Source organism: Phocoena phocoena, chromosome 3 (assembly GCF_963924675.1).
Source record: "Phocoena phocoena chromosome 3, mPhoPho1.1, whole genome shotgun sequence".
Classification (NCBI taxonomy): domain Eukaryota; kingdom Metazoa; phylum Chordata; class Mammalia; order Artiodactyla; family Phocoenidae; genus Phocoena; species Phocoena phocoena.
Genome location: NC_089221.1, coordinates 134,167,826 through 134,239,914, shown reverse-complemented (window position 1 = coordinate 134,239,914; position 72,089 = coordinate 134,167,826). Strand labels below are relative to the sequence as shown.

Below are 72,089 nucleotides of genomic sequence, written 5' to 3'. Positions count from 1 at the left end.
GCGAGGTGTGCATGATTGCTGGGACTTCTTGGCTATTGCTAGCATGCTGCAGTACTTTTAACAAAGGATTGGTAATTGGATCACCCAAGCTCTGAAGCCTAGCTTCTCACTGTTCCCCTAGCTCCAAAAAAAGGAAGAAAAAAAAAAAAGGACAATTTAAGAAAAGGAACCAAATCCTACCTACGAATGAATGCTTTGGCTTTATAGTATTGGTCAGTCCACTGCAAAGATGACTTAGGTTGGCGGTAGTAAGGAAATCCTCGCATCCCTGCCCCTGGCTTAATCATGGGAAGGATCTGCCCAGTCTAGCATCACTTGTGATTCCTTTCTGCCTAAAGAAAAAAGACCCCCACCATCACCTCAGCAAAAGGGATTAAATAGGGCAGAGTATAGATCTCCACTGTGCCGCTCTTGCCAACAACTTGATTTCTTGAATTCTGGGCGACCTATACTCCCTGCCTACTCCATCCCCTACTGGACTGGAACCTGCCTAAACCTCAGGTAGTCACTTGGCAGAAAACCCAGGACAACTCCAAAACCACCCATATATCCACATGATAAATGTTTCTTCTTGACAAAGAAAACACAAAGTTCCAACCAAACGATGATAATATAAGAAGTGATTTTCAATAGTGAGTTCCATGAAGGCAGAAACCACTGTATTTGCTGGCACAGAAGTTGCAGAGATACTTTGGATATTTTGGATAGAGATTCTCCAAGGGAAAAATTTTTAATTATCTTATCACATAGGAGTTAAAAGTAACTCTAAATTGTAATTACAGAGGAAAATATTGTTTTGTTTTATAAATACAGCATATTATATACAAGAATCCAGTAGGAAAGTACATATTCTGGGTTTTCAGTAATATGCTATTAACTTTAAGAAAATTATAATTCAAATGTCCAGAAAATTTACATTGGTATCACTGAATATGGGCATACAGCAGGGTTATGGTAAAGAAAAAGGTCCTCATTTTCATATGATTGAGACTGGTAGTTGACCAATTTTTTAAGTCAGTTAATAATAAATAATTGCAAAGAATAGTATTTAGATAACAACAATTTTTTTTAACTTTAGACATGTTAAGTGTACATTCGTTCATTCATTCATACATTCTCATTCACTGAGAATAGGTCTGTTGATTGAAATTGGTCATTTTCTTTTTTTGCATAAACTAAACTCATAATGTGAGGTCTACAATCTCCAGTTTAGGTTTCCTTAAAGAGTGATGAGATCTTAAATACATTTACAAAGAATCCTTGGTTTTTACAACATCGTTACACCAATCGTTTGCAGCTATCTCTTACACTCCAAATTCAACAGCAACATACATAGTTTTAATGATCACGTTAACGAGCCTTTACAAAGTATCCAACCTTATAACCTCACAAATACACTAACTTTATTTTTTTTATTTATTTTTTTTTTTTTGCGGTACGCGGGCCTCTCACTGTTGTGGCTTCTTCCGTTGTGAAGCACAGGCTCCGGACGCGCAGGCTCAGCAGCCATGGCTCACGGGCCCAGCCGCTCCACGGCACGTGGGATCCTCCCGGACCGGGGCACAAACCCGTGTCCCCTGCATCAGCAGGCGGACTCCCAACCACTGCGCCACCAGGGAAGCCCTAACTTTATTTTTATACATATATCTCATTGTATTTCTCACTAGCAAACATGGATAATTTCTCCGCATTCCGTGAAATAGTACATGGAAAAAGAAAGGGCAGTTATATGTCAATTAAATCTCAATAAAACTGAAAAAACAAACAATCATGCAAGCACACAAACAGTACCCTTGCAGCCCTTCCTTAGAATGAGAAGAAAATATAATTAAACTGAAATGTGTGGTTTCCAAAGAAACTAACAGGAAGGCAAGTGTGGACTTATTTGTTAAAATAGACATGACAGTGTGAAGTAAAAAATGAATAATAGGGCTTCCCTGGTGGTGCAGTGGTTGAGAGTCCGCCTCCCGATGCAGGGGACACGGGTTCGTGCCCCGGTCCGGGAGGATCCCACATGCCGCAGGGCGGCTGGGACCATGAGCCATGGCCGCTGAGCCTGCGCGTCCAGAGCCTGTGCTCCGCAGCGGGAGGGGCCACAACAGTGAGAGGCCTGCGTACCGCAAAAAAAAAATAAATAAAATTCAGCAGGTGGAAAAAAAAGAGCAGAGTGCTCAGAAACATAAGATCTCATTCAAGAGCTTGCTCCACCTCTTTCTGGGGGTGTGACCTTGAACAACTCAGTGCGGCTTTCTGGAACTTGGGTTTTCCCTCAGTAAAAGAGGTGGTCCAAGATCTGTAACTTTCAAACTATAATCCTAAGAGTTCTGTGTAGCTGCTTCCAGCTGACAAATGTTCTGTCCTAACAGAAGAATGAATGTGAGGCACACATGCACCCACATTCACATGCACAGCCGCTCAAGGTTATCTGCTTTACGTATCAGGCTTCAAGGTAAGATCATCTTTGTTTTCTGGCCTAAAAAAAATAATTGGAAAGCACTGGGAATTCAGGCAAGCTCTAAATTTCTCTGATTCTTCCTTCCATACCACCATTTGTGCAGAAGGCACCCAAAAATATGAGCTGTTGATGATGTCTATTGTGAGCACTGAAACACTGAACACTCAGCTATCAAGAGCTGCTGGAATTAAGCCTCTCTCTACACGCAAGATCCCTCACAACTCTGCACATGTTTAAGATTTAAAACGTGCAGCCTAATTAGCAGAGAGGAAAAAACAATAAAACCTGGCTGCTTTAACTTTGGTGCTGCCTTCAAATTGTATTCCCATTTGCAAATTTTACCATTGGATTTTTTTTTTTCCTGATGTATTTGACATTTTATTTCTCTGTTAAGACTAAGCTCAAGAAAAAAGAGAGAGGAGGAGAGAGAGGAAAAAAAAAGAAAGAACCAAACAAGCAGCCAAGTAGGAGGACAGAGAACAGCTTGATAAAGATCACCGGAAGACTGCTGCCTCTAGAAAGTTCAGGAGCCTTGTAATAAATAACTCTGTATAAATCAAAAGAGGTTTGAAATGTTTAGCTAGTTTTAAAATGTGGGCAAATATATATACACACAGCAGTCGAATATGCTTTAGCTTCATATCCTGAACACTATAAAAATGTTCTATTATTGGTGTTCACAACAGTTTAACAGCTTGAATAGATTATATTCCATAGAGGCAGAAGGCAGTTACAATGCAAGGTTCAAGTTCCTGAAGTTCAGATCGGTTTATGGCATTAAAAAAATTTCCCATAGGAAGAATTAATTTCTCTGAAGCAAAAAAAAAAAAAAAAAAAAAACAAGGAGTGAGAATTTCTTCAATTAATCCCATGTTTTGGACAGAGACAGTGGAAATTCTCGGTTTCATAGGTGACTTTTGCAGAAAGACTTAAACCAGCATTCTCCCAAGAGGCCACATCCAGGTCTGTTAGAAGTGTATAAGCACAAAAATATGTAGGACATTTGCATATTCACTGCGCAAAGTTTACATAAACTGACCACGTCTGTACAGATGATTCGCAGGCACTGTTCAAGTTGACATTTTATTCCTGCTACCTTCAAGTTAGTCAGTAGGAAAGTTCAACTATATTCTTTTCACTCAGCTAATATTACTGTCTTGGGTGGCCAGACAGGAGGAACATTACTTAATTCACAGATTCAGAGGTAAGATTATGAGATGGCAGGGTTGAAAGGGTTTTGTCCTCCACCTCTCTGACATACAGAATTAGGGACATATCGGCAAGGTCATCTGAAATTTTCCTTTGGCCCCTCAGAGCTGACAAACCACATTTTGGAAAACGGTGACCTAAAGGGGGGAAATGCACAGAAACCCTCTAAGGGTGAGTTAGAGTGTAGGCTTTGGTGTCGAATAGTAATGGGTCCTTATCCCAGCTCTGCTTTTTGCTGATGGAAATCTGGCAAGTTATTGAAACTTTCAGATGCTTTATTATCCCACCTGTAAAATGGGAATTATGTTAAAGACTGGCTCATAGGGTTGTACAAATTAAAGGAGATGCCTGTAAAGTGTTCACTGTAAGGCCTAGACTTAGTTCATTATGTTTTAGAATCAATAACTCTATCCTTTGCTGATGATTTTGATGTTTAATAGCATCAAAGGGGTCCTTACAAATAGAAAATTTCTCTTTAGTAAACTTCCATAACCAAACTTTTCATGTTCCACATCAGCACAAGAACTAAGATTATTTATGGAGTAGAATTCATATACCCTAAAAAAAATTTCTTTTTTGCAAACTAAGGTTATAGGTCATTAGTCCAGTTGCCAATCACCAGCGCCTCCTGCCCATCATCCTTCAACAGTAAACTAAGGTCACCATGCCGTTCTGTACTACCTCATAGCCCCACCTTGTACTTTTCATGGTCATTACCCTTACCCATACCCACTTTAAAAAAAGAACCACATGGATCTAAGCCATTTCAGGAACAAGAGTACAATTAGGCATTATTTTCCCCTTCTCAGCTCTTCCATGTAAAGAGAGAGGATAAAGAAACTAAACTCAGCAGCTAGGAGGAGAGAGAATGTTAGACCCAGCCCCTGACTGATTTTAATTTGAGGCATTTCAGTATGGTTATTTCTCAGAGTCACTGAGAGCTAATGGTGCAATTCAATTTTGCCTAGATGAATTTCCCACGACAAACGATATTGGCTCATCATTTGTGGTCATGACTGAGTGCCAATATTTTTCTTCCTCCAAAGCTCGGGTAGGACAGCATGGAGCTCTTATGTTCCTTGGGACATTTGTTTCCAATTTTACAAACATTGTGAATGTGGTTATTTTTGTAGTTCTGTTAGGAAAGTGCATGGCATTTGGTTTTTCTTGTTGGAGTTAATTATAAATCATTAGGGTTCCAGTGCCCACAACAAAGGCCTTGGACCTTGAAGCTCAATCACTGGTGATTGCGATGGTCCTGCCCACAGCCCTCCACCTCTTGCTTAATCTCTCATTTCTCATTATGGAGCAGGAGGGAGGAGGGGGCGTTATTTTAAGATGTTTGTGTTGGCTTCTGAATGTGAGGCTTTGGTTCCAAGGTCTTCTTTTTTCCCAGAGCAAGATAAACTTCTTTGGGTTGTAAATCATGGGAGATTTGCATCACTTGATGGAGTCCGTGTTTAAAAGTCATTCCAATCGCCTCTCTGATGACTTAGGAAGCAGAGAGAGTTGCCCACGCGTCATTAAAAAGACCCTTTCAGTAGCACTGGGCCTATGCCCAGATTTGTTGCTTTAGGACGATAAATTATTTCTATTTTCATCCCCTCCCCACCTCCATCACCCATTTATAGAAAAAGCATTGTGACCTAATTGGTAACTTTAGGAGGAGCCATTGGCAAAACTGGGAGACTCAAGTTGGGGGGCCCTTCCTCCACCTCTGAACTGACCCTTCTTCCTGTCCACAGCCAAGCATTCATATCCTTGGACTGCCCTAGGGCCCTGCTAATTACCCATCCTATTCTCACTCTCCAGAGTGGCACCCTTAGTCGCAAGTTTTTCTCATTAAAATATCCCCTTCCTGAATATCATTTTCCCATAGGGCTCTGTTTCTTGCTAGAGAGCAAATGGATAATCTAATTTTAAAACAAACAAACAAACGAAAAACCCTGCTTTCATATATCAATAGGTGCCCACTGGCTAACGAAGTGAGGAGGAGACTTGTTTTCTCCTTTTTTTAACCCCCAAACCCTCTCTTCACTCAAGGTCCTTTTGGTTGAATCAGAGTGGGCAGCTGACACTCTGCCTTGTTCTCCTCTATCCTCATCGCCTGGAACAGCATCTGGCACCCGGCATGCTTCAAGAACTATTTGATGAATAAATGAAAGCCCATCCTACTTTTCCTTCCTTCCCCTGCCCCTGGCTGACCTGGAAGGAGGCCTTCGGAGCAGAGCTTCCCCACCAGAACTCAATGAAATATATTCAGAGAGCACCAAGGACGTTAACTCTGAAGAAGACCACTTAGTCCCAACTTGCCACTTTATAGTTAAGGAAACTGAGGCACAGAGAATGGAATTTTCCTACCCAAGGTCACACAGCCTGTAAGGCAACTGTCTGCAGGTGTCCCACAGCAGGCTGATGTACCACCACCAAAAGCATATGCTGCAGAGAACAAATAGGTGATCAAAAACCACCACAACTCCAAAAAATGAGTGACTTACTCTTGAAAAAGCCCCGTGCAGAGTTGGAGGTGGAGTTTTAGAGGCACAAGGAAATCATACGAAACACAGCAAGCAGGAGGCTTCCCCCTTCCTCAAACATTAATCTTATTCCTAGAGGGCTCTCCCCCTGCTCATTCTTCACGACTCAGCTTTAAAACCAAAAAAAAGTGTGATAGGGAGGTCTTTCCTGACTCTTCTGCCCTTCCCCTTGGTAACACTCCTGCTTATAAACATGTATGCCATGTCCATCTTCCCCATAGACTCTACATTGTAAGTGCAGGAACATGTATGTCTTACTCACTTCCATGCTGCCAGCCCTTAGCACAAAGCCTGAACACAGAAGATGTCCAGTGAATATCTGTTATGTGTGTTGTTAAAGTTATATTGAATGCAACTGGATTGTGGGTCATATTTGCTTAGTATGAATGGATTGAGTTAGGCCTCCTGGTTTGTTTTTGCCTGTTTTTACTTGGTCAACTGAGCTTCTTCTCTTGATGGAAGGTGAAGCTGCTCCTCAAAGAAGCTTAAGTCAGTAAAAACTCAGGCGAGAGGATCTGATCCAGTTTCATTAAAGGAAATTTGCTAAAACTTCCTCCCTCTAACCTCTTTACTGTCAGGACCCATTTATAAAGCACAGGGTTTCTACTATAAAGAACTTAATCAGGTTTCCTCTTTTCCTGAGAGGATAAAAATTTAGCTTCTGTATAGAGTAAGCTGTATGATGTTATCACTGCCTGTTCTGGGAAGGACAAGCGTACTCCACCTAATGACTGGCATTTTCTCTAGCTTTTTTTTTCTCAGAGCCTTTCACAGCAGCTGGCAATAGCCATAGGGAGAGGACTGGCAGGTTAGCTGCCTCCAGACACAGTGGAGGGGGAAGGAACAGCAGAAATGGAGAGCATGAGTCACTTTTAGGGGACCATCCTCCAATTTTCTGCCAGTGTGCTTTGGTCAAGACAATTAATAGTAACTGACTCATAATAACAGTAATAAAGAGTGGAGGTAGTTACTGTAAGGATAAAGAAATGTGTCATGGGAAGGCAGGAGAATGTGAACAACCAGGAATCAGGAAAGGCAAGAAATAAGGTAGTTTTGGGGGGGTTTGACCTCTTAACATGTGCTCCCTATCCTCTCTCTCTCCTTTTTTTTTTTTTTTGCGGTACGCGGGCCTCTCACTGTTGTGGCCTCTCCCGTTGCGGAGCACAGGCTCCGGATGCGCAGGCTCAGTCACGGGCCCAGCCGCTTCGCGGCACGTGGGATCCTCCCGGACCGGGGCACGAACCCATGTCCCCTGCATCGGCAGGCGGACTCTCAACCACTGCGCCACCAGGGAAGCCCTCTCTTCTTCTCCTTTCTCCACATTCCCCTCTCCAGCAACCACCTTGTGCATGGTTTCTGCTTGAACATAGCTATCATGTTTCTCTCTTCCTACATTAATATTTTAATTCTAGCTCCTACTGCTAACTGGCAAGTGGCTCTTTGTTTCTCAATTCCATATCCCCAGAAGAGGAACTGGATCTGCCCTGCTTGTTTGAATTGGGACAAACTGTAATAACAAGTCATAGGTAATTGGCAAGCCCAAAAACAATGCACACTTTGTTTGACTCTGGTCCAATCGTGTGGTAGGAATGAGAATGGAAGGAGTGACTTCCAAGGTAAAGCACAGACCTGCCCATTGGGGAGAAGGTGAAGGCAGAATTTCCTAAGAAATCAGTATAGATGGTACAAACAACCCAAACTATTAACTGCCCTAATCCTTTCCCAACAAGGGCAGGCAGCTGGTGTCTAAGGATGCAGAAATTTAAGTCTTTCTAAGACAGTTTTATCAGAGCCTCTGCCTCACTGTTCCTGTGAAGGCTGACCATTCCCATGCACCAGCATCTGTGACTCTCTGATTGGGCTTTTGCAGTCATAGATGCATGCTCAAGGCAAGCCAGAGGTGCCTGCGAGTTGATGGCACCAGAAGCAGCATTCAATCAACAACAAATGGGAGTTGGTAAATACCCCACATGCTCTGGCTCTTAGGTGGGATAAGCCTGAGGCACATTCTACCCTTTATGCCAGAGGTCCAGAGTATGACAGCCACAGTCGCCCACAGAGATAAGCCGCTCAGTAACAACTGTCTGTACTGGCTTCCCTCCTTCCTTGTCTCACTTCTCCACTCTAGTGTCCGTGCCTCTAAGATTCACACTTCCTAGTTCAGGACGTGCTTCTTAAAAACTCAACCAAAGAAAAGAATATTCCAGATATAAGAGTTTGAACCAACACTTTCTTCAAATCTATGCTCCCTCTGTGTCATAGTCTCCTTGTCCTATTCTATGAAGCAATCACCACAAACACTTAAGGATGGCAAGGCAGTGACAAAATTCACAAATTTATCATTCCCTACAGTAAGGTGTGTTTGCTCTGTGAATATCATAACACAAGTAAGTGGTTAGCTCCTAGACCTTCTGTACCTGTGGAACAGGTTTTACTCCAGGAATAAAAACAAGAATTTAAGCCAGTTTAAGAAATGAACCAGGTGGTCAGCCTCAGAAATCTGTCACAGTCAGGAAACCTCAGTCAATAACCAAAAAGGCAACTTAAAAACAACACAAGTTCTTCAAATGGAAAGGTACACTACGCCCATGCTTTAGAACTCAACATTGACATCATAAAGATATCAGTTCTGCCAAGTCAATATATAAATTTAATACAATCCAAATAAAAATTATCAGCAGTGTTTTTGAACTATTTTCATACGGAAAAATAAACAAGTAAAACTAGCCAGAAAAGTCCTATTAAAAAAGGACTTATATGAAAAAAATAATGAGGACTAATTAGCCCTGCAGATATTAAAATATGATATAAATGTACATTAATTAAAGCAACATAATACTGGCCCATAAATAAACATGGAATATTCAATAATAGACCCAAAACAATACAGGAAATTAATATATGATAAAGATGTATTATTAAAGTAATGGTGTTCACCGAATGGATAGCCATTTAGCAAAAAAATTGAATCCATTCCTCTAACCTTAAAACAAAATAAATTACAGATGGAGCGAACATTTAAATACAAAAACTGAAAACCACAAAATTATTAGGAAAAAATAGAAGAAATTTTTGTACAGTCTTGGAGTGGAAAGGCCCCCTAAGCATAATATATAAATCCGTGAATCAGAAGACTGCTCAATTTGACTACACAAAAATTTCTTTAATTTGCACAGCAAAAACCTCCATAAGCAAAGTAAAAAGAATACATTTAAAAATGGGGTAGAAAAAAAAATGGTGTAGATTTGTGCAATTCATATCATAAATGCTTTGTTCCCTAGCATATAAAAAGCCCCTAAAAATTATTATACAAAATCAACAACTCAATATTTGCCAACAGATGTGCAAAGGACAAGTAGATAGTTCACAGGAAAAAAAAGTACAAATATTCTTAAAATATGATTAGCTTCAATCACAGTAAGTCTAAAGGAAAAAAACACACTCCTATATGACTCTCACACTACTCTACTATACCTCACTTCTGACACCAAATGTGTGTGTTTTCCAAACATTAAGCAATTCTTCCACCCCAGTTGAGTGTCTTACAACATAGACTCAATTCTGACACTATCTACCTAGAGATAGTGTCAAATCCTACAGGTTAAGGGCTGAGTCCTACAAGACTTCAGACACCACTTCATCATTTCTGATGCCAATGTCGCCTGTACTTCTGACCCACTGGCTATAAAATCAGAGGGTCCCAAGAGCCCTTCCTTGGGTTCTATTAATTTACTAGAGCAGCTCACAGAATTCAGCCAAAGTGTTTACTTACTAGATTACCAGTTTATTATAAAAGGATCTAACTCAGGAACAGCCACGTGGAAGAGATGCGAAGGGCAAGGTATGGGGAAAGGGGTGCAAAGCCTCCATGCTGTCCCACCCAGCACTTCCCTGTGTTCACCAATCCAGAAGCTCTCCAAACCCCATTCTTTCAATTTTACTGAAGCTTCATTCTCTAGGCATGATTGATTCAACCTCAATGCCCTCTCCCCTCCAAGGGGGGAGGGGGAGGGTGGAAGAGACTGAAAGTTCTAATCCTCTAATTCTGGTTGGTTCCCCTGGCAACCAGCCCCTTCCTTAAAGGCTTTCCAAAGGTCACCTAATTAACACAAACTCAGGTGTGGTTGAAAGGGTTTTGTTATGAATATCAAAAGACACTCCTATCACTCTGGAAATTCCACTGGTTTTAGAAGTTTTATGCCAGGAATGAGGGCCAAAGACCAAATATATATTTTATTATACCTACTCTCTAATACTAAATCTTACTACTAATAAGGTAAGTACAATTAAAACTATAGTGAAATACCATTTTCACCTTCAAATTGGCCACATGGAAAAGTGTGATATTACTCTGTGTTGGTGGGGATACTGGGGAGCAGACAATCTCATTCACTGCTAGTGCAAGTATGAAGGGAAGCATCTACTGAAATTTTCAATGCACATTTCCTTTGATCCAGCAAGTCCCCTTTTGTGGGCAGTTCAGAACCCTCTCTAGAATAGGGGTCAGCAATTTTTTTTTTTTCTAAAAAGGCCCAAAAGTAAATATTTTAAGCTTTGGGTCATGTGGTCTCTGTCGCAACTACTCAACCTTGTTAGTGTAGTGTGAAATCGGCCATTCACATTGCAAAAATGAATGAGCATGGCTTTCCAATAAAACTTTATTTATACAAACAGCTGTGGGTAGGATTTAGCCTGAAGCCCATAGTTTGCCAATTCCTGCTCCAGAAGGCAGTAGGTGCAGAAAAGCTGGGCACACCTTCATTGCGGCAGAGACCACTACTGTCCGCAAACTCCATTTCTTCCCCATAGTAAAAGATGTGCAGGCAGGACTTGGATGCCCAGTCAGTGATGGTATTTCTCAGCCCTACTGGGAGCTTGATGGCCATGTAACTAAACTCTCAATGAGGTGGGAGCAAAAGCTCTGTTTCTACCTCTGGCTCATTTGCTTAGGCAAGATTTCTTAAAAAGAAATCTCTGTTCTTTTCCCCTTTCTCACTGGCTGCTGCCAATGACCAGTATGGTATCAAAGCCATACACTGAAAATACTGAAACTGGCAGAGCTGCCTTCAACCAGACTGCCTGAATGACTAGAAGGGACAGAGCTGGCCCATGGTCCCACACATAAGAGAAATTGCTCCAAACATGGTCTGAGGGGCAGAACTTTTTGCTTCACAACCTCCTTCTGAGAAGTTAGCATTCCTGATAAAATGCTTAAGCAATTTTCTGTGAACTTTAATGGGATTAAGGTTTGCTCTAGGAAACCAATTACCCACATGCCCAATTAGCCACACACTCAGTTGCCAACTGTCAATCAAGGGTCTAGTGACCTTTACCAGACTTTCTTTTCTTTCTGTGTCTAGCCTAACAATGATTATCTAACTGAACTCTTCCTATCAAATGTCCCTGCCAAAAGTAAATTTGGGAAGTGGCCTTCTAGGGTCCATTTCCCTGCTGTGCCTGATAGTAATAAAATTTTGATACATGCTCACAGCTAAGTTGTCTGAAAACTTTTCTTCAACACTTGGAACACTCACCTGGTACAATAACATGAGTGAAAAATGAATTTATGTTTCTTTGAGCCATTAAATTTTGTTCTCTATTTCAGCAGCCAAATCTACCCTAATGTGTTCATATTTGATAAATTTGCTTAAATTTACTATATGCTTACTTTGTACCAGAGACTATACTAAGCACTTTACATGCATTATATGTCACTAAACTCTGTTTCCTTCCCATGGTAAATACCCACAGCTAGGATTGGATGCCAGGGCAGGGACCACCACCACTAATAATAATCGTAGTTGTAGCAGCAATAACAATAATAATACTAGTTAATACTTACTGAATGCTTTCTATGAGCCAAGCACTGAGCAAACTCTTTATACCTTATTCTTTACAACCTTATGGGGATTCTTCTTAGAAAAAACAAGCAACCTATCCAAGTTTTATCACCAGTGTTAATTCACTGCATTTAGAAAATGAAAGGAAATTTACTACTTTCCTAAGACAAATTCCTGACAGTAAAGCTCAAGACAATCACCTTGGTTGAGGAAGATCCAGAGAAAATGAAGCTCCTCTTAAAAGGGATATGATTCCCCAGAGCATATCAGCATCATTGAGACAGAACTGGTGGTGGGATTTTTTTTTTTTGCTTTCCTCAAAGGGACACTATTTTTATAGCCTGAGAAGCACCATACACTTTTGTTGTTTAGGGTTATCTCACTGGTCCTTCCGAAGGCAAAAGTTTGAAAGTGATCTTCAAGACTTTTCTCCTAAGTGCCCCTACCCTTCAGGAGAGAGAAATCATCAAATTCTGTCCCCAAAGACTTGACTGTGTTCTAAACCAACCTCAGAGTACAGGCATAGGAGGAAGAATTAGATTTTGATTTGAAGAATGGGCTGGGCCTGGAATACTTTTCCAGCCTTTTCTCTAAGGAGGATTTAAGAATTGATATATTCATGTTGCACTTCAGTGGGGTTGAATGGATTTTTTTGGTTTTGGTTTTGCTTTTGCTTTTGTGGTTGTGTCCATGAACACAAGGAGAGGCTCAGTTCTGCAGAGCTCTGCACATGCACTCACCCTGGTCCTGAAGGAGTGGGGTGTCCTCCCTAGAGAACCTCTGTGGCCCTCTCTGGTGAACTAACCTCTTGAGACTGCACAGAACTCAGCTTCTCCAGTGACACACTCAGGCAACAAGAAAGAAACAGCTGAAACAATGTAGAGATGCCCCCCGCCCAGTGTCAAGAGAGGACTGATTGCCCCACCTGTCTTTTGAAACTAAGAAAAAATCCTGGAATTTATAGACATTTTCAAGTTACGGAAGTCTCAAGAGAAAGATATTTGGAGTCCCTGCATAGGAAGAAGAGTTTAAGCAATATTAGAAAAAGAATTCATCCACCTACGCATCCATCCATTCATTTTACAAATAATTATTGAGGACTTACCATGTGCCAGGCCCTGTTCAAAATCTAGGGGAGGAGGGAGAATCAGGGAAGTACTGGTCAAGGGTACCAAGTTTCAGTTACGCAAGATGAATAAGTCGTAGAGATCAACTGTACGCCACAGTGCCTATAGCAAGGGTGCCCAACCCCCAGGCCGCAGACCCATACCCGGCCGAGGCCTGTTAAGAACCAGGCCACACAGCAGGAGGTCAGCAGTGGGAGAGCCAGCGAAGCTTCACCTGCCGCTCCCCATCGCTCACATTACCGACTGAATCATCCCCCGACCCCCACTCTCACCCCCAGGCCGTGTAAAAAGTCTTCCACAAAACCAGTCCCTGGTGCCAAAAAGGTTGTGGACTGCTGGTCTATAGTTAACAACAATGCATTGCACACTTCAAAATGTGCCAAAAGGGTAGCTCTTACGTTAAGTGTTTTTATCACAAAAATAAATAAGTAAGTAAAGAGGGTGGGAGGAAACGCTTGGAAGTGATGGATATGTTTATGACACTGATTGTGGGAATGGTTTCACAGGTGTATATTTATCTCCAAACTCATCAAGTTGTATACATTAAATATGTACAGCTTTCTGTATAACGATCACACTTCAATAAAGTGGTTTTAAAAAAGCCTAGGGATACAACAGTGAACAAGGTAGTCAAAGAGATGTGACTACATTTGTAACCCTTGTTGGGGTTCATGCAAGCATCAAATACAGATTTTGTACCATCACGTGTTTTTCTCAGCTTACACTTGCGTTCTCACTCACCCAGCCATCTTGAGAAGTGCATCTAGCCCTCACCCAGGAGTAGGGGCATCCACGTACAATGTTGGTTATGTGCCGCCAAGCGCTTGCCTCATTGGCCCTCCCCCAAGACTGACATTCTCCTCAAGAGGTCATCCCTTAGGGTTCAGACTTGTGTAAATGTGGGGAATTCCCTGGTGATCCAGTGGTTAGGACTCCACGCTTCCACTGCTGGGGGCCCAGGTTCACTCCCTGGTCGGGGAACTAAGATCCCACAAGCCTCGCAGCACGGCCAAAAATAAATTAATTAATTAATCAATTAATTAAAAATACACAGACTTGTGTAAATGTTAGAGTCCCCATTTAAATGCAAATATCCCGGCAGCCATGACACATTTACATCATTGTCATTCATTATCACCTTTCAAGTGTAACAGCAACTGGGAAGTCTAAGAAATCCTGGAGAGGGAGAGAACCTAAGAGTGCTTCCAGGAAGAAAGGGCTAACTGGTGGCCTCAGCAGGAATATAGGAAGGGGGTTGCCAAGAGATTGAAGAAAGGTGAACTGATCACATACTTCCACTTGGAGAGACCGAAGGACATTCTTGAAGGAGGTACCAGAAGGCAACAGGACAATCAGTAACAAACTGAATGATGTCTGCTATTGGACTATGTAATCAGCTACTCATGTATATTTCCAGATATATCTGAACCTCTTAATGGTTCACAATCATTTTTGGAAGTAGGTGTGGTATACCTTATGTAACAATATAGAGAAAAATCTACTTACCAGGTGAGCCCACCCACCACCAAAATTGTTTACTAGGATGAATAACTAAATTAGAAGCTTTGATGAGGAAGGAGGCCTCCAGGAGGTGCTTGATGATCACTCTGGGGCTAATTCCAGGGTTTGGTTTTGTTGACAAGGGTCTATAAATTGGGGACACAAGCTGAATAGGCTGGATAATAGTCTTACGAGGCTGTTTGGAGTAAGAGGGGGGAATGACAATGTCACTGGCAGAGGACAGAATAGGGATGAGGGTTTTATTAGTTCTCTAATGTGTGGTCTCTGATGCAAATCATCTTCCCTATTTCCTCATGAAATCTTCAGTAAAAGTCCATTTTTCTTAATGTGTCCTGCTACTGGAGGTTCACCAAAGACCTTAGGGAAAAGCATGAGCACCAGTCATCCACAGCAGTCTACCACACCTCACTTCCAATTATAAATACTTAAAGAACTGGAGTTGTACAAGGCCCAATGCATGCAGCCTGCTACATAATGCAGCATTAGGTTTGGAGATGGGATTTTTTCAAATTTTATTTCTTTTATTGAAGTATAATTGATTTACAATGTGCCAATCTCTGCTGTACAACAAAGTGACTCAGTTATACACATATAGATGTTCTTTTTATATATATTATTTTCCTTTATGGTTTATCACAGGATATTGAACATAGTTCCCTGTGCTATACAGTAGGACCTTGTTGTTTACCCATTCTATACATAATAGTTTACATCTGCTAATCCCACACTCCCAATCCTTCCCTCCCCCAACCCTCCTCCCCCTTGACAATCACAAGTCTGTTCTCTATGTCTGTGAGTCTGTTTCTGTTTTGAAGATAAGTTCATTTGCGTCATATTTTAGATTCCACATATAAGTGATATCATATGGTAGTTGTCTTTCTCCTTCTGACTTACTTCACTTAGTATGACAATCTCTATTTGCATCCATATTGCTGTGAATGGCACTATTTTGTTCTTTTTTATGGCTGAGTAGTATTCCATTGTTTATAGGTACCACATCTTCTTTATCCATTCATCTGTTGATGGGCATTTAGGTTGTTTCCACGACTTGGCTATTGTAAATAGTGCTGCTATGAACATAGGGGTGCATGTATCTTTTTGAATTATAGTTTTATCCAGGTATATGCTCAGGAGTGGGATCACTGGATCATATGGTAGTTCTGTTTTTAGTTTTCTCAGGAACCTCCACACTGTTTTTCATAGTGGCTGCACCAACTTACATTCCCACCAACAGTGTGGCAGGGTTCCTTTTTCTCACACCCTCTCCAGCATTTGTTATTTGTAGACTTTTTAATGATGGCCATTCTGATAGGTGTGAGGTGGTACCACATTGTAGTTTTTATCTGCATTTCTCTAATAATTAGTGATGTTGAGCATCTTTTCGTGTGCCTACTGGCCATCTGTATGTCTTCTTTGGAGAAATGTCTATTAAGGTATTCTCCCCATTTTTCAATTGGGTCGTTTGTTTTTTTGTTGTTGAGCTGTATGAGCTGTTTGTACATTTTGGAGATTAAGCCCTTGTCTGTTGTGGAGATGGGATTTTTAATGGTGGTGAATGTACTCAAACTACAGTGCTTTGATGGGGCAATACCAAATCAGTGCTTTTTATTCAAAACCAGGTTTATACTTTTCAAGAATGAAAGTGTCTAATCCTCAAAGTTAGGAGAACATAGCAGGCATAATTTCCCCATTTTCAGGAGGCATGTGACTCTGGATTGACAAGACTAGAGAATTCCACCAAGGTCACTTTTTTGAAGACAAGAATTAGAGAACCTGGATCTCCACTGAGAGACAGACATAATCCATGGGTCCTGGGAGTCACATTTGAACATAGAGCTTCATGAAATTGATCTCCTAAAAGTAAATTCCATTTTCTTCTCCATCAAAAGGCTGCTGAGACACCATTGGGTGGCACTGTTGCTTACACTTTAAAATTTCAGATAGTAAAGCAAAGCCACATTTCAAACCCAGAAGCAGAAAGAATAGCAGAGCTTTCTCCAAGAAGCTCTAGAAGACAGCATCCTACCGAGATGTATCGTCAATACAGCTCAACTACAGAAGGTTTAAAATAGGTAAAATATGATTTCTTGGAAAATAATCCAACTCACATAAAAGACATAATCTACCAGATCCAATGAGCATGAGTATCCTCATTACAATTTCCATGCAACTTGACATCCTAAAGAGCTCTTTTCTTCATCCGAGATGGATTGCCAGCAATTGTCACTCACTTCTGTTTAGGGAATAATGGGTGAAGGCATACTGTTTTGTGGCTTTTGCTTTCTGCAAACATGCTTAAGCCTTGGTTAGTCGATTACCCCCATGACTCCTATATCCATTTACAGTAATTTCTATTAAGAAAAGTTCCACCTCTTGCACTAATGGGGGCTCTGATGGTCAACTCAAGGTCCCTAGCTACTATGTTTAGCTGCTATCGCTGCTTGGACATCTAAGACCTTTCTCTGCACTACAGAAAAATGGATCTTTGAGGAATATAATGAATCTCATTACTCCTCCTCTGACACCCACGTCACCAGCAGACAGAAATCAGCACAGGGGACAGCCAGCAAATGAACACTGGGAACAGTTGTTACAGTTACCATGGTCTGGCATAACACACACAAGCACACATGTGCCACACACAATGGGATTTTATTCAACACAGCATTCTTGTATTAATTACATTTTTCACCATTAATACTTTTTCACTAATTTAAATAGCTCCCTCCATGCTGCTATCCCGGAGTAAAACCAGACATGTCCGCTGCTAATTGCATTACAATAAAAGAGTGCACTATCACAATGAATTACATGTGCCACCTTTTTTCAGTGGCACATTCCCAGCTCATGACAGCCAGAGAAACAACAGGAGAAAAGAAAGAACCAAAAACATAATCCATATATAAAATGAGAAGAAAAAGACAATAGAAAATTATCCCAAAGTTTGATGCAGTGGATATGACTGATGGTGAGAGTCCTCCCCATTCAAGCCCGGCTTCTAAGGAAACTGAGAAGAAAAAGCCCAAGACAGAGATTTTAAACAAAGTCCTTGCCTTGCTACTCAGTGTGGTCCACAGAGTAGTAGGAATGGCATCATCTGAGAGCTTGATAGAATGCAGGTTCTCGGGCCTTACCTAGACCTAATGAATCAGGTTCTTCATTTTAACAAACACGCAGGTGATACGCATGCAAATTAAAGTCTGAGAAGCTCTGCTCTAGTTCGCCGGGGTATGAGAAAACAGAAGCTTCCTAATGATGGAGGGCCAGTTCCTACGATTTGGTTAGGATGAACCTAGCAGAGAAGGTTAAGAAAGGAAGTAATGTTTTAATTTTTTTCAATGTGTTACAGGGCCTCTTGCCCATAAATTCTGAGACAGAGTCAACTAGACAATGTGTTGACTCTGACAAATTATTATTATTTTTTAACATCTTTATTGGAGTATAATTGCTTTACAATGGTGTGTTAGTTTCTGCTTTATAACAAAGTGAATCAGTTATACATATACATATGTCCCCATATCTCCTCCCTCTTGCATCTCCCTCCCTCCCACCCTCCCTATCCCACCCCTCTAGGTGGTCACAAAGCACCGAGCTGATCTCCCTGTGCTATGCGGCTGCTTCCCACTAGCTTTCTATTTTACGTTTGGTAGTGTACATATGTCCATGCCACTCTCTCACTTGACATATTATTTTTAATGTCACTTTCTGCTTGTACTGTGAACATGTCCTGTCTTACAGTGTAAGTACATGCAAGTTGCAACATGACATAAAGATCTGTATTTTATTAGTGACTTTGTCCTTTTACATGATATTTTAAGTTCTACTGTGAAATCTAGGCCATTGCATCCATATCTATTGTAATTTCAATAATTAGATATTAAGATTGAAACTTAGAATAGATTTCTCAAAGTTGAAATCATGAAAATGAGGAAATTCTTCAAAAATACCTCAAAAGCTCATGTAGAATCGGTGGATCTTCTTGTTCCTTTAAGGACCAATGTGTGATGTTCAGAAATACCGCCTTTGGCATGAAACCCTCTCCCCACTTCCTTGTCAGAAAAATTGATAAGACAGTGAGCAGAGAAGTTACTATCTGATACTTATGTTCAGGGCTGATGCTCAGTGATAAGCATAGAACCACACCAGTTGCTTACAGCTGGTGGCCCATCTGATTGGTCAGTGCCTATGGTACCAGCTGTTAAATACTTTTTTTTTTAACATCTTTATTAGAGTATAATTGCTTTACAATGGTGTGTTAGTTTCTCCTTTATAACAAAGTGAATCAGCCATACATATACATATATCCCCATATCTCTTCCCTCTTGAGTCTCCCTCCCTCCCACCCTCCCTATCCCACCCTCTAGGTGGTCACAAAGCACCGAGGTGATCTTCCTGTGCTATGAGGCTGCTTCCCACTAGCTATCTATTTTACATTTGATAGTGTATATATAAGTCCATGCCACTCTCTCACTTCGTCCCAGCTTACCCTTCCCCCTCCCCACGTCCTCAAGTCCATTCTCTAGTAGGTCTGCGTCTTTATTCCCATCCTGCCCCAGGTTCTTCATAACCATTTTTTTTTAGATTCCATATATATGTGTTAGCATACGGTATTTGTTTTTCTCTTTCTGACTTAAATACTTTCGATATCACCTATTCCTACATTCTAGTTAGTGTCACAGACCAAGGAGTGTCTGGAGAATGAGAACTGCAGTCATGAAACAAAGCATGGGTAAGAGAGTCCCCTTTCTCTCTGTCATACACAAGCAGGACCACCTTCCTTTCACGCAGATGTCAAAAGCAAGCATGGTAGGCATGTATGTACCTGTTCTGACGTGAGGACGCCTGGAAGAGTTCAAACATATCTCCTTTACCCACTGTTTGCTTTGAGTCCCCATGAAAATCCGCATTTTGAACCTATATTTCCCCCTACCAGGCAAAAAGAGTTAATAATAATAATAATGGCAACATCAGAGAAGAACAATGAGAAATACAGATTCGTTTTATTCATTTATTCATTCTACAATAGTCATTGCCCATCTTCTGTGTGCTAAGCAGGGTTCTAGGCGCCATAGGTACATCAGTGAACAAAAGAGACAAAACTACCTGCTTTCATGGGGTTTGCATTCTTCTCAGGGGAGACAGACAATAATCAATAAACTTAATAGTAAGTCATATAGTATGTTAGATGCTGGTAAGTGCTATGGAAAATAACAGAACAGAGAGGAGCATTGGGGGCAATAGGGAAGGGTTTGCAATTTTCAGTAGGAAGGTCAAGGGAAGTCTTAATTGAGAAAGACTTGCAGCTAAGCGGCGAGTGAGACATGCAGATTTCTGAGAGAGGAGCATTCTGGCATTTTGAAGAAAAGAGAGGAAATTTATGGAGCCGAATGATCAAGTAGAAAAGTAAAAGGAAATAAAGTCAGCCAGGTAATAAGGGTATGAATTAAGTAAAGGCTTTTACTTTAAATAAAATTAAAGTTAAATAAAAACTTTAACTTTTACTCTGAGTCAGATGGGAGGTCAATGGAGCTTTTTGAGCAGAAGAGTAGCGTGATCTTGTATGACTCTGGCTGCTGTTTGAGAATAGACTATGGGGATAAGCAAGAATGGAAGCACAGAGACCAGTAGGTAGGTTTCCACAATCACACACATCAGAGATGACAGAAGGTTGGACTAAGGTGGTAATAGCAGAAGTGGTGAGAAGTGGTTAGATTCTAGATACCTTTTGAAGATAGTACCTACAAGATTTGCTGATGCTTTGGATGTGGGTATGAGATACGGAAGGAAATCAAGGATGATAAAAGTTTATGGACTAAGCAGTTGGAAGACTGCGAAAGATGTGAATAGGGCAAGTTTGTGGGAGGAAGATCAAGAGTTTCTTTTGCACAGGTTGCGCTTGAGATGTCTATTAGACAGCCAGGTGAGGATCCCAGATACAGGAGCTCAAAGATGGGGTACTGAGCAAAGGATCTAAATTTGCATATCGACAGCACATGCAGCTGCTTAAAGCCATGAGATTGGACAAGCACCTCTAGAAGAGGAGTAGAGATTGCTAAGACTGTGCCCGAAGCACTCCAATAAGAGGTGAGGGAGAAGAAGGAGAACCCCCAAAAGAGAATGAGAAGGAGCAGCCAGTGAAGTAGAGGAGAACCAAGATCTGACCGGGCAAAACAGATCATTCTACTTGTTCCTCTATGGCAAAATTACATTTTGGAGATTTAATCAGTAAAATATTTTACTTTTGTTTCTCTTTGTCAGAGCGTGATGTTTTCCCCTTCATCACTCTTCTGTTTAAACAAGATCTTGGTCTTCTTTCTCTCTGGGAAAGGTAGACAATGAAGAAACACAAAGAAAGATAAAGGTCAACCTTAAAGTTTCCAAAAGCAAAAGTCCTAACGCAAACAAATGTTTTGTGGGAAACAACTGTTTACCTACTTTTTTATTGACACAATGAGCAGAAAAAAAAAACTTCTCTGGGCACTGGGCAAGGAGAAGAGTTAAAAGGGATGCAAAAGATGTGAACACTTCCAAAGAGCTTTTATTTCCAGTTCTATCGCTTATTGGTGTATGACTTAGGGGAGGCATTAAGTTTTATAGGTCTCAGCTTCCCCATCTCTGCGAAGGAGCCCTGCATTTGGCCCCTTCCTGTGTAGTCCAAAAATGAGGGGATGATAAGACAGACAGACAGGCTGTCTGTCTGTCACGCACAAATACCAGATAAGTCCATGATACCACACGAGCCCTTCAGAACTTGGATGTCCTAGAGATAAGGAAGGAAAGCAGAAAATCCTGACTTGACTTAGTACAGCTAGAATGAACTAATATTGTGTTTCCTGCTATCAAGAATAGTCTCAAAAATGAGACCAATGAGATCAAAACCTAAAGTGACTTTTTTTGCACAACTATTAACTCCACACCTTTACTATTACTAACCTTCAAGGTTCATTTCACATTTTCTCTCTTCCACGAAGACCTTCTTGATAGGCCCACCAGGCTATGTTACTCAGTTGATACTCAACACACAAAGTCTTGCATTGTTAGTTATCTTTTATGAATATAGCTTATGTCACCTCCTTGAATTCATCAATACTTTCAATTCAACAAGGCTTTTTTAGAGCACTGTATAGAATTGCTTTCAGCCACAAATAACAGTGGATATGGCTTGCACAATTTCACGATTTAATTCTGTTTCTGGCAATTTCAGGACTGACGCAGAGGTTTACCAATATCAGCCAGTACCCAGACTCTCTCTACCCTTCTGATCTGCGGTCCTTACCATGTTATCTTTTTATATTTGGCCTTCCTTTTTCAAGCAATGTGGCTGATTTAGCTGCAAACATCACATCTTCACACAACCAAATTTAAGACCAGAGGAAAGGAGTTGATCTCCTTACCATCTCTTTTTATTCAGAAGCAAAAGCCCTCCCAGGAGACTTCTCCTTATACCTAATTAGCCGCAGCTTGGTCACATGGCCACACCTAAATCTCCCTAGCAAATAGGAATTACCAAAGTAGGTTTAGACCCTGGACTCTGGAGTGGTTCATTATTTCCAGAGTATGTTGTAGCCTGAACAAAATTGGGGGTGGGGGAGTCTGCAAACTTAGGAAGAAGTAAGAAACAGCTGCTATGTAAGCTAAGCAGCTAACAGTGTTTGATACAAGCACCGTGTTCAAGGCATCCTTGTAGTCCCTGTTTAGAATATAAGAATGAGTTAGGCAGCTACAGGTTATGAGCCCAGTGGTTAGACACACAGATGCTGGATCCAGACTGCCACAGTTCAACCTGGTTCCTTTACTTACTAGCTGTTTGTCCGTAGATGAGTCACTTACAGACCTTGCAGCTTCAGCTTCCTCAACTGTAAAATGGGGGTAAAAATAATACTGACCTTAAAGGATTGCTGTGAGCATAAAATGAGGAGACATACATAAAGCGCTCAGCATGGAGTATAGCACTCAGTAAGTAAATAGTCAGTGTTAGCTATTACTACTATTTCTCTATTCTCCATGGTAAGCAAATAACATGCTAGGTGCTCTTAAAGGTACTGGGACCCAAATGAGATATGATCTCTGCTCTCCCACAACTTGCCTTTCCCTGACCCCAAGCCCACTCCTCAGGTTAACCACTCTTGACAGTTTGATGTCTACCCATGTATGTGGATACCCCTTATTTATTTTTATTAAAATGCTATCATATTATCATTCATTCATTCATTCATTAAATATTTACCAAACACTTAACTATATGCCAGGGACTGTTCTAAGAGCTGTAAAAACAAGTGAATGAAACAAGTTCTTCAGAAGCATGGTCTCTTCACAATAAAGTTTTCTTCTCAGTCTTCTTAAAGATCTACCTCTTTCTTATTAATAGCTTTCTGCTATCCATTACATGATTCTGCCAAAATGTATTTAACTATTCCCTTTTTAACAGACATTACAGTTCTACTTTTCTACCATTAATTACATGCAAGATCTTGATGAACTTCCTTTAAATGGATCCTACGAACACACAGGAGTTTTCTGTTGGCTAGCTTCCTGAAGCAGCATGCTATGTCATAATGTTTCCCTTTTCTCAACACTCGGTACGGTGTTTTACACGCAAAGGGCGTTTCAACAACATATACTCAATGATCATTCTCCACAACCGTCCCTACGGTTCAAGAATCCCTTGAACTTTCTGTATGACTTTTTTTTTTACGTTTCAATGAGAGACTGAATTCTTGCATTGAAACAAATAAAAATGTAAAATCCTAATTCTATTTTGTAGGATTTAAGTTATAATCCACTCCAGTTTATTAAAAGACTGCTTTGGGGCTTTCCCACCAACAACGTGGCATTTTTAATATATTCTCATTATTAATTTTTTTAAAAACTTCTTTTAAGGAACAAATTTTCAAACTGGCTTTTGAAAGGGTCCCCAGAGAACTGCTATGAATTGCTACTGACGTGAAGAAAACCAAATATTTACCATGTGGAATTATCATCTGTATATCCACAGGAGCCCTTCCCGGAGGCTGTCTGGGGACCAGCGCCCCTGAATTGCATTTACACTATGTGACAAACAGCAGGGAAGATGTCTTCTCCTGTGTCTTGTCCGTCTGATGTGGGCACCAGTAAGTGACAAACGAGCACAAATGGTCGTTTGTGTTGAATGGGATCTATGTGGGCTATCACTTATTAAAGCGCTTCATAAGTGTGCACTTTTTTACGTGTGTGTTATTTAATTACAAAGGGGAACGGAACTTCAAAGGCATGCACCCTGCAATTTTGTAAAATTACATGTAGGATCAGTCAGTGATGGCTATGAAGGGGTAAAAAAATGTCGTACTTCAGTAATTTGTGAACTTGGAGGATAAGAGGATGTTTGAGAGTGAAGAAGACAGCAAAAACTGCTTAGGTGCATAAAAGTTCAAATGTTCAGGGGGGAAATGAACCTGAGTGGCTTAGAGCATTTTTTCAAACTCTTTTGACTGCAACCCACAATAAGAGAGATACATTTTATGTCATGACCCCATGCAGACACACATATACATGACACACACACATGACAAATGAAAGTTTCATAAAATAATACCCTTACTACATGATATTTTCCATCTTATTACATCCATTTCCATTTTTAATGAGGTTTTCGACCCACTAAATTGATTTCAGGATTGACTGATTGAAAGTTTATTATTATTGATGGTCAGTAGCTATCCATGATAATTAGGGGGAAAAAGTCAACTTCATGAAAGATAGGAAACTCAGGCACATAATTGTCACATACCTCAAGTTTTAGAGTCACTATGACCTGGGTTTTAGTCCTAGCTCTATCACTAGTCTATCACTTGGAAAAGGTGCTTAAGTTTCATAAGCCTCCATTTCTCCTTCTGTGAAATAGGGATAATAATGGTATCTATTATATGATAGGCTCTCAAATGATAGCTACCGTCACCAACATCAGGAGGGAGATGATGATGGTGATATACTCACTCAGCTTGAAATATGTCCCAGAAATGTGAACATAATCCAGGGGAGAGCAAGCCCTACAAAATGCAAGAAACTTCTGTGGTGGTATCATTCTATTTACAAATTATACAGTCACCCAAATAAAGGTTTTCTAGAAAAAGAGTGATCGTGTTTTCCAAATCCTAAAAGGCGCAGTTTATAAGATAGTGCTAAGACAAGTACGTACACAGGCATGTTCATAGCAGCACTATTCACAGTAGCCAAAAGGTGAAAACAGCACAAATGACCATCAACAAATGAATGGACAAATACACGGTGGAACATTATGCAGTCATAAAAAGGAATAAAGTACTGAAACATGCTACAACATGATCCTCCAAACCATGCTGAGAGAAAGAAGCCAAACAAAAGTCACATACTGTATGATCTTATTTATATGAAATATCCAGAATAGATAAAGCCATAGAGACAAAACACTGATTGATGGTTGCCAGGGGCTGAGGGGAAGGAGGAGAGGGAGAAAATGCTCAGTGGGTAGGCGGTTTTACTTCAGGGTGATGAAAATGTTTAACTAGACAGAGGTGGCAGTGGCACAACATTATGAATGTACTTGCTGCCACTGAATTGTTTGCTTTAAAATGGTTCATTTTATGATATGTGACTTCCATCTCAATAAATTATTTTTCATAAATGAGAAACCCAATAATTATTAGGAAATTTTATTACCAGCTCCCTTCATATAAATATAATATTATTATTACATTGTTATTCTTTTTTTTTTTTTTTTTTTTTTTGCAGTACGCGGGCCTCTCACTGTTGTGGTCTCTCCCATTGTGGAGCACAGGCTCCGGATGTGCAGGCTCAGCAGCCATGGCTCATGGGCCCAGCTGCTCCGCAGCATGTGGGATCTTCCCAGACCGGGGCACGAACCCATGTCCCCTGAATCGGCAGGTGGACTCTCAACCACTGAGCCACCAGGGAAGCCCCTACATTGTTATTCTTAAAAGACTGGTACAATCCAGAGGCATTAAGTCTGTCTTAATAATATTCTGACTAAAAAAAAACATTCACAGATTCTCCTCAAGAGACAGAAAGAGAAGGCAGCATCTAAAGAAAGCAATGTATTTAATAAAATGCAAAACTCCCACAAGAGCCACACAAATAGATGGAAGACGGAATACCCAGTCAAACTTAAATGCAAAAACATGGCACAGACCTAAAGGAAGAAAGTCGATATTCATGAATATTTTTAAAAGGCAAACTTACTTATTGAATCTGGAGATGATACCTGTAAATGGAGAGACCACTCTCATGGGACCAACAAGCTGGAGGAGAGAGAGAGAGAGATTAAGAGAAAATACATTTTTTCAATTTTTTCTTATTGAGATATATTTGACATACAACATTTTGTAAGTTTAAAGGACAACGTATTGATTTGATATATTTATATTGCATTATAATTACCAATGTAGCGTTAGCTAACACCTTTACCCAGTCACATAATTATCATCTCTCCTAGTGTTGGGAACAACTGAGATCTCATTTCTTGGCAACTTTAATTTTTTTTTAGTTTATAATAGAGTTTTGTGTCTACAACCACTGTACTGTATATTAGGTCTCCAGGACTTACTTATCTATTAGTTGCACACAATAAAAAATTAATAGGAGCAATGTGACACTCTATTATTTAGGTGTCTTAAAACACCTATAATTTGGTGTTTTTAAAAAGGTATAAAATCGGACTTAGGAGCTATCCATTAAAAAAAAAAAAGATGTGGGGTTTCAATTAAAGAACTGCTGTGTGGCTGCTTAAAAAAAGAAGCAAAGTTAGATTTCACTGATAGAAGTACAGTGCCCATATCCAAAGAAAAGGAAGATAACACTCCCACTATAATCACTGTTCCGAGTATCACATTTTAAGAGAGACACTGATCTACTATAATATATTCAAAGGAGAACACATTTGGTTGGCAAATGGTCTAGGAAAATATTCCAACAAAAACTGGAGGTATATTGCCTAGGGGAGAGAAAGCAAAGAGAAATACAAGACAAAGAAGCTTAGCGGTCACATTCTAAATGAACAAATAAGAAATGAAAAAAATTACAGTGAAAATTATCTATTGAAAAAATCCTCACAAACAACAAAAATTTACTGTATAGCACAGGGAACTATATTCAATATCTTATAATAAACTACAATGGAAAAAATTTAAAAAAGAATATAGATGTATACATATATATATATGTATTGCAATGTAACCGAATCACTTTGCTGTACACCTGAAATGAACACAATATTGTAAGTCAACTACACTTCAATTTAAAAAAATCCTCTAAACCACCTATAGAATACATATATATATATATATATATATATATATACACACATATACTTTTGTTTATACACACTGAAGTTTGAAAACCTCAGAGGGAACAAACAAAAGGAAAGCATCTATGCAACTGAATGGGCTTCAAATCTTTAGGATAATTTATCAACTCAAGAAGTGAATGGGAGGCTGTATTAGTTTCCTAGGGCTGTTGTAACAAAATACCACAGACTTGAGGGCTTAAAACAACAGAAATGTATTTCCCCCACAATCCTATACAGATGCTAGACATCTGAAATCAACATGTCAGCAGGACCACACTCTCTCTGAGACTTGGGATGGACTCCTTCCTTGCATTTTCCTAGCTTCTTATAGTGGCATCAATCCTTGGTGTTCCTTGGCCTTGTAAAAGATTAATAAACAGAAACCTCAATTAAATAGAGTCAGGAAACCAGAAGGGGGAGCTCTCGTGCCCTGGGATGATAGCAGAGCCCACGAGGAGGAAGAAAGACCTCCTCTTCTCTCCTGGCAACAACTCAGCCAATGAAAAGCTCTTTGTTTTTCTGGACTCATTGTTTACTGTAGCCCTCCAGACTTCCTTTTCCCCTCTATAAAAATGCTGTCCCTCCCTTGCTGTGCTGGGACTTGCACATGGCTTGCCATGGTTGTAGACCCAAGACGGCAATTCTCTCCTGATCCTGAATAAACTCGTTTTTGCTGGAGAGATAACTAGCAGTGTGTTTGTTTTAGGCCAACAGCCTGCAGCTGCATCACTCAAATCTCTGCTTCTGTTGTCATGTGACATTCTCCCTGTGTGTCTGTCTTCACATGACACTTCCCTTTTCTTATAAGGACACTAGTCATGTTGGATTAAGGCGCACTCTAATAATTACATCTTAACTTGATTATATCTGCAAAGGTCCTACTTCCAAATAAGGTCACATTCACATATACCTATCTTTTTGGTGCACACAATTCAACCCATAATAGAAGAATAAGCAAAATAGATTCTAAAGTCAATTTGCACACAGCAAGGTGTCCACCATTAGGTTTCATAGTAAGCCCTTATAACATCAACAGATGTTACAGATATGTTTGTTGATGTGATAATTAATGTTTGCTAGGCTTCCACCTAAATTTTCCTTGTTCCAACCCACATGCATACCATATGAAACTGAAAACTTTGGAAACTTTTGGGAAGGAACTTGGCCAGCTGTTTTCTGTCTTTCTAAATTGACATTCTTCTGTGCTGACCCCAGTAACCAGCTTTACTTTCCTGCCCATGGGCAGCTTTCTGGGGAGGTCAGGTTCTAAAGCCACCAGGTAAGTACATTCAGGTGAGATGGAACGGTCTTGGCCTCACTACTTAATAGCCACAGGCTTCAGTCACCTCATATATAAAATGGAAACAGTAACATGCCCCCCTCACAAGGTCACTGTGCATAAGTGAGGTAATATCTGTGAGAAGTACAGTGAGAACAAATGCTTGTCCCTTGCAAGTGCTCAACAAATGGCAGCTATGTTCATTGTAATTATTTAAACAAGCTCTATCGTGTGAAAAGAGATTTAGTGAATTCTAGTGATTTTAAGTGAATTCTCACTTACAGTAGTAAGTAAGCAATTATAGGGATCCATAAGTGGTCTGGTCTGCTTTGCAAAACAGAGTTCCCCATTGACAGATATGTGTAAACGAGGCTGTACCCATCTGTCAGGGATGCCACAGGAAGTTTGCTCTTATCTGGACATAGAGGGATAACACCTACCTTACAGCGTTATTGTAAAGACTAAGAAAATCACAAAGGAAAAAGGCGTGACTCAGTAGTTGAAATATAGCCAGGCGTTCACGGGTGGTATTACTAATCACGTTTGTTACTAGGTCATTGATAGAGAAGATTCTTGGCCAGAACAGAAAAATCAATTGAAAGACTCCCTTCCAACTCTCAGCTGACATAGTTTTACAGGAAGGCCTGCTGCTGAGTATATTTTCTAGTTTATTTAATATCTGCCTTGTGAATAAAGAAATAAACCTAGGGGTCTAAGGGCTGAGATTTTGAGGACTCATAAAAATGTTTATTCTGAGATATTCATGGCAGCATTGTTTTTAAAAAGTTAAGACTGAGAAATAATTCAAACACACAAAGTTAGAGAATTGGATAAATAAACAGTGGTACATGACTAAGAACACAGGCTCTGGAGTCAGCAGGCCAGGTCTGAAGCTCCACTCAGCCTTTGGCAAGTTAAACTCTCTCAGCCACGCTTTACTTTTATTCAGAGTGGTTGTGAGAATTAAAGCAGGTAAAGCATTTAGCATAGCACCCGACATAATAACAAGCCTTCAGTGACGATGATGATGCTGTGGGTCTATCTCTTCTTGCTTCGTAAATAAAACTAGTATATGTAGCTAAATTTTCTTTAAGTAGGTCATACAATAGAGAAACGACAATACACTAACCCAATGATGAAAATTAGCATTACCAATGGTCATTGTGTACCTCCAGATGTGATATGCTAAGGCAGATATGACATCACCAAGTAGAATTCTGACCAGGAATACGTAATCTGAGCATAGTCCAAAAAAGCAACAAATAAACCCAAATTGAGGAACATTCTATAAAATAAATGGCCTTTATTCCAAAATGTCAGTCATGAAAGGCAAAGAAAGGCTAAACACACAGTTCCAGATTAAAGGAGACCAAAGAGACATGACCACTCAGTGCTATATGTAATCCTGGACTAGATCTTGGGCTAGAGGCAAAAAAAATGTTGTAAAAAACATTATTGGGGGAGCTTCCGGGAAGATGGCGGAAGAGTAAGACGCGGAGATCACCTTCCCCCCAACAGATACACCAGAAATACATCTACGCGTGGAACAACTCCTACAGAACACCTACTGAACGCTGGCAGAAGACCTCAGACCTCCCAAAAGTCAAGAAACCCCCCCACGTACCTGGGTAGGGCAAAAGAAAACAGAATAAACAGAGACAAAAGGACAGGGACGGGACCTGCACCAGTGGGAGGGAGCTGGGAAGGAGGAAACGTTTCCACGCGCTAGGAAGCCCCTTCGCGGGCGGAGACTACGGGTGGCAGAGGTGGAAAGCTTTGGAGCCGCGGAGGAGAGCGCAGCAACAGGGGTGCGGAGGACAAAGCGGAGAGATTCCCGCACAGAGGATCGGTGCCGACCGGCACTCACCAGGCTGAGAGGCTTGTCTGCTCACCCGCCGGGGCAGGCGGGGCTGGAAGTTGAGGCTCGGCCTTCGGTCGGAGCAACGGGAGAGGACTGTGGTTGGTGGCGTGTACACAGCCTGCAGGGCTAGCCGTGCACCACGGCTAGCCGGGAGGGAGTCCGGGAAAAGGTCTGGACCTGCCGAAGAGTCAAGAGACTTTTTCTTCCCTCTTTGTTTCCTGGTGCGCGAGGAGGGGGGATTAAGAGCGCTGCTTAAATGAGCTCCACAGACTGGCGCGAGCCGCAGCTAAAAGCGCGGACCCCAGAGACGGGCATGAGACACTAAGGCTGCTGCTGCTGCCACCAAGAATCCTGTGTGCGAGCACAGGTCACTCTCCACACCTCCCTTCCGGGGAGCCTGTGCAGCCCGCCACTGCCAGGGTCGCGGGACCCAGGGACAACTTCCCCGGCAGAACGCACAGCGGGCCTCAGGCTGGTGCAACGTCACGCCGGCCTCTGCCGCCGCAACCCCGCCCCCGCACGCAGTGCCCCTCCCTCCCCCCCCCCCCCCCCCCCCCCCCGAGTGCGCCAGAGTCCCTGAATCAGCGGCTCCTTTAACCCCGTCCTGTCTGAGCGAAGAACAGACGCCCTCCGGGGACCTACACGCAAAGGCAGGGCCAAATCCAAAGCTGGGCCCTGGGAGCTATGAGAACAAAGAAGAGAAAGGGAAATCTCTCCCAGCAGCCTCAGAAGCAGCGGATTAAAGCTCCACAATCAACTTGATGTCTGTGGAATACATGAATAGACAACGAATCATCCCAAATTGAGGAGGTGGACTTTGAGAGCAAGATTTATGCTGTATAGCTTTGCTTCCCCCATTTGTCCTACGGTTCTAACCGTCGTTTTTTTTTTCCTAGTTTGTTTTTTAATTATTTTTTAATTATTTTTCTTAATAATTATTTTTTAATAACTTTATATTTTATCTTTATTTTATTTTACTTTATCTTCTTACCTTTTTTGCTTCCTTCCCTCCTTCCTTCCTTCCTTCCTCCCTCCCTCCATCCCTCCTTTCTTTCTTTCTTTGTTTCCTTTTCTCTTTCTTTCTTTCTACTTCTACTATTTCTTTCTACGTTTTCTCCCTTTTATTCACAGCCGTGTGGATGAAAGGCTCTTGGTGCTGCATCCAGGAGTCAGTGCTGTGCCTCTGAGGTGGGAGAGCAACATCAGGACACTGGTCCACAAGAGACCTCCCAGCTCCACATAATATCAAATGGTGAAAATTTCCCAGAGATCTCCATCTCAGCAGCAGCACCCAGCTGCACTCAATGACCAGCAAGCTACAGTGCTGGACATCCTATGCCAAACAACTAGCAAGACAGGAACACAACCCCACTCATTAGCAGAGAGGCTGCCTAAAATCATAATAAGTCCACAGACACCCCAAAACACACCACCAGACGTGGACCTGCCCACCAGAAAGACAAGATCCAGCCTCATCCACCAGAACACAGGCACTAGTCCCCACCACTAGGGAACATACACAACCCACTGAACCAACCGTAGCCACTGGTGATAGAAACCAAGAACAACGGGAACTACGAGCCTGCAGCCTGCAAAAAGGAGACCACAAACAGTAAGATAAGCAAAATGAGAAGACAGAAAAACACAGCAGATGAAGGAGCAAGATAAAAACCCACCAGACCTAACAAATGAAGAGGAAATAGGCAGTCTACCTGAAAAAGAATTCAGAATAATGATAGTAAAGATGATCCAAAATATTCGAAATAGAATAGACAAAATGCAAAAAACATTAACAAGGACCTAGAAGAACTAAAGAGGAAACAAACAATGATGAACAACACAATATATGAAATTAAAAATACTCTAGATGGGATCAATAGCAGAATAACTGAGCAGAAGAACGGATAAGTGACCTGGAAGATAAAATCGTGGAAATAACTACTGCAGAGCAGAATAAAGAAAAAACAATGAAAAGAACTGAGGACAGTCTCAGAGACCTCTGGGACAACATTAAATGCACCAACATTCAAATCATAGGGGTTCCAGAAGAAGAGAAAAAGAAAAGGACTGGGAAGATAATTGAAGAGATTATAGTTGAAAACTTTCCTAATATGGGAAAGGAAATAGTTAATCAAGTCCAGGAAACACAGAGAGTCCCATACAGGATAAATCCAAGGAGAAATATGCGAAGACACATATTAATCAAACTGCCAAAAATTAAATGCAAAGAAAACATATTAAAAGCAGCAAGGGAAAAACAACAAATAACACACAATGGAATCCCCATAAGGTTAACAGCTGATCTTTCAGCAGAAACTCTGCAAGCCAGAAGGGATTGGCAGGACATATTTAAAGTGATGAAGGAGGAAAACCTGCAACCAGGATTACTCTACCCAGCAAGGATCTCATTCAGATTTGATGGAGAAATTAAAACCTTTACAGACAAGCAAAAGCTGAGAGAGTTCAGCACCACCAAACCAGCTTTACAACAAATGCTAAAGGACCTTCTCTAGGCAAGAAGCACAAGAGAAGGAAAAGGCCTACAATAACGAACCCAAAACAATTAAGAAAATGGGAACAGGAACATACATCTTGATAATTACCTTAAATGTAAATGGACTAAATGCTCCCACCAAAAGACACAGATTGGCTGAATGGATACAAAAACAAAACCCATATATTTGCTGTCTACAAGAGACCCGCTTCAGACCTAGAGACACATACAGACTGAAAGTAAGGGGAGGGAAAAAGATATTTCATGCAAACGGAAACAAAAAGAAAGCTGGAGTAGCAATTATCATATCAGACAAAATGGACTTTAAAATAAAGACTATTACAAGAGACAAAGAAGGACACTACATAATGATCAAGGGATCGATCCAAAGAGAAGATATAACAATTGTAAATATTTATGCGCCCAACATAGGAGCACCTCAATACATAAGGCAAATACTAACAGCCATAAAAGGGGAAATCGACAGTAACACATTCATAGTAGGGGACTTTAACACCCCACTTTCACCAATGGAAAGATCATCCAAAATGAAAATAAATAAGGAAACACAAGCTTTAAATGATACATTAAACAAGATGGACTTAATTGATATTTATAGGACATTCCATCCAAAAACAACAGAATACATATTTTTCTCAAATGCTCATGGAACATTCTCCAGGATAGACATATCTTGGGTCACAAGTCAAGCCTTGGTAAATTTAAGAAAATTGAAATTGTTTCAAGTATCTTTTCCAACCACAACGCTATGAGACTAGATATCAATTACAGGAAAAGATCTGTAAAAAATACAAACACATGGAGGCTAAACAATACACTACTTAATAACGAAGTGATCACTGAAGAAATCAAAGAGGAAATAAAAAAATACCTAGAAACAAATGACAATGGAGACACGACGACCCAAAATTTATGGGATGCAGCAAAAGCAATTCTAAGAGGAAAGTTTCTAGCAATACAATCCTACCTTAAGAAACAGGAAACATCTCGAATAAACAACCTAACCTTGCACCTAAAGCAATTAGAGAAATAAGAACAAAAAAAACCCCAAAGTTAGCAGAAGGAAAGAAATCATAAAAATCAGATCAGAAATAAATGAAAAAGAAATGAAGGAAATGATAGAAAAGATCAATAAAACTAAAAGCTGGTTCTTTGAGAAGATAAAAAAAAATTGATAAACCATTAGCCAGACTCATCACAAAAAAAAAGGGAGAAGACTCAAATCAATAGAATTTAAAATGAAAAAGGAGAAGTAACAACTGACACTGCAGAAATACAAAAGATCATGAGAGATTACTACAAGCAACTATATGCCAATAAAATGCACAACCTGGAAGAAATGGACAAATTCTTAGAAATGCACAACCTGCCAAGACTGAATCAGGAAGAAATAGAAAATATGAACAGACCAATCACAAACACTGAAATTGAAACTGTGATTAAAAATCTTCCAACAAACAAAAGCCCAGGACCAGATGGCCTCACAGGCGAATTCTATCAAACATTTAGACAAGAGCTAACACCTATCCTTCTCAAACTCTTCCAAAATATAGCAGAGGGAGGAACACTCCCAAGCTCATTCTACGAGGCCACCATCACCTTGATACCAAAACCAGACAAGGGTGTCACAAAGAAAAAAAATGACAGGCCAATATCACTGATGAACATAGATGCAAAAATCCTCAACAAAATACTTGCAAACAGAATCCAACAGCACATTAAAAGGATCATACACCATGGTCAAGTGGGGTTTATTCCAGGAATGCAAGGATTCTTCAATATACGCAAAAGAATCATTGTGATAAACCATATTAACAAATTGAAGGAGAAAAACCATATGATCATCTCAATAGATGCAGAGAAAGCTTTCGACAAAATTCAACACCCATTTATGATAAAAAAAAAAAAAACCTCCAGAAAGGAGGCATAGAGGGAACTTTCCTCAACATAATAAAGGCCATATATGACAAACGCACAGCCAACGTCGTCCTCAATAGTGAAAAACTGAAAGCATTTCCACTAAGATCAGCAACAAGACAAGGTTGCCCACTCTTATTCAACATAGTTTTGGCAGTTTTAGCCACAGCAGTCAGAGAAGAAAAGGAAATAAAAGGAATTCAAATCGGTAAAGAAGTAGTAAAGCTGTCACTGTTTGCAGATGACATGATACTATACATAGAGAATCCTAAAGATGCTACCAGAAAACTACTAGAGCTAATCAATGAATTTGGTAAAGTAGCAGGATTCAAAATTAATGCACAGAAATCTCTGGCATTCCTATACGCTAATGATGAAAAATCTGAAAGTGAAATCAATAAAACACTCCCATTTACCACTGTAACAAAAAGAATAAAATATCTAGGAATAAACCTACCTAAGGAGACAAAAGACATGTATGCAGAAAATTATAAGAAACTGATGAAAGAAATTAAAGATGATACAAACAGATGGAGAGATATACCATGTTCTTGGATTGGAAGAATCAACATTGTGAAAATGACTCTATTACCCAAAGCAATCTACAGATTCAATGCAATCCCTATCAAACTACCACTGGTATTTTTCACAGAATTAGAACAAAAAAATTCACAATTTGTATGGAAACACAAAAGACCCCGAATAGCCAAAGCAATCTTGAGAACAAAAGACGGAGCTGGAGGAATCAGGCTTCCTGACTTCTGACTATACTACAAAGCTACAGTAATCAAGACAGTATCATACTGGCGCAAAAACAGAAAGATAGATCAATGGAACAGGATAGAAAGCCCAGAGATAAACCCACGCACATATGGTCACCTTATCTTTGATAAAGGAGGCAGGAATGTACAGTGGAGAAAGGACAGCCTCTTTAATAAGTGGTGCTGGGAAAACTGGACAGGTACATGTAAAAGTATGAGATTAGATCACTCCCTAACACCATACACAAAAATAAGCTCAAAATGGATTAAAGACCTAAATGTAAGGCCAGAAACTATCAAACTCTTAGAGGAAAACATAGGCAGAACACTCTATGATATAAATCATAGCAAGATCCTTTTTGACACACCTCCTAGAGAAATGGAAATAAAAACAAAAATAAACAAATGGGACCGAATGAAACTTCAAAGCTTTTGCACAGCAAAGGAAACCATAAACAAGACCAAAAGACAACCCTCCGAATGGGAGAAAATATTTGCAAATGAAGCAACTGACAAAGGATTAATCTCCAAAATTTACAAGCAGCTCATGCAGTTCAATATCAAAAAAAACAAACAACCCAATCCATAAATGGGCAGAAGACCTAAATAGACATTTCTCCAAAGAAGATATACAGACTGCCAACAAACACATGAAAGAATGCTCAACATCATTAATCATTAGAGAAATGCAAATCAAAACTACAATGAGATATCATCTCACACCAGTCAGAATGGCCATCATCAAAAAATCTAGAAACAATAAATGCTGGAGAGAGTGTGGAGAAAAGGGAACACTCTTGCACTGTTGGTGGAATGTAAATTGATACAGCCACTGTGGAGAACAGTATGGAGGTTCCTTAAAAAACTACAAATAGGACTACCATATGACCCAGCAATCCCACTACTGGGCATATACCCTGAGAAAACCATAATTCAAAAAGAGTCATGTACCAAAATGTTCATTGCAGCTCTATTTACAATAGCCCGGAGATGGAAACAACCTAAGTGTCCATCATCGGATGAATGGATAAAGAAGATGTGGCACATATATACAATGGAATATTACTCAGCCATAAAAGGAAACGAAATTGAGCTATTTGTAATGAGGTGGCTAGACCTAGAATCTGTCATAGAGTGAAGTAAGTCAGAAAGAGAAAGACAAATACCGTATGCTAACACATATATATATGGAATTTAAGGGGAAAAAAAATGTCATGAAGAGCCTAGGGGTAAGACAGGAATAAAGACACAGACCTACTAGAGAAAGGACTTGAGGATATGGGGAGGGGGAAGTGTAAGCTGTGACAAAGCGAGAGAGAGGCATGGACCTATATACACTACCAAACGTAAGGTAGGTAGCTAGTGGGAAGCAACCGCATAGCACAGGGAGATCAGCTCGGTGCTTTGTGACCGCCTGGAGGGGTGGGATAGGGAGGGTGGGAAGGGGGGAGACGCAAGAGGGAAGAGACATGGGAACATATGTATATGTATAACTGATTCACTTTGTTATAAAGCAGAAACTAACACACCATTGTAAAGCAATTATACTCCAATAAAGATGTAAAAAAATTAAAAACAAAAACATTATTGGGACAATTGGCAAAACGTGAATATGAACCATAGATAAAAGTACTGTATTAATTAACTTCTAAACTTAACAACTGTACTGTGGCTATGTAAGAAAATATCTTCGTTCTTTGGAAACGGGCACTGAGGTATGATGAAATAAAGGGGCCTCAGCCATGCAGCCTCCTGTCATATGGTCCAAAAAATTAAAATGTTTATATATATGTGTACACATACATACACACATGCAGAGAAAACAAGAGTGAGAATGATAAAGCAAATGTAGCAAAATGTCAAAAATCAGTGAATTTGGGTAAAGAGTATTTGGGTATTCTCTATACTAGCAATTTTCCTTAAGTTTAAAATTATTTCAAAGTTAGTTGTTTGTTTTTTTAATCTATAGAGAAGGGAAAGTACTGGGAGTAGAGATGAAGCAAAATTGGCCACAAGTTGACCACTGTTGAATCTGAGTGATGAGCACATGGGGTTTATTATACTCTTCTGCCTACTATTGTATATATTTTTAAATCAAGTCATAAGGTACCATGATAAAATGATTGTTTTGTAAAACGTCTGTGTGCTCATACATGTAATAGTGGCATATGTGTGCGCAAGTCTGTGTACATACGGCTGATTATGGTGTGTGCACATTTGTACACACACATGAATGTGAGCAACTGTGCACACATATGTACCAAAGACTATTTACCAAAGGGTCCAGAGTGCCTCTTTCTCAACAAGGCCACACAGAATTTGATCTTGAGAAACTTAACACTCTCTTCCTCAACTTTCCCTTCTGTAAAATGTGAATGACAGTAGGAACTACCTCCTCTGGTTATTAGTGAAGTTTAAACATGTTAATATATGTAAAATGTTTAGAACAATGCCTTACACTGCTTTTACTATTATTTTTTAGGTAGTAACATCATGGGTAATTTTTGCTGTCTCCTTTACACCTTTCCTTATTGTCCGAACTTTCTTTTTTACAGTAACTTCATAGTCTGGAAAAAAAAAAAAAGAACTTTTTTTATTTTAGCAAAATAACAGAGAGAAGGAAGGAAAGAAGGAAGGGAGGAAGGGATAAAGAGAGGAAGGAAAGAAAGGAGGAGAGAAGGGAGGGAGGGAGGGAAGATTTGCCCTCTAGGGCTAATTCCAATTTCTCCTACAGCTGAACTCTTCATTGGATCATTTTTTTAAATAAATTTACTTATTTTATCTATTTATTTTTTGGCTGCATTGGGTCTTCGTTGCTGCAGGTGGGCTTTCTCTAGTTGCGGCGAGCGGGGGCTACTCTTCATTGCATTGTGCGGGCTTGTCATTGCGGTGGCTTCTCTTGTTGCGGAGCACGGGATCTAGGCGCGCGGGCTTCAGTAGTTGTGGCACGCGGGCTCAGTAGTTGTGGCTCGTGGGCTCTAGAGCACAGGCTCAGTAGTTGTGGTGCATGGACTTAGTTGCTCTGCGGCATGTGGGATCTTCCCAGACCAGGTCTCAAACCCGTGTCCCCTGCATTGGCAGGCGGATTCTTAACCACTGTGCCACCAGGGAAGCCCCCATTGGATCATTTTAATCGCTATTATTTGAATAAGACTTGAGGGGATTTTTTTCCCCCCTGGAAAATTAAAAATTATTTTGTAATGCAAATGGTCCTTCTCTGGTGTATTTGTCCTATAATTAGGGAATTGGAAGTTTCTTAAAGGCAATGCAAACGTGAGTGCCCATTCAGATAAGGGCAATCTTTTCTCTTTTCCTAATTTTAATTTTGAACTTTTTTTAAAATATAAAAAATAAATAAATTTATTTTAAAAAGTAGTTACCCAGATCAGTATATAATTACAAATGTGGTGTCATAAAGGAAGGTGTCACACCGTATATACTTCAAATTTACTTTTGATTATCTACTACTAGTAATAACTTTGACTAACACTGGTTGTGGTATTAATTAGGAGATTTCCAGTTGTGACAGAAACCCAACTGAAAGTAGCTTAAGAGAAAAAAGGAATTTATTGGTTCACCCTTGGCACACCCAGAAGCAGAAGCTTAAATGATAACTCCCTTTGAATTTCCAGACCCCACCTTCCTCCTCAGTGTTAATTCTCAGGCAGCCTCTCTCAATGGGGCCAAAGAGATGGTTACTGGCAATCCAGGTATACAAGGATCTATAAAATTCTAGATCCAGGGGAAAGAGAGATGCCCTCTGTCCCAAGGTCCCTGTATCAAACCCTTAAAGAAGACCTGATCTGCCCAATTTGGACCATGTGCTCTTTCTGAACCAATCCTTCAGGCCAAAGGAATGAATGCTCTCATCGGTCAGCCTGGATCCTATGCCCACGCATTTTGCCTGGGGTACTGGCAGGATAGATGCCATCCAAACTCTAAAGAATGGTTGTCATACCAGCGTAAGAGGTGTTGGATGGTCAAAAGCCATCCGGCCACCCCATGGCAGTGTCTGAAATTCTGTCTCTTCACAAAGCCTTAATAATAGAGTGCACACTCCGAACCAAATTCAGGCAGGTAGGGATAGAAGGCAAAGGCTTCCAGCTTCCAGCTTGGTCAATGTCTTAGCAGGCTGAGTCCACCAGAGGTCAGGGCAGAGCACAAAGCAGGAATGGTCCAGGAGCTGGCTCTTCAACCCTGCTCAAATCAGCAGCTCACACCTCAGTCCCTGGGAACACCGAGACTGCAGTCATCAGAAACAAAACCCAGGCTGCAGCAAGGAACCAGATTTCCTTCAGAACTGGCTACCTAAGGGACAGGTCTAGATGGGAGCAGGGGCAGACAGGGAGAGAGAAGTGATTTCTAAAACATTCTAGTCTGCAGCTGCACATGTTACGCCGAAGAAACACAGCTACAGTGCCCCAGAATCATGCAAAATGAAACACAAAATGTATCAGGACAGAATCGACCAGAAAAGCTAGATTCTGGTCTCTGCCACCACCTGCCTCTCTCGACTCTCCTTCCACCACACTTCTGCCTGCTCACTGTGTCAGCCACACTGATTGACTTTCTGCAATTCAATCATACCAAACTTGTTTCCTCAGAGCCTTTTGCCTTGTGGTACCCTCTGTTCAGAGAGTCCTTTTCGTAGATCTTGTCCCTTCCTGTCAAAGAAATTTCATATGAAATGTTAGTACCCATCTAAAGTAATGTCCCACCGAGTAGCACTAACACCATGTTTATTTCCTTCATATCATTCATCACCCTTTCAATATGGCTGTTAATTTGTTAACTTGTTGTTTTCCCCACCCCACAACAAAGCACAGGAAACTCAGGGACTTTCTTCTGAAGTTTATCCAGCACCCAGAATAGTGCCTCCTCAGAGCATAAGGGCCCAGGAAACATCTGATGAATGAACAAACTAATGAATGAGCCCTAGTTTCCCACATAAAAAATTAGATGGTTAGATTATGCTATATTAGCAATGGCTACCATACATTGACCATATATTGCATGTTGGGCACATTGGTAAGGGCTGTGGGTAGCGCTGTAGATGGTTGACTTTATTTTTTTTTCAGCCCTAACAAGATCCCAAATATTCTCAGGCAGGACCTCAAATATCCAAAATGATGTTTCTGATGCCAAAATTCCTCACTTGGCCATTATGTCTTTGGCTTAGTTCAGAACCTTTCAAACTAACATTTTTGCTGAAGAAACATTTGCTCAAGTGAAATTTCACCTGGAAGTCCTATATGAAAAACAATTGAAAAAAAGTGTGCATGTTAGCCCAATGAAAAAGCCTCCAACACATTTCAGGAAAAGGAATCATAAAGACCATCATCAATGACCACAAGGTAATTGAGCTAATTGGGAGACATTTCTCTTGCAGAATTATTCCAGCTAATAAATGAAGGGATGATAAATTTAGTATTTTGCTACTTGTCATGATTTAATGGATCTCAGCAATGAGCACGGAAGCCTACTAACCTCACAAAAAGAAAGACCATCAGCCTCCTGATAAAAGAACACACCACCACACATGAAGGAGTCTCACCAAAAAGATCACATCTAAATCTCATCAGCCTTGCAATTTTAACTATCAATTTACAGGAAGTACAGAGGAACTTGTTAATGTACACCACAGGAATACAATCAGGAAAATCCAAACAGTAGGAAATTAACAACATGAATTCATCAAAAATAAATAACAAGATGGGGAAGGAAGGAGATGGAGTAGAAAGTGACAGACTGAAAGAGGTTTAAATTCATATGAACCAATCACAAAATATAAATGATTTTTGGATCCTAATTCAAGCAGATAATCTGAAAAACCAAAATTTTCAAAATGCATAAGACAATTAAATTTTAACACTGACTAGATGATGGTATTGAGGAATCAGTATTTTTAGAATGGCATTTAAGTTATATTTCTTATAGAGAGTATTTTTATTTTATAGATACAAACTAAAAAATGAATAAAATGAAAAAAGAAGTTAATAAAGAGACAAATTAAAAATCCCCACATATTTGGACATTTGAAAATACACTGAGCCAAAAATTATTACAACTTTTCAAACTAGAAATAAAAAAGCCATTGAAACATCATACAGGTTTAAAATTTTAATAGTGTAAATATTGATAGCTATATCCACATAAATGAAAATTTTTTTTAAGTCTAAAAGGGTTCATCAGACAAAAAAAAAAAAAAAAAATGAGGAAACCACTGTGGAGTATCACTAACCATAATAGGTCCCTTTCTTGCTATGTCCTCATAAGGAGCCATTGTTATGGAATTCTAAGCACCTATACAAGTTCCTGGTTGGCCTAGATTTGTGGTCCTTCTAGCTTGGGAAGCTGCTTTTCAGTGACCTGAGGGATGTTGACCAAAGTTAGTTTTCTCCTTTACATTGTAGGCTGTCTGTATATTCCATTTGGGTTTTTTGGGGGGTTTTTTTTTTGGTTTTCTTTTTATTTTTTTCTCTTTTTAATTTTTCTCACTGTTTTCCATTTTTCTTTTTCTCTCTTTTTTTTTTTTTACTTGATAGTTTTATCTTTTTTCTTTCCCTCATTTTTTCTTTTTTATTATTTTTTCTCACTTCTTTTTTACTTAGTGTATTTTTATTTTAGTTTGTCATTGTGGTTTTCTTTCTTTTTTTTTTTGGCTGCATCGGGCCTTCGTTGCTGCACACAGGCTTTCTCTAGTTGCGGCGAGCGGGGGTTACTCTTCGTTGCAGTGCGCAGGCTTCTCACTGTTGCAGAGCACGGGCTCTAGGCGCACAGGCTTCAGTAGTTGTGGATCTCAGACTCTAGAGCGCAGGCTCAGTAGTTGTGGCACATGGGCTTAGTTGCTCCATGGCATGTGGGATCTTCCTGGACCAGGGCTCGAACCCGTGTTCCCTGCATCGGCAGACAGATTCTTAACTACTGCGCCACCAGGGAAGCCCCTGCCATTGTGTTTTGATTCCATTATAAAGATCAGTTCATCAGGTAGTGTGAAAAGTGATTTTCTTTTGAGGTGACCTGGACCAATCTCACCAGCTTTTCCCACGTTTAAGCTGATCTTGGGACACCTTGCCTTCAACCCCTGCAGCGAATCTAACATGCTGCAGGGCTTTCCGCCATCTCTGCTGAGGAGGAGACCCATGCTGGCAACAACCAGCTCCTCAAGATCAACAGCAAGGGTACCTTTGCCAAGGTGAAGTTGGCCTGACACATCCTGACTGGGAAGGAGGTAGCTGTGAAAATCATTGACAAGCGTCAACAGGATTCCTCCAGTCTCCAGGGACTATCCCACAAAGTAAAATTCATGAAGGCTTTGAATCATCCCAATACAGTGAGGTTATTTGAAGTGATGGAGGCTGAGGACAAGACTCCTTGTCATGGAATATGCTACTGGAAGAGAGCACCTAGTGGCTCTTGGCAGTTTGCAAGAAAAAGAGATCCAAGTCAAATTCTGCCAGATAGAGTCTGCTATAAAGTACCAGCACCAGAAGTTTATTATCCTGGATGCTGACATGACCACCAAGATTGCAGACTTTGGCTTCTGCATCAAATTCACCTTCAGCAATAAGCTGGATACCGTCTGTGGCAGTCCCCTGTTATGCTGCCCTGGAACTCTCCCAGGGCCAAAAGTATGATGGACCCTCCATTGCTGTGTGGAGCTTAGGAGTCATCCTTTATACTGGTCAGTGGATCCCTGCCTTTGATGGGCAGAACTTCAAGGAGATATGAGAGGGAGTACTGGGCAAAATATACCATATTCTCTTAGAATTGTGTGTGGAATATGACAACCTGCTCAAGAAATCTTTCATTTTCAATCCCAGCAAGAGAGATACTTTAGAGTAAATCATGGAGGATTCATGAACGAATGTGGGTCATGAAGATGAGAAGCTAAAGCTTTATGTAGAGCCACTCTCTAACTACAGGACCCTGCAGACTGAGCTGACGCATCCATAGGTTACACACAGAAAGGGATCCTAGGACTCACTTAAGTTAATTGCCAAACACTGCAGCCCAGCACAACCTCCAGTGTGTCCCTGCGGCCTCCTCCTCCACCCAAAACTTTAGCAGCGATGCTGGGACCCCAGATGGAACAAATTTCCTCCACAGTTTATCCAAAGGAAATTCCCTACACACTGGGCAGTACATTTGGGATCAGCAGATTTTTGCCCCAATGTGATCCCAGCCTCTCCCTCGGGCAATAACCACAGCTAGCACTGGGCCACTGGTGGCTTCTTTAGCAAGTTCTCCCTCAAGTTTATATGAAGGTATGCTTATTTCAGGTGTGCCAGAAGGAACCTGCATAAACCTGTAAGCAAACAGCATATGGAGATACTCAAAGCTAGGGAGGCCAAGCCACACACTGCACTTTACATGGAGTATGAAGATCACAAACTCCATGGAGTCCTTTAACATGGCATCAAAATTCAGCAAGGTGCTCGACACAAAAGCTGCCAGTATGAGCTGAATAAGAAATGGTACTACTGTGCATGCATGGCACCCCAGGGCCAAGAAGGCTTCCTGCAGTGGGAGGCGGAGGTGTGCAAACTCCCACAATGGTCCCTCAACAGGGTCATTTAAACACACAGCCAGCACCTCCATGGCCCTCAAAAGCATTGCCTCTAAAATAACCAAGGAACTTAAGCTTTAAAAGGCTGCCAGATTTTTAGCACAGTGAAACTACTTTATATGATACTCTTAACCATAGATTCATATCCTTGTACCTTCATCTGTCCAGAAACATAGAACGTACAACACCAGGAGTAAATCCTACTGTAGACTATGGACCTTGGGTAATAACGACATGTCAATGTAAGGTTCATCAGTTATAACAAATGTACCAACCTGGTGGGGGATGTTGACAGTGGGAGGGGCTATGCATGTGTGGGGACAGGGAGTATATTAAATCTCTATCTTCCTCTTAATTTTCCTGTGAACCTAAAACTGTTCTTTTATTAAAAAAAGTCTTTTTTTAAAACGCTGCCAGGAACCACCTAGGAGACAGAAGGACGGGCCAGCTGGCTCCATCTGCCAGCCTGCCACCTAGCCCCACCCCAAAGGCAGTGACTGGACTGGTCTGTTTCCCCTGGGGCACTTATCCCCTCCCCTGCCCTTCTGGGTGTTTTCTTCCTTGTTTGTGAGAGAGGGCAGATTGTTCTGTAAAATAAAGATAAAAAACAAAACTCTTCCTCCTTCCTCTTTCCTCCTTCCTCTTTCCTCCTTCTTCCTTTCCTTGCCCCTCCTCCTCCCCGTCTTATATTTTGGCCTACACAGAAAAAATTTGGTTACATACAGAGGGAACTGAGCAAATAGTTAAATACATCAAGGGTAATGAAAACCAGGTTTCTCCATGGAAAAAGAGTTACAAATATGGAAAAGGATAGGATAGGATAGGATAGGTTAGGATAGGATAGGATAGAATAGAATAGAATGCTCAGAAACAAAGCCACACACTTACGTAATATTGATAGATGACAGAGGGGACACATCAGTAGGGAAAGGAGTAACTGTTCATTAAATACAGCTGTAAAAAAAATTGCAATCCATGTGGAAAAGGAAGAAATTGGATCCCTGCCTCACATTATAACCAAAAATCAATTCTATTGTATTAAGGGCATAAATATGAAAACAAAACTTTTATTTTTATTATTTTTTATTGAAGTATAGTTGATTTACAATATTATGTTAGTTTTAGGTGTACAGCACAGTGATTCAGGTTTGTTTTTTTTTTTGCAGATTATATTCCATTAAAGGCTATTACAAGATAATGAACATAACTCCCTGTGCTATACAGTAAATCCTTGTTGCTTACCTATTTTATGTATAGTTGTTTGTATCTATTAATCCCAGATACAATCTGTTAATTCCACAGGGGGAGGAGGGACAAATTAGGAGTATGGAATAAACAAAACTTTTATTTTTCAATAGAAGAAATTAAGTGGATTTTTTTTTTTTTTTTTTTTTTTTGCGGTACGCGGGCCTCTCACTGTTGTGGCCTCTCCCGTTGCGGACGCACAGGCTCAGCGGCCGTGGCTCACGGACGCAGCCGCTCCGTGGCATGTGGGATCCTTCCGGACCAGGGCACGAACCCGTGTCTCCTGCATCGGCAGGCGGACTCTCAACCACTGCGCCACCAGGGAAGCCCCATTAAGTGGATTTTTTTAAACCTTGAGGTAGGGAATGATTTCTAATCAGGACATAAAAAGCATTGACTATGAAAAAAAAGATTTATCAATTTGACTGTTTAAAATTAAGAATTTATTAGTTATCAAAAGACACCTTAAAGTATGTGAAATAAATTACAAACTTGGAGCAAATATTCCCAGTACATGCAACTAACAAAGAATCAGCATCAAGAAAACCTCCTTTACAGCAATCAGAAAAGTACAAACAATTCATTGTAGGGGTCAGCAATTTTTCTTAAAGGATCAGATTGTAAATACTTCAGTCTTTGAGGACTATCTGGTCTCTGTCACAACTACTCAGCCATTATTTTTCAAAAGCAGCCATAGAAAATACGTAACATAATTACTGGTTTTTTTTTGGTGTGGTGAAAAAATTTAAGATTTACTCTCTCAGCAACTTTCAGGTTTATAATACAATATTGTTAACAGTCACCATTCAGTACATTAGATGAGGTGATAGAGATGATGTGAACTTACCCTATTGTAATAATTTTGCAATATATACATGTATATATATATATAATTGCACTATATAATATCAAATTATCACATTGTACACCTTAAACTTACACAATGCTGTATATCAATTATATCACAATGAAGCTGGAAAAAAATGCATTGCAAATTAACAGTGCTCCAAAAAAATCTTTAATTACAAAATGGGGGGCCAGCCCCATGGCCTTAGTTTGCCAATCTTTCTCATAAGGACTGGGGTTGAAATTTGAGTTTGTATCATCTTTGCTACATGATAAAATACTCCAAAACTTGGTGGCTTAAAACAGTAAATATTATTTCTCATGATCCTGTGGATCAACTGGGTGGTTGTTCTGGTCTAGGCCAGCTTGGCAAATCTCTGTTATCAACTGGCAGCTTGGATGGGACTGGAGGTTTTAGGCTGTATTATAGACTGAAGGTTTGTGCTCCCTCAGAATTCATATGTTGAAACCTAATCCCCAATGTGATGGTATTTGGGGGTGAGGTCTTTGAGAGGTGACTAGGTCTTGAGGGTAGACCCTCATGAATGGGATTAATGCCCTTCAAAAAGAAACCTCTTGAATGTGCACCTCAAAGCTCATCTGCTTAGCAAAGCCACAAAACACAAACCTCTCACTTTTCACCTATGTTTCCACCTAAAAACAAAAACAAAAAACCTACACCACACAGAACTCAGATTTGCTGAAAAATACGTTTCTAATCTCAGAAAAATCTCCGTGTGGCAGATGGCCTACATGCCTCTGTCACGTGGTCCACTTAGGAGTAGGGGTCAGAAGGGAGACCCTATTGGCTGCAGGTGGGAAACTGCATGGACTCATGGAAAGTGAAAGCAGGACTTGGCTGCAGAGCTGGGGCTGGATATAGCTCTTCTCCCGACAGCCTGGGAATGGGAAGGTCACGTCGACTCATGGGAGCTTCAGGGTCAAGCCAACCAAGATTTAGGGACAACCCAAGAGGTTTCCAATCCCCTGGCATAATTTAGACACGTTTGGGGAAGAGCGCAAGTTCCCTACCTGAGATGACTTTTAAGACTTTCCAATGCAGACGGTATAAGCATTTCTTCAGGGTCCCCTGGAGGCAGCTCATTCACAAGGCATCACCTCTGGGGAGGGGCAGGGGGCCCCAGACAGTAAGCATATAGCACTTAAGACAAAGCAGATGGCACCAACTTTTAAAGATGACTCTTTACTACTTAATCAATGGCTTCACCTCTAAATTATATTTTTACAGATATGTACCTATGCAACTTAACGTGGCTCTTCTAAGCAGGTGAGGACTTCCTCTTCAATGCTCTATAAAAATGATTTGTGTTCTTATAGTGAGTTTTTCCAGTAAATGTGGCTTAATATTTTAATTCTTAGAATGTGTCTTCTCGGGGCTTCGCTGGTGGCGCAATCGTTAAGAGTCCAACTGCCAACGCAGGGGACATGGGTTCGAGCCCTGGTCCGGGAAGATCCCACATGCCATGGAGCAACTAAGCCCGTGCACCACAACTACTGAGCCCACGTGCTGCAGCTACTGAAGCCCGTGTGCCTGTGCTCCACAACAAGAGAAGCCACCACAACGAGAAGCCCTCACACCGCAAGGAAGAGTAGCCCCGGCTCTCCGCAACCAGAGAAAGCATGTGCACAGCAACAAAGACCCAACACAGCCAAAATAAACTAACTAAATAAATAAATTTATAAAAATAAAATAGGGCTTCCCTGGTGGCGCAGTGGTTGAGAGTCCGCCTGCCGATGCAGGGGACACGGGTTCGTGCCCCGGTTCGGGAAGATCCCACATGCCGCGGAGTGGCTGGGCCCGTGAGCCATGGCTGCTGAGCCTGCGCGTCCGGAGCCTGTGCTCCACAACGGGAGAGGCCACAACAGTGAGAGGCCCGCGTATCGCAAAAAAAAAAAAAATAAATAAAATAAAATAAAATAAAATAAAAGAACGTGTCTTCTTTATGTGATGCTACTAAATTCTGTTTTGTTTGTGGAATGACTAGCACAGGCCAACTCCCTCTCTTCACTTAACAAAAGACCGATGAGCTGTTAATTAAGCTGTTATCTCCACGGTGCTACTTGCTCAATGCACTGATTTCTTAAGTATGTGGAATCCTTTTTCTTCTGAATCTGTATATCATATGTAAGACTGAATCTACTTAATAAACACTGAATAACCAAAAAAAGAAAGGAAAAGAAACCTCTTTAGGGAAAAATCTGAGTATCTCCTCTCCTCTCACACCTATACTTCCTTTGCCTTCACATCTAACACCAGATGTGTGGGGCTTTTCCCCACACCAAGCAATTCTGTGACACCGGCCTGGTGCCCTACAATTTAATTAGATTCTGATACCATCTACCTGGAGTAAGCATCAGATCCTCTGTGTTAAAGGGCTCAGTCCCACAAAACTGCCCCCTGCCCACCCCCAACTTCGTTTGGATGCTAAGCTCAAATCCAGGTTGTTACCTGTACTTCTGACAGAATGGCTGTAACTCAGAAGTTCCCACGACCCCCTCCTCAACTTTGATTAATTTGCTAGAGTGGCTCACAGAACTCAGGAAAACAGTTTACTTACTATTGATACATTACTGGTTTACTACAAAGAATATTAAGGATGCGAATGAAGGGCCAGATGAAGAGATACATAGGGTGAAGGCCGGAAGCGTCCCAAGCACAGGAGTTTGTCTCCATAGAGTGTGGGGTACACTGCCCTCGGGGCATGTGGGTACATTCTTGTTCACCAACCTGGAAAATCTCCCAGCCTCATCCTTTTAGATTTTTATGGAGGCTTTGTTACATAGGCATGATTGATTAAATCACTGATGATTGGTGATTGAACTCAATCTCCAGCCTCTCTCCCTTCCCCAGAGGTAGAGGGGTGGGAGGGGAGGCAGAAAGTTCCAATCCTCTAATACTTTAATGGTTCCCTTGGCAACCGACCCCCAACCTTAAGGGCTATCCAAAAGTGACCTCAATAACATAAATTCAGGTGTGGTTGAAAAGCGTGCTCACATTACTTAGGAAATCTCAAGGGTCTTAGGAGCTCTGTGCCAGGAACAGGATGAAAATCGACTATATATTTGTTACAGATCACAAAACCACAAGCGAGCTCCCTTGTTCCTTCTATCATGTGAGGGCATAGCCAGAAGATGGCCATCTATGAACCAGGCCCTCACCAGATGCTGAATCTGTTGGCATGTTGATCTTAGACTTCTCAGCCTTTAGGAACGCAAGAAATAAATGTCTGTTTGATTACAAACCATTCAGTCTCTGGTATTTCATTATAGCAGCCCAAACAGACTAAGACACAGTAGTTCACTTACATGCCTGGTGGTTGGCAGAACAGTCAGGATAGGGGCCTCCTCTTGGCCCCTTGTCTTTTCTACCATGTGTTTTCATCTTCCAGGATGCTGATCTGGATTTTGTCAGTGGTGGCAAAAAGACTCCTAGCAGCAAGAAAGGACAACCCAAAGCATAAGCAGTTTTCAGGCCTCTGCTTGCATCACATTTCTTAACGTTCCTTTGACCAAAATAGGTCATATGGACAAGCCCAGATTCAAGAGGTAGAGAAACAGACTCTATCATCTCTTGACAGAAGGATGAGCAAAGTCACATGGCAAAGGGGAATGCAATCTGGAATGGGAGGAATTTGCAGCCATTTTACAATCGACCTAACTGTAAACATTTAAACAACATGATGTAAATGCATACTCTAGGTAGTCAGTGACTGCAAATACATAAATTACTAACTTCTCATGTTAGACTTCTCTGGCTTTTTATTCCTAAAGGAAAGCTTTTCCACCAATAACAAGTTTATAGAACAATCCATGATTTTGCTTTCACAAGCTCTCTTATGCCAATCTCTTATGCAAATGGGTCAACTGAGACATTTCTATAAACTATTTATATCAATGCATTCCCTCCCCTTGAACCTCGCTTAGAGAGACTTACTAGACTTGAGGTGAAAACACTCAAATAAACCACACAATTCTATAGCTAAAAAATGAAAAATATGTATAACTAATTTTTATAATACAAACTACAGAATGTATCACATTTATAAAATGGAGGCATGGTTTTTAAATTTGAGAAACACCAACCTGATACTAAAGAGATTCCAATTTCCAAGTATACCCTGAGCTCTGTAGAGGCCATTTCTCTTCAAAAGAGACCCTGTGGTTACAGGGTCCAGAGAGAGAGCATCCCTGGAACAGCCACAGGAATATTCTTCTCCTGGCTGAATCCACCCCCTGGATGGTTGGCAGTTGGCAACCTGACAAGTGTTTTACATTCAAAAAGTCAAGCTCTGAGTGAATCTGCCCAGAGCCTCTGGTGAAGAGGGCCTTGCCAATCACGCCTGGATGCCCAGGCCTGGCATCTGTCCCTTGCCCCTGCCATTCTGACAGCTGTGGAAGAAGGGACCCAGGCTCCCAGCTTGGGCTGTCACTAAGTGATGGCAGCCCTTTTGCTGAAGGTCAAACTCTAATTCTCACTCCAGGGAGACTTCGTTCTCTCTTTCTCTCTTTCAGCCTGTCCATCTTCATAACTGTTTGCGTTTTTCTGCTGCTTTATAGTCTTCAAAACATTTTCCCTTTCACACTCTCATTCGATCCTCCCCATAGGAAGAGGGTGTCACAGCAATCATGAATTTCCCTTTTGTAAGAAGAAGCAGAGAGACTAGGCAATTGAGTGTTGGAAGAATATACAACGTAGCAGTTAAGAACAAAGGCTCCGGAGTTAGATTCCTGCCAGTCTCCTTCCATGTAACCTCGGGCAAACTGCATAATCTCTCTCTCCCTCTCTCTCTCCCCCTCGGTTTCCCTGTATATAAAGTAGAGATAATAATCTTTCCTGTTTCATAAGGTTTTTGCAAGAACGAAGTATAAGAAGAAATGTCTGGCATAAAACAATATCTCAATAAACCATAAGGATATGTTTATTATTTGTACTGCTTCTGTTGTTATCACATAGCTAGATTACAGCAAAGCAAGGACTAGAATGCACATCCATGGGCCTGAAAGCCATACTATCTACATCCACCTTTCAATAAAGTGAGTGGGGGTTCTGGCTGTTCTGCTTTCCTACATGAGAAGCAAATTATCCCATAAAGGAGTAGCCTAGAGGACCTATCTTCTTAAAAGAAAACCTTTTCTTCCAGCTTGCTAAAACTTCAGAAAGGAGCCTGAGGGTCCTGAACTCTTATAGTTACCTCCAAAAAACAGGTATTATAAAAAACTGGGTTAGTCTCAGAATACTGTTAGCCTTTCCCTCCACAACCTATTATTCTAATCCAGGAAAGTCAGCGTGTCCAGGAATATCAGTTCTACTGACAATCAAAGTTCTTGCTTTTAGCCAGGAGTCTCAAATCCTTCCCCAACAAAACCTTTCATCAAATTTGCCCCAAAATCACCAAATTTTAATTGTTCGAGTTCCTTTTCCTCCTTCATCCCTGGGTAATTATCAATGAATGTGTTAGTGAAAGGTTATAAAATCATAAACTGGAAGAAGAAGGTGACCTAGCAACCCGGCTACTAACCCCTGAATAATCCACAGTTGACTTTGCCCACCATAAAGAAGATTAGAAATGTGTAGTTACAGGATGCAGAAACAAACAAATGTAAGCTTAGAAGTAGAAAAGAATTGAATTTCGAATTTAATAGTGACAACAACAAAATCAAATGGGAGAGAAAATGAAAAGAATAGAGTCGGAATTCCCAGGAAATACACTAAACCATAGCTTTGAAAGACAAAGAACATAGAAAGAGAGAGAAAAATAACACAGAAATCTACCTTCATTGCACTGTGTCTGACCAAAGAACATTATAATGAATCTCCCACTACCATTAAATTAAACACAAATTGCTTTTGTTTCTAATTAACGTCGGCCTAAACCAATGTGATGTGTGAAAGTCTTCTTTTTTAATGCCTCTGCCATGCCACAGAAATATATTACAACCAGAATGAAAGATTACGGATGCTTTCCAATAGCTTCCTCTAAAATATAGGCCAAACCTTATAGAAGGTATATGTGAGAGTCATTTGAATTCCAAATGCATTTAAAAGGACCAGCTCTATTACAGTGCATAGCAAATGAATCCATAATGAGGAGATATTCCAGACCAATTGTTTCCAAATTATGCTTTAGATTATCTTCATTTCTCTTTTGAAAATATGCCTTGTTATTTTTAGCATGGCATAAGAAACCCTTGACTTTTCTGGCATCAAATGACATCTCCAGTTTCTGTGCTCTCCCTTATTCCTTTACATACCAGCTTAGTCACATCGGACTTAGACCCTTGTCATTCCCAGTAAACTCCAATCATCCTTCAAAGCCCAGCTCAGATTTCACCTGCTCTGCAAAACTTTTGCCAGTACTCCCAGGTGGAGTTAGAAATCCCTCCTGGGTGTTCCCAACACCTTATATCCATGCAACATTCGTTCTACAGGTGGCCTTCAGCAAGAATCCTCTCTTTCAGTGTCTGAACTCACCAGGTTATAGGTATAGGCACAGTGCCTGCATAGATGGATTGTGTTAACAATGAAGTAACAGAAATCTATAGGAGCTAGCTTAAATTTAAAAGGGTAGGGAGATGGGGCGCATATTAAAAGCATACATGGGAAGCTCATGGAATCTAAGCCAAGACTCAGGAAGAGACAGATATAAGAAATGGAAAGCCATCTGGAATCCAAAGGTCACTCTCTCCCACATTTCATCACCCATTCGCCCCTACATCTGCTTTGCTCTTTAATCACTAAGACTGACTTTTCTGTTATCAGCCTACACAACAAAAGGGCAGGGTGGTGGTGAAGGGACTCAGTTCCATCACAGTTTTTGTACCTATAGGGCAAGAGTCCAGTCATACAAAAAGAATCCCTTGTTGTCTCCGCTTTGGTACTAATTCCAAATTCCAGGGGAAGAATCAGATTGCCTGTCTTGAATCAGGTGTCCACAGTGACCCATCTTGCTAAGTTTAGATGGTCAGGGCTATGTGGTTCAAATTCAACTAGTGGGGGCACTGCAAAGGAGGCAAAAGAGAAGGGAGAATCATTGTGAGCTAAGAGACAGCCCAAAAGGTGACACCTATACATACATTCTGTTGACTAGAACAGAGGGAGGGAAAGAAGGAAGAAGGGAGGGAAGGAGGGGGGATAAATCCAAATACATTTGGAGGGCTTCCTCATGGTGATAAGAGTCAAACTAGAAGATTAGGAACTTAGTGTCTTACTGGGGATGCTCATGAAATCCAGTGGTAGTGACATCATCATTGTACATAAGCACGTGTTGAGTATCTACAGGTAAGTAGCCACTGATATAGACACTTACCTTCAAAGAACGTGTATGTCAATCAATAGCAGGGATCTGAAGCTCAGGAAAAATTAAAAATAAGCAGAGTTCACTGAAGAACCCCAAACCAAAAAACCATGTATCTGTCAGTGGCATCTGCTCCAAATAACCTAAAAGTCTGTGGTCTGCATGTTTAGTAAGCATTAAAACCTCTGGGAGGCAGAAGAGAAACCCACATCTATTCACACTAAAGTGTAAATGTGTGGTTACAGCAGACAATTAACTGCCCTTTGGACATCACACAGTCAATAATACTAAAGCCTTGGTAGAGGGTCAAGGTTTCCCAAAGTGTGGTTCACATTGGAAACTTAGCCAAGAAATCTGCATACCTAACAAGCTTGTGAGAAACTTCTCTTGCACAGCACCACTATGAGCTACTGGGGTAAGCAGCCTCTAAAGTGACCCCCAGAAATCTCCAAGCTACACCGTTTTTGTAGGCCCCTCCCACACTGTTCCAGGTTTGGTCTGTATGACCAATAGCATATAGCAGAAGTGACAGTATGTCACTTCCAATATTAGGTTATAGAAGGATCCCAGTTCATGCCTTGAGATTCTCTCCCCTGAACCCACCCCCTCTCCTTCTCACTTTGCTTCTCCCCATTCTTCTCCCTTTCCCTATCATGCTGTCTATCTTTTCTTAGATCACTTATACTGGGAGAAACGATATGATGAGCAGCCTTATGGAGAGAACTCTGTGGCAAGAAACTGAAGCCTCCTGCCAAGAGCCACGTGAGTGAGCTTAGAAGTGGATATTCCAGTGCCTTCAGAAACTGCAGCTCGACTGCAACATCATAAGAGACTGAAATCAGAACCACTCAGCTCAGCCATTCCTAGATCCCTGACCCTCAGAAATCGTGGGATAATAAATGTTCATTGTTTTATTTTTATTTTTGGCCGCACCGCGAAGCTTGCGGGATCTTAGTTCTCCAAACAGGGGTTGAACCCGGCCACGGCAGAGAAAGCGCCGAGAACTGGACCACCAGGGAATTCCCAAATGTTCATTGTTTTAACCTGCTATGTTTTCAGATAATTTGTTACACGGCAATAAGTTACAGATAGCTAGTCTACAAAGACTGCCCCTTCCTGTCCCTGAAAACTGCTTCTCATAACAAGAGATGGAATTTATTTCTCCTCCATTTAAATCTGGTCTGGCCCTGTGATTGGCTTGAGTAATAGAAGGCTGCAGAAGTGACATTCTGCAGCTTCTGAGCCCAATTCTTAAGAGAACTAGCAGCTTCTACTTCCTACTGCTTGGAACCCAGACACATGCGATGAGCAGCCAAAGCCACATGGAAAGGATATATGGAGGAGAAGTGAGGTGCTCTGTTTGGCATCCCCAGCTCAGCTCCCAACCAACACTGACTGTGTGCCAGGTGAGTGAGCCATCTTGGATGTCCCACCCAGTTGAGCCCTCCAGATGACTGCAGCCTCTCCCAATACCATGTGAAGCAAAACTGCCCAGTCAACCCAAAGAATCGGGAAAAATAATAAATGGTTGCTGTTATTTTAAGTCACTAATTTTAGGGGTAGTTTCTATGTAGCAGTAGAAACCAAAATACACTGTCTTAGGCTAATGAATTTATCCATTAATGATTGGATTCTGAGCATCAGTCTATAAGTGAAGTATAGATATCTGTCCAAAGAACCTTTCTGGGCAAAGAACTTATGCATGTAAGATAGTCCTACACCTTGCATCTCCTTTGGATCCACCATGATGCTGGGTATCTACTAGAGGCTCACATAGGCTTTTTGACATTGGCTCCCCCAGTTTCTTTCCTGTTTCTAATAACATCATGAAGAACTAACATTTCCTGAGCTCTAATAGGTGACAGGCACCACCCTAAATAGTTTACTTCTCTTAACTTACTAAAGTATTGGGTTGGCCAAAAAGTTTGTTCAGGTTTTTCCATAACATCTTACAGAAAAACTTGAACGAACTTTTTGGCGAACCCAATATTACCACAACACTAAGAGATAGGTCCTGGTATCTCCATTCTCCATATGGGGAAAGTGGGCCTGGAAAGGTAAAGGACTTGCCCAAGCTCACCCACAGCTGATAATTGATGGAGCCCGGAGAGTCCAACTTGGCATCCATACTCTTAACCACTACTCTACACTATCCTCAGTCCTATGAGGTAGATGCTGCTATTACCATTTTAAAGACAGGGAGCCTGAGGCTTAGGGAGTTCCTGGCACAAAGTTCACACAGTTAATAAAGAGAAGAGCTACAAGGAAAACTTCCTCTAATACCAACGTTCTTAAACAAAATCCTATTCTTCACTCCCACGTTTGAATGTGCAGATTGTAGCAGGGTCTGGTCCAGTCATGTATTCTCAGCTCTCCTAGGCTCCACCTTATCAGGTATTTTAAGAACAAGGGTCAGTGAATCATGCACCCATGAGGTAAACTCAGCAGCTCCTTAATCTTCCCTGCCTCCCTTTTGGAGATCATCATAACTTAGAAATATTCCCTTGAGTTCTTTAAATACTCTGCAAACAGCTGGCCCATTTTCAGGAACTCAGAAGACACACACCATATTTAGAGTTCAGAGAGGGGAAAAAAAAAAACCTCACAGATCTGCAAGAGAGAAGTATTTCTTCTGTAACTCCTCTCATCCTGAAAACCCTTTTGCTCTCTCCTAGTTTTAACTGTGAACCTCACCCCCATCCAGGAAGTGTACTTTTCACCTCCATGCCCTGCAAACAATGAAGAAAAAAAAGAAACCAAAATTTCCCACACACTATTTCATTTGATTCTCATGAGTTTCTTTTAACAGCAAAAGGTATTTCACATATGCAGCATGATAACTTATTGAGAATTTACTGTAGAATGATAATCTACTGAGATATTTCTCTGTGTCTATTTCTTCTTATCTATCAGGAAGGAATGAATGGTATTTACTCCTTCCCAGAAGGCCTTTCTTCCAGGGCCAAAAAGGAAAGCTGTCTAAAAGGGATGGGGGTGGGAGGACCCTAATTACAACCCAAACCATATGTGTCAGTTCTGAAGGCTCTACCCAGGGTCAGGACTTCAGGAGAGACAGACTTTTTCTAGTAGGGCTGTAAATACTCAGCCAGTTGGCCAGAGGGTATTTGGGCAAAACATTCTAGGGGCAACTAGCTTGCAACTAATTAGGTTGTTCCAGAGTGAAGAGTAGTCACTTGATGTTTTGGTGCATTGAGGGTAATCTGAGGTGAGATTCCTCAGGCCTGCGGCTGGGGGATGAGGAAGAACTGGCCCTCCTCACACTCACAGTCTCTGAGGCACTGGTCTGAGTCTCCAGTGCTGTGACCTTGGGAACCTCAGCCGCAATCCCATAGTAGTAGGGCTTGGCACCATGGTGACCACTTTGAATTGAGGGCCAGAAACCTTTGCCTTTTTCCTGGACTGCATAAGCCGACCAGGCTAGGAAAGGGAACCGCTGCTACCCCCATACCCACATATACACACAAATGACTGGTACTGTCTGCCTAGTCAACCTTGACAAGTGGTGGCCTGAGCGAGGCTTAATATTTTTAGGATATGTAAAAACACGGCATTGCTTGCGTCCCACTTCATGAAACAAATATACTTCCCACAACACATTTCCTATCAGCACACAGGGAAAATAAATTTACTTTAATCTCAATTTCTTTAACATTAACCTTTTCCTCTCTTTCCTCCCCTTGGTTCTCTGATATCGTTCCAGTTGCATAGGCGACACTTGAGGCAAGTCACTTCTTGTTTCTTTTACACATTTGCTTGTTTCATCCCCTCTGGTCCTCCAGAAAATCATTTCCATTATATAGCGTTTTTTCCTTTATCAGACCATTTACAGAATGTCAACTAGCTTCTGAGCACTGATTGGCAAACTAAGACCCACAGGCCAAATCCTGCCCACAGCCTGTGTTTGTAAATAAAGTTTCATTGGGATACAGCCACTCCCATTCAATCATGTATTATCTGTGGCTGTTTTTGCACCTTATCAGCACATTTGAGTCTTTGCAATAGGGACTCTCAAAGCCTAGAATGTTTACTACCTGGTCTCATTCAGAAAAGGTTTGCCAACCCTTGGTCTAGCAGAAGAAAAATACATGTTGTACTGCATATTATTAACTAGTACTCTATCCATCTTTGGGTGATGCTTTAAATAGAGGTCAATGCAAAGTGTTCTGGGGAGCACCATTAGATTTTAAATGGTCCCATATACATGGTTTATAGCTGCCATTTATATGAAGTTGAGGCTTCATATTGCAAATAATAAACTATTCAAGCTATATTTAGTCAAAAAGAATTTTTTGGGACTTCCCTGGTGGCACATTGGTTAAGAATCCGCCTGCCAATGCAGGGGACACAGGTTCGATCCCTGGTCCAGGAAGATCCCACATGCCGTGGAGCAGCTAAGCCCGTGTGCCACAACTACTGAGCCCTTGCACCACAACTACTGAAGCCAGCGCACCTGGAGCCTGTGCTCTGCAACGAGAGAAGCCACCGCAGTGAGAAGCCTGTGCACCACCATGAAGAGTAGCTTCCCGCTCGCGACAACTAGAGAAAGCCCGCACACAGCAACGATGACCCAACACAGCCAAACATAAATAAATAAAATAAATAAATTTTTAAAAATAGGCAAACTGAATTATACCATTTAAAAAAAAATAATTTTTTATAAAATAATATGATGTTGGTTTCTTCTCTACCAGTCAGAATTCAATTAGGTAACAGAACCACTATCAGTATTATGGAATATAAAATTTACTAAGTTTATTATAGAAATGATATTTTGCACAATTGTGGGAGATGCGGGGAAAGAAAGGGTCTGGAAAGGGCAACTGGAGGACCAGGGGAAAATCACTAACCAGCCTTCCTTTAAGCCTGGCCTGAGGGGACAAGCTGGAACAGAGTAAGGAAGCAATGAGGGTACAGAAAAGCCTGTGTCTACTAATGTCTACATTGAAATTGACTGCTATACCTCCTCTCCCTCTCCCTTTATAAAAGTCCCACTTGCACCCATTCAAAGAACAGAAATGCACCCCAAAATTCTACCCTTTGGAGGAGTTACAACCCTTTGCCTTGCATTGGAGTGAAAAGGGTCCACATTCAAACTCCCCATCTTTATCCCTTTATGTAAGAAGTGATGATGATATTCAAGTTTTACTTCTCTGCGGGAGTTTCTGTCTCACTCAGAGTAAGTGTTAAGTCTGGACTTTATTGATATCGCAAAACTTCCAGAAAAGTGACTGGGTGAGTGATGTTTTGAAACATGTTTGCAAGTTCGTTGACACTTCTCCCAGGAGATGTGGAATCTAATTCAACCTCCCCTTGATTATAGATAGGCTGGCCTTGGTGACTTCTTCAAAGGGATAGAATGCAGTAGACATGACACCATGAGATTCCTGTGGCCAGGTCATAAAAAGCAATACACTGTCTACTTGGCTTTTCTTCTGTCCTTAGAACATGCACTTCTGGAGCTCTGAGCCACCATATACAAAGTCCAATTACCGTGAAGGCAACATGCTGAAGAGGTTATATATAGAGACAACAAAGAGATAGACAAAGGTATCTGATGAGCACTGGTAGATCAGCCCTCAGCTGTTTAAGACTCCTAGCCTAGGCTAGGAGCAGCTTTCAGATGAATCCCCTCTCCAGCCTCCAAGCTGCCCCAGCCCACACCAAGTAGAGCAGAAATGAGCTTTTTCCACCAAGCCCTGTTCACACTGCAGATTTGTGAGCAAGTTAGATGCTGTTGAGGGGTAAAGTCATAAGTTTGGGGGTTGTTTATTGTGTAGCCATAGTAACTGAAATAGAATACAAAGCAATCTTCCAAATAAGCTATGGAGTTCTAACTCAGAACAGTTAGGCAGAGCTGCCAAAGATAAAAATGCACATATACCTGTATAGCACTATGGAAGTTTATTCATCCACATCATTCATCTATCCATGCAACGAATATTCATGAAGCGTCTACTTTGTGTGCTGGGGATTCAGTAGTAAAGACAGAAATGATCTCTGCCCTGATGGAGCATTCAGGCTACTGTGGGTTAAGAGAGACAATGAAGGAGTAATTCATGAGTGTTCCAAAAGGGGAAGCTCAGGATGCTTTGTCAGATAATAAGTCAAATGTCTTTTCTGGGAATTTCTTAAAGATACATTCCCCTTAATTAGTAAGAGTCTTCTAGATTCTGGCTCTGTTCCAGACATACAGAGCAAAAGAAAAGATATAAATTTACAGGTTCAGCAAACACAGGCTTCTCTGGGTTACAGGGGGTTTTGGTGGCTGCTTTCAACTGTGGCAGTCAGCTGTCCTTTCTCTGGATCAAACATACATAGACAAGATGCTAATTGTATGCTTTGTTCTGCACCTACTTTGAAATTAGTTATAATGAAACTATACGTCATCTTGTCTAAGAAACATTGCTGTTCAGAGTGGCCATAGTTTGGTTGCAAATAGAAATTACTCACAAGATCTATATCAGAAGCTAAAAGCTTTCTCATCAGGCTGCTGATAATGAAGCTTGCTAACTATCCTGGTGCATAAAGTAGAATTATGAAAACTGATCCAGTCTAATTATCAAAGTGTTGGAGTTTTTCCGCTATTCTCAAAATGTAGCCATTGAAGCAGCTTGAAAACTCGTTGTCCAGAATTTAAATTGCCTATTGCCAAGGCTCAGTGACTGCTCCAGGAGTGAACGAAAGTGCTTAAAATCTCCAGACTGTTTGATTACAGGTACCCATCCATCGTTTGCTCAGTCATGTACAACTGTGCAATTAAAACAAATGGTGGCACATAAAAGGCTGCCTGAGGTAGATCTGGCCTGTGGGCAGAGTGCCAGCCTGTTAGAAGAAAGTGCCAGGCAGAGTGGGGGAAACAGTGAATAAAAAAGACACAGGCCCCCATGCAACATGCATGCCTTCTTGGAGCTCACAGTCTAGTAGGGGAGAAAGACAAGTAAATGGGCATCAGTAACACAATGCCTAAGAGCTGTGTTTCAGAATAGTGGGGGATCAGGGAAAGCTAACCCAGGGATGCAGCCTCTAAGATGAAGGTTGTGTAGGAGTCAGCAAGGCCAAGGTGGAGGGAACATGGGGAAGAAGAAAACATGGTTCAGGCTGAGTCAGGTACTGCTAAGACACTAGAGAGACAGAATGTCAGAGGAACTAAAAACATTCAGAGTGGTTGAAATATTAGGAGGTAAAATGATGAGAGATAAGTCTGGACAGGTAGGGAAAAGGGTCAGTCAGGTCATGGAGGGCTGTATAAGCCATTTTAAAGAGGTTCAACTTTCTTTTCCCTAGATTTTATTTTTAACACAAAAGAGACATGTTCAACTAGCCTCAGAAATGTTTTTAAGAGATTCACTTTTATGAAGATCTAGAATAATGAGAGAATCAGTTCTTCCCTGGTCTTACATCAAGAAGACAGAGAACATGGAGTTCCCATTCTCATGCTCAAGTGTTTTTCTTCTGAAGACCAGTAGCTATTTACTCATTTACCCACTTAGCCCTGATCTCTCTGCCAGGCAGATTGGAGAGGGCACAGAGTGAAAAATATCATTGTTCATTCTCAAGAGAGAATTATCCAGCAAAAAGGATAAGGATTACTGTTTCTAACAAGCACCAGAGGAGGTAAACATTGAGAGTTCAGAATTGTCAAAGATTTTCTTTTTAATGTAAGAAAGATTCCTGTGTAGAACATTTATGCATTTTCTCCAAGTGTCAGAAAAATCACATATCTTATAGTTTAGTAATGGGCACATGTGACTACACTACCAGCATTTGGTAGTGATCATTTTTACTACAGACGAAGTGGTTACACATATGAAAATTTACTAAGTAATAGAATGACCATCATGTCTAAAAGTTGCCCCGTTTCAGAAGGGACTCAAGCCAAGTATAGGATGTCTCCTAGATTGAGTGCTAGGCATTAAGTATACCCAGCATGGTGCCAGGGGGTGAGAATTAATGAATGAATTATGATGGTTTAAATAATGATGAATTAATGAATGAAATATGATGGATTAATTATGATGAGTTAAATACAAGTTACAGTCTGTTTAAGTTCCGGCACAGGCCTGATGACATGAGGCAGGCAGGGCTTCTAGAGCAAACACAATTCTGTGTTCTGAAAAAACTTCACACTTTCCTGAACCAACCAGGGAAAACTCACAGTTAAGAAACCCCTTAACTTAAAACTGACTAAGCAAAAAGACAAGTGTGTTAGTTTTCTATTGCTGCAATAACAAATTACCACAAACTTAATGGCTTAAAACTACCCAAATTTAGTATCTTACAGTTCTAGAGATCAGAAATCCAAAATGAGTCTTACAGGCTAAAGTCAAGGTGTCAAGGAGGCTGTGTTCCTTCTGGAGACCCTAGGGGAGCATCCAATCCTTGCCTTTTCCAACTTCTAGAGGCTGCCCACATTCCCTGGCTCATGTCCCCTTCCCATCACTCTGTTCTGTTGTATCATCTCTTTTTCTGACTCTCCTGCTTCCCTCTTTCCCTTATAAGAATGCTTGTAATGACACTGGGCCCACGCAAATAATCCAAGATAATCCCCTCATGTCAAGATCCTTAACTTAATCACGCCACAAAGCCCCATTCTGCCACGCAGGGTAACACAGTCACAGGTTCCAGGGATTAGGACATGGACATTTTGGGGGGCCGTTATCCTGCCTCCCACAATAAGAAGAAAACAGACTGTAAGATCTGAAGGCCAAATTTCATCTGATTTATTCAACATCATCTCCAGCAAAGTACTGGCTCATCATCAGTACTTAGTCACTAGCTGTTGAATAACTGAGTAAATGAATAAGAAAATATAAATGATGTGCTATTTCTGCAATAACTCCTCATGTGAATAAGGTATGGATGGTTTCAAAATCTGTAATTTGCTGTCTCTTACAAATGAAGCATTGAATGGATACCAAATTTCAGTTTGGGAAGATGAAAAAGTTCTGGAGATGGATGATGGTGATGGTTGCACAACAATATAAATGTACTTAATACTGATGAACCGTGCAGTTAAAAATTGTGAATGTTACATAATATACACATTTTTACCACAATAGAAGAATCTAAAGGACTAATTCAAAGAGTATATAAGTCAAGAAAAAAGTTACACAATGGCCCTTGACCAGAACCATACATCTGACTTAAATAAATATCCTTCTAATAATAATTCCCAGAAGAGAAAGGTATGGAATATCCTCAGTCTTAGGGCTGAATCCTCTTCTCATTATTTTATTTGCCTCCTAAAGCATTAGAATTTATCACAGGTATGTTCATTAAGCCAAAATGTTTTCATTATGCTTTTTAAGTTAAACTGATGCAAGAGAGATCAGTCAAGCAAGCAGATGTCTACTTGGGCCTTTGGTTGGTTTATTTTTCTAAGTGTCCTCATTTGTCTGCATCATGGTTTTAAACTCTCTCTAAAACACATTCTAACACACATACATGCACACATGCACACACCTGCATACAAAGTCAGCATCCATATGGTGCCAAAATACTCTGTGGGTTCATAGATGAAATCCAGCCAGACTGCTTGGGCGGGCTTTCCGCAGACTCAACAATCAGGATGTGGAGTGAATCTTTCACTTATTTATCAGTTCTTTTGGGCAAACTGTGGACACAGACTCAAACAGATCATTCTCAGAATAGATGGTCAACTTATAACCCAAAGCAACAACTAGGAACCAATTAGAGCCATTCTCTTCAATGGAGCTTATTATTGGTGCTAACCTGTAAATAGAAGAGTCCAATTGTGAGGAAGGTTAGCGACCCCAAATAACACTCCCATAAGGTTTATTAGGCTTCTGCCAACAACCTTCGGGCTGCCTTAATTGCTCCTTCAGGGCTGGTTTCACACAGAGAATGGAGTCATTTCCAGTGCTCTAGTCTAGTTCTCCCAGCATCAAATGTAGAAGATGGGAAAGAGCACAGAAAACTTGGGTCACTCAACTAAACCTAGAAGAGAGATATTTTTAAGTAACTTACACAATATTACACAACTAAGATCAGTAGAATAGAACCCGGAGCCCAAATCTGTCTTAAAGTCTACCACGTTTCTAGATTCATCACACACTGACCCACAGCTATAGAGGCAGCCCTCAGGAAAAGAACTAGCCAATATTTGTCTTTAACAAATATTGAGCAGTTCTTCCTGTACCCTGCCCCCCTTTCAGCAGCCATGTCTCTCATGCTCTTAAGGGAGTCCAGTCCACACACCACACACCCCTATTAAGGAAGAAAGCATTATGGGGAACAAACTTCTATGCCGACTACAGCTAGAATTTACTGGGTGCTTACTCTGTTGCCTGGACCTGTGTCAAATGTCTCACGTGCATTATGATATGTAAAATCTTTTTCTGAGATATGATTGGATGAGGCTGAAGACTGAGAAGTCATTCGCAAAACCAAAGCCTGAACTTATGACGCCAGACTGAGTTCCAGGCCTTTGGGGCCATGACTGCATCTTCCCTACCTTAGTGAATGTCAGTAAGTGGAGTACAATATTGACTTTATCATCTAAACAAAGCAGGGCAGAGAGGCAGTGGGGATAGCAAAAGAACAAGGAGCCCTTAGCCAAGGGAAGAAAGGACTTTTCTACAAACAATGCTCTCTTACATTTTGCTTTCAAAGAATTTCTTTATAGCAGCAAGGACTCTATGAAATACATTTGTGTTGGAAAGCCCAAGAATGCATCAATATTTCTTCTGTGTTTTCTATGCTTTGGGTTGAAGGAGCTTGTTAGAAATTGTTCCTTCCAGGGTAAAGCTAACCCTGATGCTAAGAGATACGGAAGGAAAGACAAATCCAAAGTCAATCTTCATAGCATCCCAGGGCCCTCTCACTCCTCTGATCACCATCCAACATCTTAGAAAATTAGGCTATATGGTTCCTAAGAGATTTGCTCACAAGAGGTTCATTATTTTTTGAATGAGCATGGAGTAAAAATCCTCTTGTGAAAACTGCCTTCCCTTGGACAGCTTAATGTTTTTTCCTGTCTCAAGATCTCCAGGGCAGAGAGCACCCCTTTGCAAAGTCAGGGAGGGATGTGGAGTGCAGGGAGAAAAGACTTTTTATAGAGACTCAGGTCAAAGAGCAAGAGAAAATTCAAGCTGGATCTTGATTTTTCTTCTTTTCTTTTTGTTTTTTTCTCAGCCAGTAAAACCATCCAAGACATTGCTGAAATCCTTCTACAGACCAAAAGACTGAAGTTTGAAAGGAGGGATTCTACACTCTTAATTTTTAGCTTTCTGAAAAGAAATCTTTTTCTCTGAAATTAAGCAGAGAAGCAAGGTAATGCCACACAAACAGTGCTAAACAACCTTGAAAGAAACTGGGGCAAATCAGTGTGGCAGGGATATTTCTTCTCCTTTGAAAGGGACCGAAAACCATACAGTTGTCAGATAGTAAGTCTCTAGCCTACAACACAGGACAAGGGAGGAAACTTCTCATGGGTGAAATTGATACATAGAAAATCCCTTGGTGGGCAGTACATACTTTCCAGGGAAGTTGGTGCCTGAGCTTAGAAAGAAGCAGAGTCAAAAGCAACGAACAGCTCCAGGACAGAGCTAAGCTGATCAACAACATGGCTTTTGCTTGAACTTGTAAAATTTAAAGAGTTGAAGAGTTCAGTCTTCCAGTGGCAAGTCTCCTGGAGAGCTTGTTTCTGTTCCCCTGCTGGTTACAGCATTTGAAATCCCCCAAGCTGAGTGGTCCTAATGGAATGTGCAAAGAAAATTCCACTTCATCTAACTGACACCAGGCTAAGGTCAAGTTGTGAAGTTAGCCAAAGAGTTATGGTAAGTCTAGAAAATAAACCACATGGGTTTCCTGCCACCACCTCCACAGGGAAATCAATTCTATACCTTAATTTTCTCCTCTGCAAAATGAGGGTTTGATTAGATCATCTCTAGCATTCCGTTAAACCTTCACAGTCTAGGTTTCTAAATTTATCTCTGGTCCCTTTTTATTTCCATTTCAATTCCCTCTCCCCCAGTTTTGTCACTTGCCTACACATTCCAAGGCAAAAGCCTGTTGCAGGTACTTCTGTAAATGACAACGTTTGTAACTATTATCCAACTTAAAATACACACACACACACACACACACACACACACACACAGTCAAAAGGATAAAGATGAGTACCTTCATTTAGTAGATGCAGAAACTGAGATTCAGAGAGATTAAAGCACTTGCCTAAGATCAAAGATCAAGAAGAACTCTTGTGTCTGGATTTGAATCCAGGACAATCTGACTCTTAAACTCACGTTGTTGCTACACCGTGCAGTCTCCCTGTGGGCCTGGATCTCTTCTATGAATCCCATGGCAAATGGCTCTTTTACTCAGCTTGAAAACCCTAAGTAGCGAGCCTCTGTTCTCCATCAAAGTTTACTTGTCCTAGCTCTCATTTCCTCCAATGCCTATCACTATTGCATTTTCTTTCTAACTGACAGAGGACTTAGCACCTATTCCAATCCACTTATAAAAAAAGAGGAAGAAACCAAAGACAGAGGGGGCAGCTTGCACAATCTCACAGAGTATTTACAGGTAAGGCCCAAATATAGCCCATTAAAACCCACCTCTTTTTAAGCTATCACATAAAATCATTGACAACTAAAATATCACTGAATTCTCTTAATGTATTAACTCTCATGGATATTTTCTTTTAACAAAAAGATATGTTTTCTTCTTAATAAAAAGAATATGAGTTTATTTTGGACAATTTTGAAACTAAAGCAAAATAGGACAAGAAAGAAATACATTCATAATTCACCCAGAGAAGAGCACTATTAATTTTATCAAATTTACTTCCAGTACTTTTTCTTTTTCTTGTCCTTGGCATCATTTCAGTTTTATTTATTTTTAAATAAAACCTATTATTTTATGATAATAAATATGTAGTCCACAGTGAGATACCACTACATACCCATCAGAATGGCTAAAATTTTTTAAAAGACTGACACCATCAAATATTGGCAAGGATATGGAGCAACCAGAACTTGCTTACATCGTCGGCAAGAGTACAAAAATAGTACAGCCACTTTAGGAAAATGTCTGGCAGTTTCTTTTTTTTTTCTTTTGAAAGTGAGATGGGTTTGGGAAGGACCTTCTTTTTTTTGTAAATTTTTTGGTTGCGTTGGGTCTTCCGTTGCTGCGTGCAGTCTTTCTTTAGTTGTGGCGAACGGGTGCTACTCTTCATTGCAGTACATAAGCTTCTCATTGCGGTGGCTTCTCTTGTTGCGGAGCACAGGCTCTAGGCGTGCAAGCTTCAGTAGTTGCAGCACGTAGGCTCAGTTCTTGCAGCACACGGGCCCCAGAGCACGCAGATTTCATTAGTTGTGGCACATGGGATCAGTAGTTGTGCCGCGTGGGCTCTAGGGCATGCGGACTTCAGAGGTTGTGGCTCAAGGGCTTAGTAGATGTGGCTCGTGGGCTCTAGAGCACAGGCTCAGTACTTGTGTGCACGGGCTTAATTGCTCTGCGGCATGTGGGATCCCGGACCCAGGATAGAACTTGTGTCCCCTGCATTGTCAGGCGGATTCTTAACCACTGCACCACCAGGAAAGTAGTTCTGGCAGTTTCTTACAAAACTAAACATAAACCTACCCTATGACCCAGAAATCCTACACCCAGGTATTTATCCAAGAGAAAAAACATCTACACAAAAAAGAAAAACTATAACATCTTTATTTATAACAGCCAAAAACTGGAAATAGCCCAGGTGTCCATTAATAGGAGACTGGAAATACAAACAGTGGTGTAGTCATACCATCCCCAGCAACAGAAACAAACTACTGATACATGCAACAGACTGGGCAAATCTCAAAAACCTTATGTTGAATAAAAGAAGCCCTACATAAGACTATATACTATATGATTCCATTTACATGAAATTCTATAGCAAGCAAAATTAATCTATGCTGGAAAGAATTAGAACAGAAGTTGATTTTGGGATAGGGATTGACTAGGAATGAGGGAACTTTCTGGGGTGATGACAATGTTTTTTATCGTGATAAGGATTTGTCAAGTGGATGCATATGTCATCACCCACACACTGAATGCTACATAGGATCTGTGTATTTCATTGTAAGTGAATCTCATAAGAAAAAAGTACACAAACAAATATTGAATTTTAACAATATGTATGATGAAGTAGTTGGGAAGAAGTGTACTGATGTCAACAACTTGTGGTGAAATACATCAAAAAATAAGATGAATTGGGCTTCCCTGGTGGCACAGTGGTTGAGAGTCCGCCTGCCGATGCAGGGGACACAGGTTCGTGCCCCGGTCCGGGAAGATCTCACATGCCGCGGAGCGGCTGGGCCCGTGAGTCATGGCCACTGAGCCTGCGCGTCCGGAGCCTGTGCTCCGCAACGGGAGAGGTCTCAAGAGTGAGAGGCCCGCGTACCTCAAAAAAACAAAAATAAAAATAAGATGAATTAAATAAAAGACTGGATAGATATGTGATAAAGCACATGTAGTAAAACGTTGATTGTAGAATCTAGATGGTGAGTATATGAATACTCACTGTAAAATTTTTCCAAATTTTCTGTAGATTTTGAAATGTTATAATAAAATGTTAGGGAGAAAAGTTTAAAACATTGTAGAAAGTATGGAAAATTCGAAAAGTTCAAAGAAAATGAGACTCTCCCAAAACACTACTGCCCAACAGCAATATTGAAAACAATAGTGAACTGCTTTCCAACCTTTTTTGCTATATTTATGGGTGTGGGTGGGTGTTTCACAAAATTAGTATCAAACAGATTTATATCTTCCTATTATGAAGTAGCATTTTATCAATGGCCCTTTTCCAGATGATTAAATATTTTTCAAAAGTATTGTATTATAATTTATTTAAACATATTTCAAATATTTTAGGTTATAACACTTGGATGAACACACACAAGTAAATATATATTTTGCCCAGGGCCTGACAGCTACCTAATGCTTTTACCAAAGGAAGTATTTTCTTAGGTCAGTACAGCGTTGTGGTTTACAGAGTGCGTATGAGCCCAACTCCCGCACCTACTCCACTGTTACCTTGGGAAATTTGCTAAATGTTTCTAGATCTATTTCTTCTCCTGCTCTCTGAGGTAGTTTGTGGGAAGTGCCTAGCACTGTGCCTGGCACATAGCTCCCAGTAAATGGCAGCTATTATTATTTCACACAGCCATGTTACTTGTGTACTGTGACAGCTAGTCAAGAATATTTCGAACAAAGGAAATATTCAGGGTTACAAAGAGAACCATAGATATAACAAGGACCATATCTAATTTGACTTAGTATCACTATGCCTTGCATGGTTTCAATCACATAAGAGGTGCTCAATAAATATAAGCTGAATAAATAAAGAATGAATGTATAAATAAGAGGGTAGCTACCTGGCTTTAATTCATCTAGGCATGAGGCCAGCCTCAACCTCCCTTGTAATTTTATCCTGCCTCATCCCCTGGAAGCAGCTGAACACATCTCCCCTTTGTTAGCTGAAATTGTATAATACACAATTAACTAACTGGGAGACCAAGGTTCAAAGACTTGCTCCATCTCTAACCAGTGGTGTGCCAGTGAACCAAAACATTAGTAACAACATTCCCATTATTCTATTAGACTCTTAAAATAGTCTCCAGTGAGGGAGGGGAAGCAGAGCATGTCATTCTACCCCCTGTTCAGAGGAAGAAACTGAGGCCCAGAGAAGTGAAATGATTTGTCCAAATACCCTCCTCCAGACCAGGAGGCAGTCAGGTAAAAAACCTCTACTGGCTGGTTTGGCTCTATGGGTCTTAAACTGCAACATTTCCTCTTGACCACCACCTGACTGCAAATAAGTTCCCTGATTGTATTGTCCTTTCTGCTACAACCTTTGCTTTTAACTCCCCTCGGGGCTCCCCTTCCCCAAAGCCAGCTGTGCCAAGCTGCGCTAGGGATTTTTGACAGCAGAGGGGGTTGCTGAGCCAAACCGGGCTTTCTCCAAATAAGGAAGCGAAAGAAGTATGCTTGCCTGCTGAGATGCACCCTGACTTCCTCATTCTGAGGGCTGAGAAGACTCACAGGTCGCAGTAGTACAAAATTCTCTAGGGATCTGTAGTACAAAATATAATCCATGAGGAACATGTGCTCTGGTCCTAGCTCTGCCAATAACAATTTGTCACCCCAGGACGTTGAAATGTAAACAAGTCCTGGCTCAGGGGTTCTCAAACCCTGAGCTGCCCATCAGGATCTCCAGGGCTGCTTATTGAAAAGACACCATCTGGGGCTCCAAGCCAGACCTACTAAACCAGAATCTTCAGGGGCGGAACCAAGAAATCTATCATTTTACAATTTAAGATCCCGGGATTTTCTAAAGCACAGACATGTTTGGGAACCACTAAACTAGATACATTTGAAGGTTCTTTTTTTCATTCTAAAACTAAAAACTCAAAATGTGTTGATCTCTTTCCCACTTCCATAAAACATGACTGCTTTTATTTCTGGTTTATTGGTAATTGACTGCCTAAAGAACTGTCTTAAGAATGATTTGAAGGCAGGACCGTACTCTAGTAATAAAACACGAGCCACAAGTGTGAGTACCACATACAATTTTACATTTTCTAGTAACCACTTTAAAAAAGTTTAAAGAAACAGGTAAAATTAATTTTAATAACATATTTTGTTTAACCTAATACATGCAAAATATCATCATTCCAACTTGTAATCAATATAAAAATTATTGAGATATTTTATATTTTTTCTTTTGTGCTAGGTCTTCATGATCTGGTATGAATTTTACCTATAAAACATACGTCTATTTGGACTAGCCACATTTCAAATGTTTGATGGCTGCATGTGACCAGTGGTTACCAAATTAGACAGAGCTGTGAAGCCACATCAATAGGAGAAAATGGGGCTTCCCTGGTGGCGCAGTGGTTGAGAGTCCGCCTGCCGATGCAGGGGACACGGGCTCGTGCCCTGGTCCAGGAAGATCCCACATGCCACGGAGCGGCTGGGCCCGTGAGCCATGGCCGCTGAGCCTGCGCGTCCGGAGCCTGTGCTCCGCAACGGGAGAGGCCACAACAGTGAGAGGCCCACATACCACAAAAAAATTTTTTTAAATAAAAAATAATAATAGGAGAAAGTGCAATAATCAATTAGAAGCATCCACAATGAGCAAGGAATTGGAGGGGAGGCACTAGTGCCATATAGTTGTCATCACCGGGTAGTGGACACCAAATGGCCTAATTACTAGTCCTCTGAAGATCACGAAAAAAAAAAGATCAGGGGTGACTCGGCCTAGGATTCAATCATGAGGAGGAAACAGGAAATTCCACACTAGTAATTAGTGGTTAGGAGCACTGTAATTGAGTATAACATTAAATTAAGAAAAAGATTTAATCAAAACAAGTGTAGAATAGACCCAAGCACCAGCACTTGAGAATATATGTTGTATTCTTTCTATGAAAATGATCTTCCTGACTGTCAGTGTCAATATAATGGGCCTATTGAAGGGCTAATATTGATTGATTTATAAGGAGCGCTCACAGTGTGGTTGAATCTCCACTGTGAGAAACAGCCAACTGATATACTACAGAAGAAGTAGGGGAGGAGGGTATCTATGGCCATGAAAATAATCATGTAATCAGTAATAATTATAGGTCATATTTAAAATTTATGATTTTAAAAAGCACTTTATCGATTCTCATTTGTTCCTCATGACATATGGGACAGGCAGGTGAGATGCATGTCCCTTTTCAGACTGGGGAACTGAGATTCTGAGTGTTTGCCTAAGTCTCATAGGCAGAGAATGAGTAGCATAGTTTCTCCACATGAAGCTCTCTGGTCCCTATGGGAATTCAACCTTGCCTTCATTATCAGCGAGCTCTTTCCAGCTACTTACCTGATGCAGCTATAAATATCGTTAATTCACTTTTCAAAGGCCTTTCCTCTTCTAACAGATTAAGTTCCTGTTAGCCTCCTATCCACCCCCTCTTTTGTGTCTGTGTCTGCATCTCCTCTGCCAGTCTCTAATCATATGTGTCCCTGGAAGGTGTAAATGCCTTTGCCTTGGGCGAGGATGCCTTTTCTAAAGCACCATGTGGAGCCGCCAGCAAGCTTCTAATGTGGGAGCAGCACTTTTCTCTGATGGCATAGTCCAGATAACAACTTGCAAAGTCACTCAGGAGGCATGGAAGGGTTTCAAGCTTGAAAGTGATGTGATGAGACAGGATGGTGCGTGAGGCAGGTGTGTTCACCTGCCTCACACACCTATATAGCACTAGAGCACTGTTGTTGAAGTGGAAAGAGAGAAACGGAAATAAAAAGAGGAAGAAGAGAATCATATCATCATCATCAATATCGGCTCATCTTTCAGCTCTCAGTTTATATCAGTTCCTCGAGTCCAATCTACCTGTCCAACCTACCTAAAGTAGCCATCCTATCACTCTCTATAAGATCATCATCCTTTACTTTCTGCACAGCATCTGTCACTCTCAGATGTTTTTGTTTGTCATTACCTGTCCCCACTCCAGGTTGACTATCGGGTCCATGAAAGCACAAACTCTGTTTTATTCACTGGTTTTTCCACAGATTATACAATTACACCTGGCCCTAGTAAACACTAATTAAATGTTAGTTTAATGAATTAATGAGGGGCTGAGCTAAGTTCTTAACATGGTTTACAGGTTGTATCACTGAATCCTCACATTAATCCAGGGAATTACGTCTTATCATCTGCACTTTACAGGTTCCTAACCTAAGTGTGAGATGATACGAGTTTATA

The 72,089-nt window shown here is 40.8% G+C and overlaps 2 pseudogenes; both read left to right on the top strand.

The window, feature by feature from the left end:
* The first annotated feature begins 39,201 nt into the window (after positions 1–39,201).
* On the top strand, positions 39,202–43,332 carry LOC136120304 (serine/threonine-protein kinase MARK2 pseudogene; annotated as a pseudogene).
* Positions 43,333–43,413: 81 nt separating this feature from the next.
* Positions 43,414–43,991, top strand: LOC136120303 (serine/threonine-protein kinase MARK2 pseudogene; annotated as a pseudogene).
* The last annotated feature ends 28,098 nt before the right edge of the window (positions 43,992–72,089 follow it).